The 62,650-nt window shown below is 41.5% G+C and overlaps 1 protein-coding gene across 1 annotated transcript; it reads right to left on the bottom strand.

The window, feature by feature from the left end:
- Positions 1–23,319: 23,319 nt before the first annotated feature.
- Positions 23,320–30,574, bottom strand: LOC146489593 (uncharacterized). Its single transcript, XM_085105272.1, has 5 exons — positions 30,435–30,574; positions 29,385–29,542; positions 28,455–28,692; positions 27,499–27,772; positions 23,320–26,533 (listed from the first exon to the last, which is right to left on the bottom strand). Exons 3-5 carry the CDS (start codon positions 28,534–28,536, stop codon positions 26,530–26,532), a joined length of 360 nt encoding a protein of 119 aa, XP_084961398.1. The 5' UTR covers positions 28,537–28,692; positions 29,385–29,542; positions 30,435–30,574; the 3' UTR covers positions 23,320–26,529.
- Positions 30,575–62,650: the final 32,076 nt, after the last annotated feature.

Here is a 62,650-nt window from a genome sequence, read left to right as displayed (position 1 = left end):
GTCCGAAATGGCTTTTAGCAGGGTATTGGCATTGAAAGTGGGTATGCTGTGACACTGGCACACTGGGGGGGAGCCTGGTGTCCCCGTCGTCTTGTTTAAGTCAACGATACTCCAATCTTTCACTCTTATGGTCCGAAATGGCTTTTAGCAGGGTATTGGCATTGAGGGTGGGTGTCCTGTGACACTGGCACTTTGGGGGGAGAGTCCGGTGTCTCCCCTGTCTTGTTCGAGTCAACGATACTCCAATCTTTCACTCTTAAGGTCCGAAATGGCTTTTAGTAGAGTATTGGCATTGAGACTGGGTGTCCTGTGACACTGGCACACTGGAGGGGGGAGCCTGGTGTTCCCTTTGTCTTGTTTAAGTCAACGATACTCCAATCTTTCACTCTTATGGTCCGAAATGGCTTTTAGCAGGGTATTGGCATTGAAAGTGGGTATGCTGTGACACTGGCACACTGGGGGGGAGCCTGGTGTCCCCGTCGTCTTGTTTAAGTCAACGATACTCCAATCTTTCACTCTTATGGTCCGAAATGGCTTTTAGTAGAGTATTGGCATTGAGGCTGGGTGTCCTGTGACACTGGCACACTGGAGGGGGGAGCCTGGTGTTCCCTTTGTCTTGTTTAAGTCAACGATACTCCAATCTTTCACTCTTATGGTCCGAAATGGCTTTTAGCAGGGTATTGGCATTGAAAGTGGGTATGCTGTGACACTGGCACACTGGGGGGGAGCCTGGTGTCCCCGTCGTCTTGTTTAAGTCAACGATACTCCAATCTTTCACTCTTATGGTCCGAAATGGCTTTTAGCAGGGTATTGGCATTGAGGGTGGGTGTCCTGTGACACTGGCACTTTGGGGGGAGAGTCCGGTGTCTCCCCTGTCTTGTTCGAGTCAACGATACTCCAATCTTTCACTCTTAAGGTCCGAAATGGCTTTTAGTAGAGTATTGGCATTGAGACTGGGTGTCCTGTGACACTGGCACACTGGAGGGGGGAGCCTGGTGTTCCCTTTGTCTTGTTTAAGTCAACGATACTCCAATCTTTCACTCTTATGGTCCGAAATGGCTTTTAGCAGGGTATTGGCATTGAAAGTGGGTATGCTGTGACACTGGCACACTGGGGGGGAGCCTGGTGTCCCCGTCGTCTTGTTTAAGTCAACGATACTCCAATCTTTCACTCTTATGGTCCGAAATGGCTTTTAGTAGAGTATTGGCATTGAGGCTGGGTGTCCTGTGACACTGGCACACTGGAGGGGGGAGCCTGGTGTTCCCTTTGTCTTGTTTAAGTCAACGATACTCCAATCTTTCACTCTTATGGTCCGAAATGGCTTTTAGCAGGGTATTGGCATTGAAAGTGGGTATGCTGTGACACTGGCACACTGGGGGGGAGCCTGGTGTCCCCGTCGTCTTGTTTAAGTCAACGATACTCCAATCTTTCACTCTTATGGTCCGAAATGGCTTTTAGCAGGGTATTGGCATTGAGGGTGGGTGTCCTGTGACACTGGCACTTTGGGGGGAGAGTCCGGTGTCTCCCCTGTCTTGTTCGAGTCAACGATACTCCAATCTTTCACTCTTAAGGTCCGAAATGGCTTTTAGTAGAGTATTGGCATTGAGACTGGGTGTCCTGTGACACTGGCACACTGGAGGGGGGAGCCTGGTGTTCCCTTTGTCTTGTTTAAGTCAACGATACTCCAATCTTTCACTCTTATGGTCCGAAATGGCTTTTAGCAGGGTATTGGCATTGAAAGTGGGTATGCTGTGACACTGGCACACTGGGGGGGAGCCTGGTGTCCCCGTCGTCTTGTTTAAGTCAACGATACTCCAATCTTTCACTCTTATGGTCCGAAATGGCTTTTAGTAGAGTATTGGCATTGAGGCTGGGTGTCCTGTGACACTGGCACACTGGAGGGGGGAGCCTGGTGTTCCCTTTGTCTTGTTTAAGTCAACGATACTCCAATCTTTCACTCTTATGGTCCGAAATGGCTTTTAGCAGGGTATTGGCATTGAAAGTGGGTATGCTGTGACACTGGCACACTGGGGGGGAGCCTGGTGTCCCCGTCGTCTTGTTTAAGTCAACGATACTCCAATCTTTCACTCTTATGGTCCGAAATGGCTTTTAGCAGGGTATTGGCATTGAGGGTGGGTGTCCTGTGACACTGGCACTTTGGGGGGAGAGTCCGGTGTCTCCCCTGTCTTGTTCGAGTCAACGATACTCCAATCTTTCACTCTTAAGGTCCGAAATGGCTTTTAGTAGAGTATTGGCATTGAGACTGGGTGTCCTGTGACACTGGCACACTGGAGGGGGGAGCCTGGTGTTCCCTTTGTCTTGTTTAAGTCAACGATACTCCAATCTTTCACTCTTATGGTCCGAAATGGCTTTTAGCAGGGTATTGGCATTGAAAGTGGGTATGCTGTGACACTGGCACACTGGGGGGGAGCCTGGTGTCCCCGTCGTCTTGTTTAAGTCAACGATACTCCAATCTTTCACTCTTATGGTCCGAAATGGCTTTTAGTAGAGTATTGGCATTGAGGCTGGGTGTCCTGTGACACTGGCACACTGGAGGGGGGAGCCTGGTGTTCCCTTTGTCTTGTTTAAGTCAACGATACTCCAATCTTTCACTCTTATGGTCCGAAATGGCTTTTAGCAGGGTATTGGCATTGAAAGTGGGTATGCTGTGACACTGGCACACTGGGGGGGAGCCTGGTGTCCCCGTCGTCTTGTTTAAGTCAACGATACTCCAATCTTTCACTCTTATGGTCCGAAATGGCTTTTAGCAGGGTATTGGCATTGAGGGTGGGTGTCCTGTGACACTGGCACTTTGGGGGGAGAGTCCGGTGTCTCCCCTGTCTTGTTCGAGTCAACGATACTCCAATCTTTCACTCTTAAGGTCCGAAATGGCTTTTAGTAGAGTATTGGCATTGAGACTGGGTGTCCTGTGACACTGGCACACTGGAGGGGGGAGCCTGGTGTTCCCTTTGTCTTGTTTAAGTCAACGATACTCCAATCTTTCACTCTTATGGTCCGAAATGGCTTTTAGCAGGGTATTGGCATTGAAAGTGGGTATGCTGTGACACTGGCACACTGGGGGGGAGCCTGGTGTCCCCGTCGTCTTGTTTAAGTCAACGATACTCCAATCTTTCACTCTTATGGTCCGAAATGGCTTTTAGTAGAGTATTGGCATTGAGGCTGGGTGTCCTGTGACACTGGCACACTGGAGGGGGGAGCCTGGTGTTCCCTTTGTCTTGTTTAAGTCAACGATACTCCAATCTTTCACTCTTATGGTCCGAAATGGCTTTTAGCAGGGTATTGGCATTGAAAGTGGGTATGCTGTGACACTGGCACACTGGGGGGGAGCCTGGTGTCCCCGTCGTCTTGTTTAAGTCAACGATACTCCAATCTTTCACTCTTATGGTCCGAAATGGCTTTTAGCAGGGTATTGGCATTGAGGGTGGGTGTCCTGTGACACTGGCACTTTGGGGGGAGAGTCCGGTGTCTCCCCTGTCTTGTTCGAGTCAACGATACTCCAATCTTTCACTCTTAAGGTCCGAAATGGCTTTTAGTAGAGTATTGGCATTGAGACTGGGTGTCCTGTGACACTGGCACACTGGAGGGGGGAGCCTGGTGTTCCCTTTGTCTTGTTTAAGTCAACGATACTCCAATCTTTCACTCTTATGGTCCGAAATGGCTTTTAGCAGGGTATTGGCATTGAAAGTGGGTATGCTGTGACACTGGCACACTGGGGGGGAGCCTGGTGTCCCCGTCGTCTTGTTTAAGTCAACGATACTCCAATCTTTCACTCTTATGGTCCGAAATGGCTTTTAGTAGAGTATTGGCATTGAGGCTGGGTGTCCTGTGACACTGGCACACTGGAGGGGGGAGCCTGGTGTTCCCTTTGTCTTGTTTAAGTCAACGATACTCCAATCTTTCACTCTTATGGTCCGAAATGGCTTTTAGCAGGGTATTGGCATTGAAAGTGGGTATGCTGTGACACTGGCACACTGGGGGGGAGCCTGGTGTCCCCGTCGTCTTGTTTAAGTCAACGATACTCCAATCTTTCACTCTTATGGTCCGAAATGGCTTTTAGTAGAGTATTGGCATTGAGGCTGGGTGTCCTGTGACACTGGCACACTGGAGGGGGGAGCCTGGTGTTCCCTTTGTCTTGTTTAAGTCAACGATACTCCAATCTTTCACTCTTATGGTCCGAAATGGCTTTTAGCAGGGTATTGGCATTGAAAGTGGGTATGCTGTGACACTGGCACACTGGGGGGGAGCCTGGTGTCCCCGTTGTCTTGTTTAAGTCAACGATACTCCAATCTTTCACTCTTATGGTCCGAAATGGCTTTTAGCAGGGTATTGGCATTGAGGGTGGGTGTCCTGTGACACTGGCACTTTGGGGGGAGAGTCCGGTGTCTCCCCTGTCTTGTTCGAGTCAACGATACTCCAATCTTTCACTCTTAAGGTCCGAAATGGCTTTTAGTAGAGTATTGGCATTGAGACTGGGTGTCCTGTGACACTGGCACACTGGAGGGGGGAGCCTGGTGTTCCCTTTGTCTTGTTTAAGTCAACGATACTCCAATCTTTCACTCTTATGGTCCGAAATGGCTTTTAGCAGGGTATTGGCATTGAAAGTGGGTATGCTGTGACACTGGCACACTGGGGGGGAGCCTGGTGTCCCCGTCGTCTTGTTTAAGTCAACGATACTCCAATCTTTCACTCTTATGGTCCGAAATGGCTTTTAGTAGAGTATTGGCATTGAGGCTGGGTGTCCTGTGACACTGGCACACTGGAGGGGGGAGCCTGGTGTTCCCTTTGTCTTGTTTAAGTCAACGATACTCCAATCTTTCACTCTTATGGTCCGAAATGGCTTTTAGCAGGGTATTGGCATTGAAAGTGGGTATGCTGTGACACTGGCACACTGGGGGGGAGCCTGGTGTCCCCGTCGTCTTGTTTAAGTCAACGATACTCCAATCTTTCACTCTTATGGTCCGAAATGGCTTTTAGCAGGGTATTGGCATTGAGGGTGGGTGTCCTGTGACACTGGCACTTTGGGGGGAGAGTCCGGTGTCTCCCCTGTCTTGTTCGAGTCAACGATACTCCAATCTTTCACTCTTAAGGTCCGAAATGGCTTTTAGTAGAGTATTGGCATTGAGACTGGGTGTCCTGTGACACTGGCACACTGGAGGGGGGAGCCTGGTGTTCCCTTTGTCTTGTTTAAGTCAACGATACTCCAATCTTTCACTCTTATGGTCCGAAATGGCTTTTAGCAGGGTATTGGCATTGAAAGTGGGTATGCTGTGACACTGGCACACTGGGGGGGAGCCTGGTGTCCCCGTCGTCTTGTTTAAGTCAACGATACTCCAATCTTTCACTCTTATGGTCCGAAATGGCTTTTAGTAGAGTATTGGCATTGAGGCTGGGTGTCCTGTGACACTGGCACACTGGAGGGGGGAGCCTGGTGTTCCCTTTGTCTTGTTTAAGTCAACGATACTCCAATCTTTCACTCTTATGGTCCGAAATGGCTTTTAGCAGGGTATTGGCATTGAAAGTGGGTATGCTGTGACACTGGCACACTGGGGGGGAGCCTGGTGTCCCCGTCGTCTTGTTTAAGTCAACGATACTCCAATCTTTCACTCTTATGGTCCGAAATGGCTTTTAGCAGGGTATTGGCATTGAGGGTGGGTGTCCTGTGACACTGGCACTTTGGGGGGAGAGTCCGGTGTCTCCCCTGTCTTGTTCGAGTCAACGATACTCCAATCTTTCACTCTTAAGGTCCGAAATGGCTTTTAGTAGAGTATTGGCATTGAGACTGGGTGTCCTGTGACACTGGCACACTGGAGGGGGGAGCCTGGTGTTCCCTTTGTCTTGTTTAAGTCAACGATACTCCAATCTTTCACTCTTATGGTCCGAAATGGCTTTTAGCAGGGTATTGGCATTGAAAGTGGGTATGCTGTGACACTGGCACACTGGGGGGGAGCCTGGTGTCCCCGTCGTCTTGTTTAAGTCAACGATACTCCAATCTTTCACTCTTATGGTCCGAAATGGCTTTTAGTAGAGTATTGGCATTGAGGCTGGGTGTCCTGTGACACTGGCACACTGGAGGGGGGAGCCTGGTGTTCCCTTTGTCTTGTTTAAGTCAACGATACTCCAATCTTTCACTCTTATGGTCCGAAATGGCTTTTAGCAGGGTATTGGCATTGAAAGTGGGTATGCTGTGACACTGGCACACTGGGGGGGAGCCTGGTGTCCCCGTCGTCTTGTTTAAGTCAACGATACTCCAATCTTTCACTCTTATGGTCCGAAATGGCTTTTAGCAGGGTATTGGCATTGAGGGTGGGTGTCCTGTGACACTGGCACTTTGGGGGGAGAGTCCGGTGTCTCCCCTGTCTTGTTCGAGTCAACGATACTCCAATCTTTCACTCTTAAGGTCCGAAATGGCTTTTAGTAGAGTATTGGCATTGAGACTGGGTGTCCTGTGACACTGGCACACTGGAGGGGGGAGCCTGGTGTTCCCTTTGTCTTGTTTAAGTCAACGATACTCCAATCTTTCACTCTTATGGTCCGAAATGGCTTTTAGCAGGGTATTGGCATTGAAAGTGGGTATGCTGTGACACTGGCACACTGGGGGGGAGCCTGGTGTCCCCGTCGTCTTGTTTAAGTCAACGATACTCCAATCTTTCACTCTTATGGTCCGAAATGGCTTTTAGTAGAGTATTGGCATTGAGGCTGGGTGTCCTGTGACACTGGCACACTGGAGGGGGGAGCCTGGTGTTCCCTTTGTCTTGTTTAAGTCAACGATACTCCAATCTTTCACTCTTATGGTCCGAAATGGCTTTTAGCAGGGTATTGGCATTGAAAGTGGGTATGCTGTGACACTGGCACACTGGGGGGGAGCCTGGTGTCCCCGTCGTCTTGTTTAAGTCAACGATACTCCAATCTTTCACTCTTATGGTCCGAAATGGCTTTTAGCAGGGTATTGGCATTGAGGGTGGGTGTCCTGTGACACTGGCACTTTGGGGGGAGAGTCCGGTGTCTCCCCTGTCTTGTTCGAGTCAACGATACTCCAATCTTTCACTCTTAAGGTCCGAAATGGCTTTTAGTAGAGTATTGGCATTGAGACTGGGTGTCCTGTGACACTGGCACACTGGAGGGGGGAGCCTGGTGTTCCCTTTGTCTTGTTTAAGTCAACGATACTCCAATCTTTCACTCTTATGGTCCGAAATGGCTTTTAGCAGGGTATTGGCATTGAAAGTGGGTATGCTGTGACACTGGCACACTGGGGGGGAGCCTGGTGTCCCCGTCGTCTTGTTTAAGTCAACGATACTCCAATCTTTCACTCTTATGGTCCGAAATGGCTTTTAGTAGAGTATTGGCATTGAGGCTGGGTGTCCTGTGACACTGGCACACTGGAGGGGGGAGCCTGGTGTTCCCTTTGTCTTGTTTAAGTCAACGATACTCCAATCTTTCACTCTTATGGTCCGAAATGGCTTTTAGCAGGGTATTGGCATTGAAAGTGGGTATGCTGTGACACTGGCACACTGGGGGGGAGCCTGGTGTCCCCGTCGTCTTGTTTAAGTCAACGATACTCCAATCTTTCACTCTTATGGTCCGAAATGGCTTTTAGCAGGGTATTGGCATTGAGGGTGGGTGTCCTGTGACACTGGCACTTTGGGGGGAGAGTCCGGTGTCTCCCCTGTCTTGTTCGAGTCAACGATACTCCAATCTTTCACTCTTAAGGTCCGAAATGGCTTTTAGTAGAGTATTGGCATTGAGACTGGGTGTCCTGTGACACTGGCACACTGGAGGGGGGAGCCTGGTGTTCCCTTTGTCTTGTTTAAGTCAACGATACTCCAATCTTTCACTCTTATGGTCCGAAATGGCTTTTAGCAGGGTATTGGCATTGAAAGTGGGTATGCTGTGACACTGGCACACTGGGGGGGAGCCTGGTGTCCCCGTCGTCTTGTTTAAGTCAACGATACTCCAATCTTTCACTCTTATGGTCCGAAATGGCTTTTAGTAGAGTATTGGCATTGAGGCTGGGTGTCCTGTGACACTGGCACACTGGAGGGGGGAGCCTGGTGTTCCCTTTGTCTTGTTTAAGTCAACGATACTCCAATCTTTCACTCTTATGGTCCGAAATGGCTTTTAGCAGGGTATTGGCATTGAAAGTGGGTATGCTGTGACACTGGCACACTGGGGGGGAGCCTGGTGTCCCCGTCGTCTTGTTTAAGTCAACGATACTCCAATCTTTCACTCTTATGGTCCGAAATGGCTTTTAGCAGGGTATTGGCATTGAGGGTGGGTGTCCTGTGACACTGGCACTTTGGGGGGAGAGTCCGGTGTCTCCCCTGTCTTGTTCGAGTCAACGATACTCCAATCTTTCACTCTTAAGGTCCGAAATGGCTTTTAGTAGAGTATTGGCATTGAGACTGGGTGTCCTGTGACACTGGCACACTGGAGGGGGGAGCCTGGTGTTCCCTTTGTCTTGTTTAAGTCAACGATACTCCAATCTTTCACTCTTATGGTCCGAAATGGCTTTTAGCAGGGTATTGGCATTGAAAGTGGGTATGCTGTGACACTGGCACACTGGGGGGGAGCCTGGTGTCCCCGTCGTCTTGTTTAAGTCAACGATACTCCAATCTTTCACTCTTATGGTCCGAAATGGCTTTTAGTAGAGTATTGGCATTGAGGCTGGGTGTCCTGTGACACTGGCACACTGGAGGGGGGAGCCTGGTGTTCCCTTTGTCTTGTTTAAGTCAACGATACTCCAATCTTTCACTCTTATGGTCCGAAATGGCTTTTAGCAGGGTATTGGCATTGAAAGTGGGTATGCTGTGACACTGGCACACTGGGGGGGAGCCTGGTGTCCCCGTCGTCTTGTTTAAGTCAACGATACTCCAATCTTTCACTCTTATGGTCCGAAATGGCTTTTAGTAGAGTATTGGCATTGAGGCTGGGTGTCCTGTGACACTGGCACACTGGAGGGGGGAGCCTGGTGTTCCCTTTGTCTTGTTTAAGTCAACGATACTCCAATCTTTCACTCTTATGGTCCGAAATGGCTTTTAGCAGGGTATTGGCATTGAAAGTGGGTATGCTGTGACACTGGCACACTGGGGGGGAGCCTGGTGTCCCCGTTGTCTTGTTTAAGTCAACGATACTCCAATCTTTCACTCTTATGGTCCGAAATGGCTTTTAGCAGGGTATTGGCATTGAGGGTGGGTGTCCTGTGACACTGGCACTTTGGGGGGAGAGTCCGGTGTCTCCCCTGTCTTGTTCGAGTCAACGATACTCCAATCTTTCACTCTTAAGGTCCGAAATGGCTTTTAGTAGAGTATTGGCATTGAGACTGGGTGTCCTGTGACACTGGCACACTGGAGGGGGGAGCCTGGTGTTCCCTTTGTCTTGTTTAAGTCAACGATACTCCAATCTTTCACTCTTATGGTCCGAAATGGCTTTTAGCAGGGTATTGGCATTGAAAGTGGGTATGCTGTGACACTGGCACACTGGGGGGGAGCCTGGTGTCCCCGTCGTCTTGTTTAAGTCAACGATACTCCAATCTTTCACTCTTATGGTCCGAAATGGCTTTTAGTAGAGTATTGGCATTGAGGCTGGGTGTCCTGTGACACTGGCACACTGGAGGGGGGAGCCTGGTGTTCCCTTTGTCTTGTTTAAGTCAACGATACTCCAATCTTTCACTCTTATGGTCCGAAATGGCTTTTAGCAGGGTATTGGCATTGAAAGTGGGTATGCTGTGACACTGGCACACTGGGGGGGAGCCTGGTGTCCCCGTCGTCTTGTTTAAGTCAACGATACTCCAATCTTTCACTCTTATGGTCCGAAATGGCTTTTAGCAGGGTATTGGCATTGAGGGTGGGTGTCCTGTGACACTGGCACTTTGGGGGGAGAGTCCGGTGTCTCCCCTGTCTTGTTCGAGTCAACGATACTCCAATCTTTCACTCTTAAGGTCCGAAATGGCTTTTAGTAGAGTATTGGCATTGAGACTGGGTGTCCTGTGACACTGGCACACTGGAGGGGGGAGCCTGGTGTTCCCTTTGTCTTGTTTAAGTCAACGATACTCCAATCTTTCACTCTTATGGTCCGAAATGGCTTTTAGCAGGGTATTGGCATTGAAAGTGGGTATGCTGTGACACTGGCACACTGGGGGGGAGCCTGGTGTCCCCGTCGTCTTGTTTAAGTCAACGATACTCCAATCTTTCACTCTTATGGTCCGAAATGGCTTTTAGTAGAGTATTGGCATTGAGGCTGGGTGTCCTGTGACACTGGCACACTGGAGGGGGGAGCCTGGTGTTCCCTTTGTCTTGTTTAAGTCAACGATACTCCAATCTTTCACTCTTATGGTCCGAAATGGCTTTTAGCAGGGTATTGGCATTGAAAGTGGGTATGCTGTGACACTGGCACACTGGGGGGGAGCCTGGTGTCCCCGTCGTCTTGTTTAAGTCAACGATACTCCAATCTTTCACTCTTATGGTCCGAAATGGCTTTTAGCAGGGTATTGGCATTGAGGGTGGGTGTCCTGTGACACTGGCACTTTGGGGGGAGAGTCCGGTGTCTCCCCTGTCTTGTTCGAGTCAACGATACTCCAATCTTTCACTCTTAAGGTCCGAAATGGCTTTTAGTAGAGTATTGGCATTGAGACTGGGTGTCCTGTGACACTGGCACACTGGAGGGGGGAGCCTGGTGTTCCCTTTGTCTTGTTTAAGTCAACGATACTCCAATCTTTCACTCTTATGGTCCGAAATGGCTTTTAGCAGGGTATTGGCATTGAAAGTGGGTATGCTGTGACACTGGCACACTGGGGGGGAGCCTGGTGTCCCCGTCGTCTTGTTTAAGTCAACGATACTCCAATCTTTCACTCTTATGGTCCGAAATGGCTTTTAGTAGAGTATTGGCATTGAGGCTGGGTGTCCTGTGACACTGGCACACTGGAGGGGGGAGCCTGGTGTTCCCTTTGTCTTGTTTAAGTCAACGATACTCCAATCTTTCACTCTTATGGTCCGAAATGGCTTTTAGCAGGGTATTGGCATTGAAAGTGGGTATGCTGTGACACTGGCACACTGGGGGGGAGCCTGGTGTCCCCGTCGTCTTGTTTAAGTCAACGATACTCCAATCTTTCACTCTTATGGTCCGAAATGGCTTTTAGCAGGGTATTGGCATTGAGGGTGGGTGTCCTGTGACACTGGCACTTTGGGGGGAGAGTCCGGTGTCTCCCCTGTCTTGTTCGAGTCAACGATACTCCAATCTTTCACTCTTAAGGTCCGAAATGGCTTTTAGTAGAGTATTGGCATTGAGACTGGGTGTCCTGTGACACTGGCACACTGGAGGGGGGAGCCTGGTGTTCCCTTTGTCTTGTTTAAGTCAACGATACTCCAATCTTTCACTCTTATGGTCCGAAATGGCTTTTAGCAGGGTATTGGCATTGAAAGTGGGTATGCTGTGACACTGGCACACTGGGGGGGAGCCTGGTGTCCCCGTCGTCTTGTTTAAGTCAACGATACTCCAATCTTTCACTCTTATGGTCCGAAATGGCTTTTAGTAGAGTATTGGCATTGAGGCTGGGTGTCCTGTGACACTGGCACACTGGAGGGGGGAGCCTGGTGTTCCCTTTGTCTTGTTTAAGTCAACGATACTCCAATCTTTCACTCTTATGGTCCGAAATGGCTTTTAGCAGGGTATTGGCATTGAAAGTGGGTATGCTGTGACACTGGCACACTGGGGGGGAGCCTGGTGTCCCCGTCGTCTTGTTTAAGTCAACGATACTCCAATCTTTCACTCTTATGGTCCGAAATGGCTTTTAGCAGGGTATTGGCATTGAGGGTGGGTGTCCTGTGACACTGGCACTTTGGGGGGAGAGTCCGGTGTCTCCCCTGTCTTGTTCGAGTCAACGATACTCCAATCTTTCACTCTTAAGGTCCGAAATGGCTTTTAGTAGAGTATTGGCATTGAGACTGGGTGTCCTGTGACACTGGCACACTGGAGGGGGGAGCCTGGTGTTCCCTTTGTCTTGTTTAAGTCAACGATACTCCAATCTTTCACTCTTATGGTCCGAAATGGCTTTTAGCAGGGTATTGGCATTGAAAGTGGGTATGCTGTGACACTGGCACACTGGGGGGGAGCCTGGTGTCCCCGTCGTCTTGTTTAAGTCAACGATACTCCAATCTTTCACTCTTATGGTCCGAAATGGCTTTTAGTAGAGTATTGGCATTGAGGCTGGGTGTCCTGTGACACTGGCACACTGGAGGGGGGAGCCTGGTGTTCCCTTTGTCTTGTTTAAGTCAACGATACTCCAATCTTTCACTCTTATGGTCCGAAATGGCTTTTAGCAGGGTATTGGCATTGAAAGTGGGTATGCTGTGACACTGGCACACTGGGGGGGAGCCTGGTGTCCCCGTCGTCTTGTTTAAGTCAACGATACTCCAATCTTTCACTCTTATGGTCCGAAATGGCTTTTAGCAGGGTATTGGCATTGAGGGTGGGTGTCCTGTGACACTGGCACTTTGGGGGGAGAGTCCGGTGTCTCCCCTGTCTTGTTCGAGTCAACGATACTCCAATCTTTCACTCTTAAGGTCCGAAATGGCTTTTAGTAGAGTATTGGCATTGAGACTGGGTGTCCTGTGACACTGGCACACTGGAGGGGGGAGCCTGGTGTTCCCTTTGTCTTGTTTAAGTCAACGATACTCCAATCTTTCACTCTTATGGTCCGAAATGGCTTTTAGCAGGGTATTGGCATTGAAAGTGGGTATGCTGTGACACTGGCACACTGGGGGGGAGCCTGGTGTCCCCGTCGTCTTGTTTAAGTCAACGATACTCCAATCTTTCACTCTTATGGTCCGAAATGGCTTTTAGTAGAGTATTGGCATTGAGGCTGGGTGTCCTGTGACACTGGCACACTGGAGGGGGGAGCCTGGTGTTCCCTTTGTCTTGTTTAAGTCAACGATACTCCAATCTTTCACTCTTATGGTCCGAAATGGCTTTTAGCAGGGTATTGGCATTGAAAGTGGGTATGCTGTGACACTGGCACACTGGGGGGGAGCCTGGTGTCCCCGTCGTCTTGTTTAAGTCAACGATACTCCAATCTTTCACTCTTATGGTCCGAAATGGCTTTTAGCAGGGTATTGGCATTGAGGGTGGGTGTCCTGTGACACTGGCACTTTGGGGGGAGAGTCCGGTGTCTCCCCTGTCTTGTTCGAGTCAACGATACTCCAATCTTTCACTCTTAAGGTCCGAAATGGCTTTTAGTAGAGTATTGGCATTGAGACTGGGTGTCCTGTGACACTGGCACACTGGAGGGGGGAGCCTGGTGTTCCCTTTGTCTTGTTTAAGTCAACGATACTCCAATCTTTCACTCTTATGGTCCGAAATGGCTTTTAGCAGGGTATTGGCATTGAAAGTGGGTATGCTGTGACACTGGCACACTGGGGGGGAGCCTGGTGTCCCCGTCGTCTTGTTTAAGTCAACGATACTCCAATCTTTCACTCTTATGGTCCGAAATGGCTTTTAGTAGAGTATTGGCATTGAGGCTGGGTGTCCTGTGACACTGGCACACTGGAGGGGGGAGCCTGGTGTTCCCTTTGTCTTGTTTAAGTCAACGATACTCCAATCTTTCACTCTTATGGTCCGAAATGGCTTTTAGCAGGGTATTGGCATTGAAAGTGGGTATGCTGTGACACTGGCACACTGGGGGGGAGCCTGGTGTCCCCGTCGTCTTGTTTAAGTCAACGATACTCCAATCTTTCACTCTTATGGTCCGAAATGGCTTTTAGCAGGGTATTGGCATTGAGGGTGGGTGTCCTGTGACACTGGCACTTTGGGGGGAGAGTCCGGTGTCTCCCCTGTCTTGTTCGAGTCAACGATACTCCAATCTTTCACTCTTAAGGTCCGAAATGGCTTTTAGTAGAGTATTGGCATTGAGACTGGGTGTCCTGTGACACTGGCACACTGGAGGGGGGAGCCTGGTGTTCCCTTTGTCTTGTTTAAGTCAACGATACTCCAATCTTTCACTCTTATGGTCCGAAATGGCTTTTAGCAGGGTATTGGCATTGAAAGTGGGTATGCTGTGACACTGGCACACTGGGGGGGAGCCTGGTGTCCCCGTCGTCTTGTTTAAGTCAACGATACTCCAATCTTTCACTCTTATGGTCCGAAATGGCTTTTAGTAGAGTATTGGCATTGAGGCTGGGTGTCCTGTGACACTGGCACACTGGAGGGGGGAGCCTGGTGTTCCCTTTGTCTTGTTTAAGTCAACGATACTCCAATCTTTCACTCTTATGGTCCGAAATGGCTTTTAGCAGGGTATTGGCATTGAAAGTGGGTATGCTGTGACACTGGCACACTGGGGGGGAGCCTGGTGTCCCCGTCGTCTTGTTTAAGTCAACGATACTCCAATCTTTCACTCTTATGGTCCGAAATGGCTTTTAGCAGGGTATTGGCATTGAGGGTGGGTGTCCTGTGACACTGGCACTTTGGGGGGAGAGTCCGGTGTCTCCCCTGTCTTGTTCGAGTCAACGATACTCCAATCTTTCACTCTTAAGGTCCGAAATGGCTTTTAGTAGAGTATTGGCATTGAGACTGGGTGTCCTGTGACACTGGCACACTGGAGGGGGGAGCCTGGTGTTCCCTTTGTCTTGTTTAAGTCAACGATACTCCAATCTTTCACTCTTATGGTCCGAAATGGCTTTTAGCAGGGTATTGGCATTGAAAGTGGGTATGCTGTGACACTGGCACACTGGGGGGGAGCCTGGTGTCCCCGTCGTCTTGTTTAAGTCAACGATACTCCAATCTTTCACTCTTATGGTCCGAAATGGCTTTTAGTAGAGTATTGGCATTGAGGCTGGGTGTCCTGTGACACTGGCACACTGGAGGGGGGAGCCTGGTGTTCCCTTTGTCTTGTTTAAGTCAACGATACTCCAATCTTTCACTCTTATGGTCCGAAATGGCTTTTAGCAGGGTATTGGCATTGAAAGTGGGTATGCTGTGACACTGGCACACTGGGGGGGAGCCTGGTGTCCCCGTCGTCTTGTTTAAGTCAACGATACTCCAATCTTTCACTCTTATGGTCCGAAATGGCTTTTAGCAGGGTATTGGCATTGAGGGTGGGTGTCCTGTGACACTGGCACTTTGGGGGGAGAGTCCGGTGTCTCCCCTGTCTTGTTCGAGTCAACGATACTCCAATCTTTCACTCTTAAGGTCCGAAATGGCTTTTAGTAGAGTATTGGCATTGAGACTGGGTGTCCTGTGACACTGGCACACTGGAGGGGGGAGCCTGGTGTTCCCTTTGTCTTGTTTAAGTCAACGATACTCCAATCTTTCACTCTTATGGTCCGAAATGGCTTTTAGCAGGGTATTGGCATTGAAAGTGGGTATGCTGTGACACTGGCACACTGGGGGGGAGCCTGGTGTCCCCGTCGTCTTGTTTAAGTCAACGATACTCCAATCTTTCACTCTTATGGTCCGAAATGGCTTTTAGTAGAGTATTGGCATTGAGGCTGGGTGTCCTGTGACACTGGCACACTGGAGGGGGGAGCCTGGTGTTCCCTTTGTCTTGTTTAAGTCAACGATACTCCAATCTTTCACTCTTATGGTCCGAAATGGCTTTTAGCAGGGTATTGGCATTGAAAGTGGGTATGCTGTGACACTGGCACACTGGGGGGGAGCCTGGTGTCCCCGTCGTCTTGTTTAAGTCAACGATACTCCAATCTTTCACTCTTATGGTCCGAAATGGCTTTTAGTAGAGTATTGGCATTGAGGCTGGGTGTCCTGTGACACTGGCACACTGGAGGGGGGAGCCTGGTGTTCCCTTTGTCTTGTTTAAGTCAACGATACTCCAATCTTTCACTCTTATGGTCCGAAATGGCTTTTAGCAGGGTATTGGCATTGAAAGTGGGTATGCTGTGACACTGGCACACTGGGGGGGAGCCTGGTGTCCCCGTTGTCTTGTTTAAGTCAACGATACTCCAATCTTTCACTCTTATGGTCCGAAATGGCTTTTAGCAGGGTATTGGCATTGAGGGTGGGTGTCCTGTGACACTGGCACTTTGGGGGGAGAGTCCGGTGTCTCCCCTGTCTTGTTCGAGTCAACGATACTCCAATCTTTCACTCTTAAGGTCCGAAATGGCTTTTAGTAGAGTATTGGCATTGAGACTGGGTGTCCTGTGACACTGGCACACTGGAGGGGGGAGCCTGGTGTTCCCTTTGTCTTGTTTAAGTCAACGATACTCCAATCTTTCACTCTTATGGTCCGAAATGGCTTTTAGCAGGGTATTGGCATTGAAAGTGGGTATGCTGTGACACTGGCACACTGGGGGGGAGCCTGGTGTCCCCGTCGTCTTGTTTAAGTCAACGATACTCCAATCTTTCACTCTTATGGTCCGAAATGGCTTTTAGTAGAGTATTGGCATTGAGGCTGGGTGTCCTGTGACACTGGCACACTGGAGGGGGGAGCCTGGTGTTCCCTTTGTCTTGTTTAAGTCAACGATACTCCAATCTTTCACTCTTATGGTCCGAAATGGCTTTTAGCAGGGTATTGGCATTGAAAGTGGGTATGCTGTGACACTGGCACACTGGGGGGGAGCCTGGTGTCCCCGTCGTCTTGTTTAAGTCAACGATACTCCAATCTTTCACTCTTATGGTCCGAAATGGCTTTTAGCAGGGTATTGGCATTGAGGGTGGGTGTCCTGTGACACTGGCACTTTGGGGGGAGAGTCCGGTGTCTCCCCTGTCTTGTTCGAGTCAACGATACTCCAATCTTTCACTCTTAAGGTCCGAAATGGCTTTTAGTAGAGTATTGGCATTGAGACTGGGTGTCCTGTGACACTGGCACACTGGAGGGGGGAGCCTGGTGTTCCCTTTGTCTTGTTTAAGTCAACGATACTCCAATCTTTCACTCTTATGGTCCGAAATGGCTTTTAGCAGGGTATTGGCATTGAAAGTGGGTATGCTGTGACACTGGCACACTGGGGGGGAGCCTGGTGTCCCCGTCGTCTTGTTTAAGTCAACGATACTCCAATCTTTCACTCTTATGGTCCGAAATGGCTTTTAGTAGAGTATTGGCATTGAGGCTGGGTGTCCTGTGACACTGGCACACTGGAGGGGGGAGCCTGGTGTTCCCTTTGTCTTGTTTAAGTCAACGATACTCCAATCTTTCACTCTTATGGTCCGAAATGGCTTTTAGCAGGGTATTGGCATTGAAAGTGGGTATGCTGTGACACTGGCACACTGGGGGGGAGCCTGGTGTCCCCGTCGTCTTGTTTAAGTCAACGATACTCCAATCTTTCACTCTTATGGTCCGAAATGGCTTTTAGCAGGGTATTGGCATTGAGGGTGGGTGTCCTGTGACACTGGCACTTTGGGGGGAGAGTCCGGTGTCTCCCCTGTCTTGTTCGAGTCAACGATACTCCAATCTTTCACTCTTAAGGTCCGAAATGGCTTTTAGTAGAGTATTGGCATTGAGACTGGGTGTCCTGTGACACTGGCACACTGGAGGGGGGAGCCTGGTGTTCCCTTTGTCTTGTTTAAGTCAACGATACTCCAATCTTTCACTCTTATGGTCCGAAATGGCTTTTAGCAGGGTATTGGCATTGAAAGTGGGTATGCTGTGACACTGGCACACTGGGGGGGAGCCTGGTGTCCCCGTCGTCTTGTTTAAGTCAACGATACTCCAATCTTTCACTCTTATGGTCCGAAATGGCTTTTAGTAGAGTATTGGCATTGAGGCTGGGTGTCCTGTGACACTGGCACACTGGAGGGGGGAGCCTGGTGTTCCCTTTGTCTTGTTTAAGTCAACGATACTCCAATCTTTCACTCTTATGGTCCGAAATGGCTTTTAGCAGGGTATTGGCATTGAAAGTGGGTATGCTGTGACACTGGCACACTGGGGGGGAGCCTGGTGTCCCCGTCGTCTTGTTTAAGTCAACGATACTCCAATCTTTCACTCTTATGGTCCGAAATGGCTTTTAGCAGGGTATTGGCATTGAGGGTGGGTGTCCTGTGACACTGGCACTTTGGGGGGAGAGTCCGGTGTCTCCCCTGTCTTGTTCGAGTCAACGATACTCCAATCTTTCACTCTTAAGGTCCGAAATGGCTTTTAGTAGAGTATTGGCATTGAGACTGGGTGTCCTGTGACACTGGCACACTGGAGGGGGGAGCCTGGTGTTCCCTTTGTCTTGTTTAAGTCAACGATACTCCAATCTTTCACTCTTATGGTCCGAAATGGCTTTTAGCAGGGTATTGGCATTGAAAGTGGGTATGCTGTGACACTGGCACACTGGGGGGGAGCCTGGTGTCCCCGTCGTCTTGTTTAAGTCAACGATACTCCAATCTTTCACTCTTATGGTCCGAAATGGCTTTTAGTAGAGTATTGGCATTGAGGCTGGGTGTCCTGTGACACTGGCACACTGGAGGGGGGAGCCTGGTGTTCCCTTTGTCTTGTTTAAGTCAACGATACTCCAATCTTTCACTCTTATGGTCCGAAATGGCTTTTAGCAGGGTATTGGCATTGAAAGTGGGTATGCTGTGACACTGGCACACTGGGGGGGAGCCTGGTGTCCCCGTCGTCTTGTTTAAGTCAACGATACTCCAATCTTTCACTCTTATGGTCCGAAATGGCTTTTAGCAGGGTATTGGCATTGAGGGTGGGTGTCCTGTGACACTGGCACTTTGGGGGGAGAGTCCGGTGTCTCCCCTGTCTTGTTCGAGTCAACGATACTCCAATCTTTCACTCTTAAGGTCCGAAATGGCTTTTAGTAGAGTATTGGCATTGAGACTGGGTGTCCTGTGACACTGGCACACTGGAGGGGGGAGCCTGGTGTTCCCTTTGTCTTGTTTAAGTCAACGATACTCCAATCTTTCACTCTTATGGTCCGAAATGGCTTTTAGCAGGGTATTGGCATTGAAAGTGGGTATGCTGTGACACTGGCACACTGGGGGGGAGCCTGGTGTCCCCGTCGTCTTGTTTAAGTCAACGATACTCCAATCTTTCACTCTTATGGTCCGAAATGGCTTTTAGTAGAGTATTGGCATTGAGGCTGGGTGTCCTGTGACACTGGCACACTGGAGGGGGGAGCCTGGTGTTCCCTTTGTCTTGTTTAAGTCAACGATACTCCAATCTTTCACTCTTATGGTCCGAAATGGCTTTTAGCAGGGTATTGGCATTGAAAGTGGGTATGCTGTGACACTGGCACACTGGGGGGGAGCCTGGTGTCCCCGTCGTCTTGTTTAAGTCAACGATACTCCAATCTTTCACTCTTATGGTCCGAAATGGCTTTTAGCAGGGTATTGGCATTGAGGGTGGGTGTCCTGTGACACTGGCACTTTGGGGGGAGAGTCCGGTGTCTCCCCTGTCTTGTTCGAGTCAACGATACTCCAATCTTTCACTCTTAAGGTCCGAAATGGCTTTTAGTAGAGTATTGGCATTGAGACTGGGTGTCCTGTGACACTGGCACACTGGAGGGGGGAGCCTGGTGTTCCCTTTGTCTTGTTTAAGTCAACGATACTCCAATCTTTCACTCTTATGGTCCGAAATGGCTTTTAGCAGGGTATTGGCATTGAAAGTGGGTATGCTGTGACACTGGCACACTGGGGGGGAGCCTGGTGTCCCCGTCGTCTTGTTTAAGTCAACGATACTCCAATCTTTCACTCTTATGGTCCGAAATGGCTTTTAGTAGAGTATTGGCATTGAGGCTGGGTGTCCTGTGACACTGGCACACTGGAGGGGGGAGCCTGGTGTTCCCTTTGTCTTGTTTAAGTCAACGATACTCCAATCTTTCACTCTTATGGTCCGAAATGGCTTTTAGCAGGGTATTGGCATTGAAAGTGGGTATGCTGTGACACTGGCACACTGGGGGGGAGCCTGGTGTCCCCGTCGTCTTGTTTAAGTCAACGATACTCCAATCTTTCACTCTTATGGTCCGAAATGGCTTTTAGCAGGGTATTGGCATTGAGGGTGGGTGTCCTGTGACACTGGCACTTTGGGGGGAGAGTCCGGTGTCTCCCCTGTCTTGTTCGAGTCAACGATACTCCAATCTTTCACTCTTAAGGTCCGAAATGGCTTTTAGTAGAGTATTGGCATTGAGACTGGGTGTCCTGTGACACTGGCACACTGGAGGGGGGAGCCTGGTGTTCCCTTTGTCTTGTTTAAGTCAACGATACTCCAATCTTTCACTCTTATGGTCCGAAATGGCTTTTAGCAGGGTATTGGCATTGAAAGTGGGTATGATTTTTTAATTCTTTATGGATGAGTGAGCCAAGAAATCCAATATTAAAAGTTTTCTCTTACCGTTCGTTTTACTACACTACTATTGGGATTGAGATTGACTGAGGAGCGTTTTTTTATAAAGTTGGGGGTGACCGAACGCTCACGGTTGACGAGCATTTAATTTTTCGGAGATCGATCCCTAAGAAATTGCGCACGGTTCACAGAGTAAACAAGTCTCTCACATTCGTTTTGGATAGTAGCCTTGCCTGAACTGAGGCTCTCTATCTTAGATTTTCTCGTTCGATTGTCGAGTGTTCGTTGCGAGTTTTTTTTTTTTCTTTTACTTGATTACATAGGTTGCAGTCCTAAATATTTACATGTGAAAAACATAAAAGTCAATTTTCATTGAAATTGAGGTCAAGCGAAAGGCTTAGGCGAGATTTTGTTTATTAGATGGGACGAGCGTGCGCTGTGGTTCGACTGTGGTACAAGAATGAAGGTTCCCTTTGCATTGTGGGTAATGGTGGACTTTTTTGACGGGGAACACACAGTCCCGAGGTTTGATAGAAATTTTATAAGTCTAAAACCAACTCTTCATTTCCCCAATTCGAGCACGACATAGCTTGGCAAATGGGCCACAACTCACGGTAATACCGGCTAAACTAAAGATTACCGTGGACAGGAATATTGAAGAGTTGCTGATAAACTTTCCGTCTGGATCGATCCACCAGCCATCGCCAAAACAATAGCGCTCAAAAGCGCTTTCAACGATGGAAGGATGGAAGACACGTCTCAGTTCTTTGAAAGGTGCCAGTGACTTGCGGGTATCGGGACTTTATGATGTCCCTTAACCACCAGACGGTTCAAATATCGAGAATAACTACGCCATATGAATGTAACATCACGACTGCGAACGCTCATTAACATAAGCTTTCCTTCCCGCCAAAGGACGTCACTATGCTGTGCGAAATGACTATTTCCCAGATTCTCTCGTCTTTTCATCCTTGCACAAAGACAACGAAAACTATGGATTCATTTATTGTTTCTTTACATTTCCAAACGAGTAAGTTACCATTAACATCTAGCTTGTAGTTCTGTACTATAACAGTAACGACATTAAAGCAAAGCATATAACTTTTAAAGTACCAATTGATTTCGTCATTAAATTCCATCGCTATTTCTCAATGCAATGCAATCCCGGGATGTCAAGGGAACACTGCCCGACATTTCCTAGAAATTAAACACTGCAGAAAAATTTAAACTTACCTTAACCCTTTATGCCCTAGCAGTGATCAGCATCAAATGTCTCTTTCTAATGTAAATGTTTATTCAACTCTTGAGGTGATGATAATTTAGCATATGATCACTCAAGCTGTATTCTCTTGAGATTTTAATAGTAATGAGACAGAAACGTTCTACTTTCTAGAGAGTGAAACTGGTTCTTCAAATTTATAGCTCGCTAATTTCATATTTGAGACAAAGGATGACATATGAAACCAATAATGAAGCAAACTGAATGCCCAAAATGACTACTCGTGGATTGAGGTTGATGTCAAGGCAGCCATGTTGGTGTGGAACAGGAACAACAATTTTTTTCTCCCGAGAGTTTACTTTAATTTTTGGGTAACCAAATGTTCTTTTTATGGGTACACCAACATGGCAGCAATAAAAAACAAACAAACAAACACCTATTCTTTAAATAATTAAAGCAGAAATAGGAAATATTATCAATTGAGTGCCATGCATCATATTTTTTGCAATATGGAACTTACCCCATTAGTGTCCCATTAGCCGTGGATAAGCATACACTATCACATCACTCGGTGCTTGAAGCGAGAATTTAATTCCATTTTGTTAGACTACAAAATGACTACTCGTGGATTGAGGTTGATGTCAAGGCAGCCATGTTGGTGTGGAACAGGAACAACAATTTTTTTCTCCCGAGAGTTTACTTTAATTTTTGGGTAACCAAATGTTCTTTTTATGGGTACACCAACATGGCAGCAATAAAAAACAAACAAACAAACACCTATTCTTTAAATAATTAAAGCAGAAATGGGAAATATTATCAATTGAGTGCCATGCATCATATTTTTTGCAATATGGAACTTACCCCATTAGTGTCCCATTAGCCGTGGATAAGCATACACTATCACATCACTCGGTGCTTGAAGCGAGAATTTAATTCCATTTTGTTAACAATAAAACTTTATCAAGTCAATTTTAAAAATATTAATGGCACAAACAAAATAACAATGGTTGGGAATTAGCTAACACTAGCTTTTTGTAAATGCACAACAACCTTGTGTCTAAATTATAACCCTCGTTTTTTCAACCTACTTCTCAGTGTTTGGATATCTGATGAAACATTCTTCCTCGTGTTTGATATATTACATCCAAACTTTTCCATTTTACGGGCCATGTTGACAAAAATTATCAAATTACAGCTGAAATTACTCAAGCCTATTCCATATTATTCTTATTACGGAAAATACCCAATAAAATAAGAGCAATCGAACAAATTACACGCCCAGAAACTTAGACAGGAAGTTCCAGTATAAAAGGGGCTTGACCTGCCCATTCTTACCTTCAGCCCTTCACCAAGGTAAACAACTAACAAACATGCATTTTTTTGAAAAACTAGTATTGACAACCTTGGCTTAGTTTTCGGTATAAACCCTGTCAAGCAAATTAAATTACAAATCTTCATATTGCTGTAGTGATAGTAAGAAATTTGCAGAGGAGAATTGAGTCAGCAAAGATACCGCAACTGGATGGCATCAACATCTCCAGTTCACATCCACAAAGGTGTGAAAGGAAAGAGGGGCTTGCCCTTTCATAAAGGAACTATTTCTTTAAATTTTAAAACAACCTGTCCTATTCAAACTACGATTGACTAGGTTTGCCATTATGTTTACAAAGAGTATGGCTGTTATGATTATCTCTACTATAATCATTTATCAATCTGCATTCACTTTCATTGGGGTGCCTGCTTAACAATCATAATGGAAAATACAAAGTTCATATATCTATATTGGAAATGACCCAATGCATAGACTGCAATTTTGCCAGATTGACAGTGCTGTGTGGAAAACCAGTAGTCAGTTCTCTCTGGTGACTTCCATTTCACCTGTTTAATTAGAATGACAACACTATAGCCTGTAAAGGCTGTAAAATGTTTACTCTGCAGACATTTGCATGTCTGCATGACATGTTTACTGCTAATTTATTGCACAGTTGGAATTGAATTCATCAGAAAGAAAGCTGTTTTGTTTGTTATATTTTAAACCAGGTAAAGCCAGGAACTTGAGCTCATAAGCTCAATTCTTCCAGTTCTGGCTTACCTGTTATCAAGTTAAGCATGCAATTTTATCATAAATTATGTGTATGTTTAAGTAAGTCTGACAATGAAAGAACACTTTCTTCCTCTACAAAACAAACTTCTTTTAAGGGGAATAAAAATCGTTGTAAAGAGGTAATGGGCAGAATATAGTGTGTAAGCTTCTCAAATAGTTGATACAAATGCACATTAATTACAAATTACAGTAGAAGTTATTGCATCTATTGACAAAGAAGCTGTTGAGTATGAATGTCTCATTAACCTTGGGAACATTATCATGCTAACAAAGATCTAGTTACACGAGAGAAGTATTCTGCTCGCTTGGTTTATAAGTAGTGATCCTTACATCCATCATGACTAATACTTGATGAACCACTCCAGTATAGTTTGTCCTCATATGAAACATTGAAATGCGTTATATAGAAAACATCCAATCATACCACTTTTCTAAAGAGTTCGGGTTGCATTTCCCACTTGAGTTTGACATGCCTTTAATAATAATAATAATAATAATAATAATAATAATAATAATAATAATAATAATAATAACCTCTAATTACCATTGGTAAGCATTTATTGCTCAGGGAGCTAGTGAGGCCAAGGATTATACTTGGCAAGCAAATAATTCAAATAGAACATAACAATTTAAATTCCCAACTGGCAGAATGTAGAGCAAGTGGCCAGACAGTCACTTGAATAACCCAACACCAGATTTCAAGTGCAGCACCGTAAGTACAGAGGCAGCATGCCTGAGTGGTTTCACTACACTTAAACATATTTAAAGATGACACTAACATAAATAATGTTAACAAAGGAGCTTGTGCTTGTTGATGCTGTCAGAAACTATTAAATTATATTGTATTGTATCTCTATTCAGGGTTCCATCGTCATTTCAACATTCTCTACAATAAATCCAATAAACCTTGTCAAGAACATCTGTTTTTGCCATTGAATTATTGAAAATCATAGGAATCAAATATAAATTCAGATAAATTAAAAAAGACAGTACTTTTCAGTGCTTTCAAATAAGAACTGAACATAAATTATTTACTCTTAGAGAAAATGAATTTACTCCTGCAAATGACGGCTTCTAAGGAATCAATAGAATAGACATTTGTGTCACATGGACAGGTCTACTGTTAACCTACTGACTACACGAGTAATGTAAAGACCTTCAAACAACATTTGGCACTGCATCCTAATGAAGCAAACATCAGATGTACGTAACTTTAAAATGAAGCCAACTACTCCTCGCAGAACTGAAAAATATTTATAAGTGAGTCATTTCTGGATGGTAGTAGGTCATGGATTAAATAACAAAGTCAAAATGTTACTTAAGAAGTGATGTTACTGGCTGTGAAAGGTGTAAAACTGTATTTTTGCATTTGGACCTGTTGGTCAATCGTTTGTCTATTGTTAGCAAATAACGTTTTGTATATTGTCTCTGCCTTGTCCTAAATTCATTGATTTATGCCAGTCTAACCGATGAAGTACCATGACAGTCACGGGATTTTATATTGTTAACTGCTTCCTGTCCGTCTGTAAGTTTGTCTCTGTCTTAAGGTTACCGTATATATCCAGGGGTGTCTCGCGTCCAAGCGATGTAGTGCATCCAGTTTTTGGCTTACTCTGCTGACTTTTTGCGCCAATTTTGTGCAAATCAATCCATTAGTGCAGTAAAAATCCCTAAGCTCATCCGTCCGTTTGCTGTAAACACAGTCCATGACTATATCTAGAGGAAGTGCCAAATTAGATTTTTTGTTACCAGTCTCTCAACAGTGAAAACGATGTTAGGGTGGTAACTGTTTAGATGCTTAAGCAGATCATCAGTCTTTCCTTTTGGAGACAATCATGAACATACCGGTCGTAAAAAGGTGGGTTATAGGGTCGAACAACGTCCGACTCTAGTTTGGCCATGAAAATATTTGCGCGGACTGGGGATAAAGGGTTTCCCATACCGCATCCGTCAATTTGTTTGAGGTGACCGTTGAAACTGAACACTGTGTTTTTGGTGACAATACAGAGAAGGCACCAAAAAGAAGTTTAGAACTGAGTTGAAGTGGTTTGCTTTGCGTGTCAATTTCTTTGATGTAGTCAATGGTGGTATCAAGAGGTACCTCAGTGAAAAGTGAGGAAACGTCGTATGAGACTAGGACTTCGTCATCATCAAGGGTTCTGGTGTTTAGACGGTTGGCAAAGTCCGTGGTGGTTTTGATGCTGTATTCGTTCTCAGTAAGAGGGAGTAAGTAGGAGGCCAGGTACCTGGCGGTTTCGTAGTAAAAGGTGTCGCAAGTGCTGACTATCGGACGGAGTTTGAGACTTTCTTTAGTGATTTCACCAGGATTGTTGAATTTGTGAGTCTTGGCAGTCCCATGCAGGAAAGCGGGTTGGTTAGAGGTCGGTTTGATCTTTTCCAGAGGTAAATTCTAAACGCGGGATACCCAAAGCGTTTTATTTCTTACACAGTGAACAGTTTTCTACAAGTCCGCCCGAAGATGACAATCTTATCCCGAGTTTTCTTTTTGAAGAGCGTAAGACGATTTTCATCAAGCTCCCTTACTGCCAAAGAAATGAAAAACTTAGCAAAACTTTTATCTCTAAGCTGAACAATTTCACGGGTTTCAAACACATTTTCATCGTCCCCTGGAAAACAAGACAAATCAAAAGTCCTTTCAACCTTGAGGACAAAAACACTCACAGATCACAGATCACATGTGGTCTATAAAGGCGACTGTTCTTGCGGTGTTCATTACATCGGGAAAACCAGAAGAAATGTGGAGGTGCGAATCGATGAACATTCAAACTCCTCTAATGACTCTGAACCTGTCCGTCACCTAAGGGAAAATCCGACCCATTCTTTTGGTTGGCAAATGTACGGCCCAAACTTTTCCCAAGCGCAGGATCATTGAAGGCTTAATGATCCAACAATGGAGCCCCAGTCTGAACAAACAAGTCCATTCTTACGTAGCAAAACTGTTCCCATCGGGAATCACCTAAAGCATATAAAATATGCCTGTAGCGGACGGTCTTTTTACCCTGAGGATGACTTGATTAGTCGAAATCGTTTGGGTTTTAATATCTTCTAACTTTTTAGCCTTGTAAATAGTATGGTCAATCTCAAGCGAATATTATGGATAAAAAAATATTAAAAAGATCCTAAAAAACTAATTCACAAGCGCATGCCATCATTGTGTCTCCATCGCGATGAACAGAAGTTTAAGTATTTAGATTGAGGATTTTATGGATAGTAAATAGTTTTAGAATTTAATTACTAGGATCTCTATGATCAGGAGTTGGGATTTAAATTGTAAGGACTTTGGACGTTGCATTGATTGGCTACGGCTGGCGGCCCAATCATTGTTTAGGATATCTGGGCATCCACAAGTTTTTACTGCAATAATAATAAATAATAATAATAATAATAATAATAATAATAATAATAATAATAATAATAATAATAACAACAACAATAATAATAATAATAATAACAATAATAATAATAATAATAATAATAATAATAATGATATCACTTTTTATTACAAATGAGAATAGCTTTTTGTAAGTTTGACTTTTGCTTTTTCCTTTCCTTGTAAATAGCTTGGAATATGTTAATAAAGATTATTACTTTTAACTAATTTTATAAAAAAATTATTATTTTTATTATTATTATTATTATTATTATTATTATTTTTCTTATTATTATTATTATTATTATTATTATTATTATTATTATTATTATACTGTATTTATGACAGCAAACTGTAAAATCACTCAGGTTTTAATAGAATCAAAATGTATCTAGTAGATTTTATTCTTGTAAATAATAAAGTTATCATTCCAAATTTTTATTATTATTATTATTATTATTATTATTATCATTAATATTATTATTATTATTATTATTATTATTATTATTATTATTATTATTATTATTATTATTATTATTACACATGCATACGCCACTTGTTGCAGTGGCACAAAGTACTGAATTATTCCAAACTTGTTGTCAAAGTAAACCACACTGCAGTGTTGTTTTGCTATCCTTGTGTACTCCCTACTGCAAAATACCATGTTAGCCGCCACCGCCCTTTGAAACGTTTCAACTGGTACACAGATGTCCAGTGAAACTCCTGACTCCTTGAAAGCTTCTTTCAACTTTGCAGTTGGGATAATTGTTGTTAGCTTGCCTCCAATTCCACAGATTGTTATGCAAAAAGTCACTATGATGTGCTCTTTAAAGGAGAAAAGAAAACATAACTACAGACTTTATAGCATTTAAATTACATAATCTTCATAATCTGCTTATAGTACTGTGAAATCTGACAGTCTTTAGTTGAATTGGATCTCGCCTTCAAACAACCAGACCTGTGAGTTGTTACTTCACTAATTGGCATTGTTTATGACCTTTGTTTTCACAGTTACTGCGCAGACACCAAAAAAGGAGTTAGAAATGTGCTCATTGCAGGTGTTGCCTTCCCTTGCCAAAGTCCCCAAACAACTAAGTTCTTTTTTGAGAACCTGACAAAAAGTGCACAAAGAATTTAAAAACTGTAAGCATTTGTCCTGAAAATAAATCTAATTTGGCATAAAAGAAAAAAAAAACTACCGACATCTGAATCAGTACTAAATAATTAAAGATCCAATAGGCCATTTGCGAATTGCTTTGAACCTCATTATGAAAACGAGGTTTAGTGTTAAGTTTTTATTGTGAAAATTTGTTGTCATTCACATGCAAACAAAACTAATTTTCATCTGAAAGGCTTTGCACTTAGCCCCATTTTAATGACAAGTTAAAGGCGGCTCAGAAATGACCTACTGAATTCTGCTGACATGACAAATAATTTGTCAATTATTGATATTAAGTAAGAAAAACAATATAAGATTTATTACTATTTTCAAAATAAAATTAATTACCTCTGAGTTTTAGGCAGTTAATTAATTGCCAGGTAAATTGGCCATACTCCAACACCAGAACTTTTGGATATTGGAATCCCATCAGTGTTGAATATCAAACTGACATTGTTGGGGTTGTGTAGAAATCATCCAGGTTTGCAGTGTTCCCTGTAAGATGATCTATCAATAATGTCACATATTTTGGAAGGGTGTTGTTGCCTTGTAAACTTGTTCACCACGTGACTCCACACTTCCTGCTCTGTAACAAATCAAATATAATTATACATACAGTACATGCACAGTAAGAGCTGAGTGTCAAAAAAATATGCGATTAATACTTTTAGTTTGCTTGTTTACTCAGGACTTTCATGAGCAGAGTTGTGAATGCAAATATGACATAAAAGTTTTCTCATCATGATCACCAAATGAAGGCTACATCAAGAAACTATGTAGCGGCTCTTTTCTACAGATTTGCATTTCCATACAGGTTTAATGCCATATTTGCACTAGAAAATAGTACCTTGAATTGTGAACCATAAATGCATGATTAAGTGTTGGTTTGTTCAATTTACTTGTTTTCCTATATTTCGTCAGATACCAGAGTTTGCTTACAGCTGTATGTTAATGAACTCCAGAATAATTATTGTGAGCTCTTAGCAGCTTTTTCTACATAAAGAACACAATGCAGAAGTAATGGACAGAATGTGGGTGGCAGGGAAGTACACTAATCTAGGGATAAGGGAAACCAGGTGCGGAGCTCTCCTGGCAGGAGACAAGATCAGGTGGTACCGAGGGTAGCCACCTTGGACAGATCAGAGGTCCTGATCAGTCTCCAGTAGGGTGAGTCCCATATCCCCTAGTCACAGGGAACATCAATCCAAGACATGTTTCTGAAGCTTCAAAAAGGAACCACATGTCAAATTATTAGTATTGTTTTTAAATAAAGAGTACCTGTTTTCCAATCATCCCTGTCCCGTGGCTGAACTTTGTCAAGCTTCCTTTCATCTCTTCAAAACCAAAATAAGACCACAGTGGTCCCCAGCATTTCATACACTTTGCAAGCTTAAGGTGCATAAAGTTGTGATGGTTGATTCTGCAGCTGCCTTCACCTAGAATAAAAATATACAATTATTTTACATTTTTCGTTGTGAAGGCATAATTACTTTATGTAACTGTATCTTAAAAATCGTAATTTCCTTCCCTGAATACCAAAAAGGGGTCATGTTGGCAACAAGGTCTTTGTTTGGAAACACTGTTTAAAGCTCATGAGGCATAACCATTACAAATAATTATTGTAGCTTACCATACAAAGGTTCATACTGGCCAAAAAAACAAAGGTCAAGCACTGCTCCGCTTTCACCAAATCACTTTCTGAAATTGAGTCCCCAAGACGAATGTGTATGCCTTCCACCAGTAAGGCAAAGTGCTCTAAATATATATCTGGCAGGAATTACCATCAAGGTAGGGCAAGGCATAAAACAAAAGCAAGCTTAACAATTCAGATGCTGTATCCAAAATGCAAGAAAGTAATTTATTTAATTAGAACCTATTTACATCACAAATTGTCTGATCAAATTAGTCATGGCAGTGTACTAGTACTTACAACTGTAAACTGGCATAAAAATTAAATGAACTGTACGGTTTTTATTAATTGACATGACTGAGATGTTGTTTGAGACCAAAAAGAAATGGTGGACCAGACTGTCATTTGAGCCAGCCTGCCAGCTAGACAGGACAGCGCACAGTATACTATCATTCAATTCAAGATAGCCTTTTACATATCTTGTCCATTGTAGTCATTATTAAACCTTGATTAGCCAGGACTTCATCTTTGTCACAAGTTGGTTGCTTACTACTTAACATACATGTGTAGGCCATGTAATTAAATAGTAGGGCTGTCAAATTATAGTACCAAGGTGGTTTCTAAATGGGGTTGGTTCTTTCAAAATGAAAGTATATAATGAGATAAAAATGTTTCAAAAAAAGTAGGGTTATAATTACCTTTCATGTGACCCCGATTTGACTTCAGGCTTCGAGGGGAAAGCCTGATGAAATCAGGTTTTCGCATTTTTGGCAGTCTTGAATCTACTTTAGAGATCTAAGTGTAAAAATGGGGACAAACCATTAATAAGCTAGTGAACTGTAATGCAGTTGAAATATAAAGTGAGATCTACTTTTTCTTACTCCATAAGACTGTATCTCATCATGATCACCAAATGAAGGCTACATTTAGAAACTATCTAGAGGCTCTTTTCTACAGATTTGCATTTCCATGCATACAGTTTAATGCCATGTTCGCACAATTCTCTGCTCCGGAAAAAAGAAACTGGAATTGTGACCCATAAATGCATGATTTAAGTATTGGTTTGTACTTTACTTGTTTTCCTATATCTTGTCAGATACCAGAATTTGCTTAATTGTTAATGAACTCCAGAATAATTATTGTGAGCTCTTAGCAGCTATTTCCACATAAAGAACATAATGCAGAAGTAATGGACAAAATATGGGTGACCGGGAAGTACACTAATCTAGGGATAAGGGAAACCAGGTGTGGAGCTTTCCTGGCAGGAGACAAGATCAGGTGGTACCTGGGGTAGCCACCTTGGACAGATCAGAGGTCCTGATCAGTCTTCAGTAGGGTGGGTCCCGAATAAGGAGGGGGGCAATCCTGAGTGGAGTACAGATCAGGGAGGACCGGGGATCAACACCCTGGAATGGATATTTTTTCCAGACCTGGCTCTAAGGGCTATTAGCCTTACTGTGGGGTAAAGTGCAGCCAAGGGTTGCACTTCCCTGTCGGTATTTGTTATAAGGCAAGAATGGAAACCTGCATTATACAAACAGTAAAGACATACCTGTATCTAGATACTAATTGTAATAAACCAATAGAAACACCTCTTAATCCACAAAAGACAATGACACTAAGAGATACTTACAGGTAGTGTGGATTAAAGGGCAAGACAAAGGTTCCAATCGCAAGGGAGGGTGGGAGGGAAAACAGATGGTTGTGAATGAACTGAAGCCTTGAAAGAATTGTGACCTTATACAGGAAAATGTACTTTAACGCTTGTCTGCTAAACGGGCAATACCATTAAGTATTCGTTAGCAATCCATTAAAGAACTGTTCATTAACATCAGTTTATTCTACGATAAACTTGTAGTAAGCCTCGCAACAACAATGGAATACAACTTCTTTGTTTTGTTTAATTTTGTCTTTAGTCTTTGATATTATCTTGTGTGTTTTGTTTTGTTTTGTTTTTAGTAACAATAACCAGAAGGCTAAAGTTTACATGAATCCAGTGAGTGACATTTTTCTTCCAGTGCTGTAACAACTCATTCACACTTACATGTACACATTCCCAAGTTTTAAAAAAGTCCAAGACAGCCAGAAGAACATAGCTTTTCCTGATGAAAGTAGAGTAAAGCTACATGTAGTTTTCAAAGTAACCATTTTTCTTTAATCTTCCTCTTATGTAAAATATGATACGTTATTTGAAGTGTCATTTATGTTGGACAACTAAATCATTGGAATATTTCAACCTGACAGAATTTAAAACTGTGGGTGATGTTAGTTGGTTGTAAATACAAAATTTACTTAACAGTCATACTTTTAAAAAATAATAGTTTTGAGTTGGTCTTTAATAGGGACTGACACGAAGAAACACTTTCTCCTTAAGTTTTCAACTTTTGGTCCTCCCTGGAGCCCTGATACCTCAACCTTGATAAGAAAACAGACATTCTGTTTGGTTGACAAGACACCACATGGTCATCATCAGAGACACAGGGCCAGTCAGTCAGGGGCAGGCTTAATGGTGCAATGAAAGGTGTCATTAGAACACCCGTTCTTGAAAACGCTTGCCGTGCCATTTCACCCGCAACCCAACTGACTGGCCCTGGGTCTCCAAGCTAAGGATGCCACATGGTAAACAATAAACTGCAAGTGCTAACTATCTTTTTATCAAAATCAATTAATTTAACACAGGATGGTGACATCAGTTCATGCAATTGCTATTTTGCTAATTTAGGTTCCATTAAACCTTGCACAACACTTTTCAGAGCAGTACAATGTTGATTACGGTGAGTGATTAGGAGGTGGGGGTATATTGTCATAAAATTCAACTTATTAGTACAATCAGAACATGTCTCAACTGTTTTGACCAGCATTGTAGTTTATGGTAGAAGGGCAATAGCCCATAGTGGAATCTTGGTCTCAAACTAACAAAAAATGTAGATAATTATCATAAGCAACAGTAAAAATATAAAATAGCAGTCATAACGACCTGGTATAAACAAAGTTTGTATAATGGTATATTCAATCACTGGGATCACACTGTTTACAAACGATAATCTCCCTAAATCAAAATGAATAGCCATGACTATAAATTGTGAATACCTTGTCTTTCCTCCGTTTTCCTCTGCAATTCTGACACACCACTTCAGATTCCCAAAATAACGGAAAACAGCTCTCACAGACTTAGTCATGGTTCGTAAATAATCTTGTCCTCTATGGCAACAAATAAGGCTTTCACCTTCAATACAGAAAGCTTGCAAAAATAAGGCTGAGGGCAGTGCAGTGAAATCAAACGGAGGAGATCTTGAAAAGCTTGATAAGTTAAGCAGTGTTTAAGAGCATAACATATATCCATTGTCAAATGTTCAGTCTTAAAGCTTAGCTATCGGAGCAGTGTATACGTATGGTGAACGAGATGGAGGAAGCTGATACAACGGAGGTGAAACGGCTCCAAGCGGCTAGTTGCGACTGTCTCTGCAATATCTATTCAAATCAGAGTCATTGCAAAAGTCTGAATCATAATCAACGTCGCTCTCGCTTACTGTATTGTTTTGATCGAGTCAGCTGTATCAGTATTATTGTCACGTACGCAAAAGTCTGACGTGTTGCATTCGTTCTGATCTTCCTCGATCGTTCCACATCTTGTTGCATGAAGGTTATGGAGAGCGTCTGATGTCTCATAATTCACAGTATTCACTAGTTTCTTGCTGTTCTGCGATCAGTTCCCTTTCTTTTCCTTGATAAGAGCCACGTTTGACGTTCCTTTCGCTAACTCCAGATTCGCTACGACATGCACTCTACGATACTTGGTATTTTTCCCATCGAGGGTTAAGCTATTTCGACAATTACTTCTTTTGCCTTTTCTTGATGAATACGCTCCTCTTTTTCGAGTGGAAGCTGTGTTTATGGAGGACAAATTTTCTACCACAGAGCGATTTTCGCCTTCACTTGATCGGCCATGTTGATTTTTTTGCTCAAAATGTCTCATGGGATTAAAGTATGTTGTTTCCAGTCTTTCGCAGTTGTCTTACGTGTAAAGGATTCAGCAAATCACGATCAGGGAAGCAGATTTTATGTTTACGCGTCTATTTATCGAACACTGCCTTGTTCGCGAATATCTTCGTGTCCCACGTGGCGATTTATCTATCTATTTTGTTGTCATGTTTTTTCTCTCGTTCACTATATCTTCTGCTAAGCGATCGACGGGATGAAAACTAGGGGTTAGTATTTGACTTTTTCTTCGTCAGAGTCAAGTTAAAACATTGAAAAGGGAACAAGCATGCAACAAAACCTACTTTCGGATTGTTTTTGTGCCTCCCGTGGGACCAGTTTCATGAAACTGCCCCTGAAGGGGATAGGGCAGGTCTGCAAAAATGAGATGACCAGAGTCAAAAATGACCAGAGTCATTGAACTGCCCCCGAGGGGGGTAGGGTAGTCCCGCCAAAAATTGCACTTCTGGTTAGGTCGCCAATTTCTGACAAAAATGTGTCCCAACCAAGATTTTTGGGACGCTCTTTCGAACGCGAACGGCAACATTAGTGATTGAAAATGGCGACCTACCAAAATCCTCACTTTGCTTCGCCGTCCATATAGGGATGAGTATTTGACTTTTCCTTCGTCAGAGTCAAGTAAAAACATTAAAAATGGAACCAGCATGCAAGAAAACCTACTTTGGGATAGGTTTTGTGCCTCCCGTGGGACTAGAGTCATATAACGTTCTCTGAGGGGGGTAGAGTACTCCCGCCAAAAAAATGCTTTTTTAGTTAGGTCGCCAATTTTTAACAAAAATGTGTCCAAACTAAGATTTTTTAGACGCTCTTTCAAATGGCAACATTCGTGATTGAAATGGCGACCTACCAAAATCGTCACTTCATTTCCCGTCCATATAACCCCCGAACGTAAGAAATACAACCCCCGAACGTAACAATTTATAACCCCCAAACGTAAGAAATACAACCCCCGAACGTAAGGATTTACAACCCCGAAACATCCGGATTTATAACCCCCAAACGTAAGGATTTACAAACCCTGAAAGTAAGAAATACAACCCCCGAAACTAAGGATTTATAACCCCCAAACGTAAGAAATACAACCTCGAACGTAAGGATTTATACCCCACAAACGTAAGGATTTAAAAACCCCAAAAGTAAGGATTAATATAACCCCCAAACGTAAGAAATACAACCCCCGAACATAAGAAATACATCCCCCGCACGTAAGGATTTGCAATAACCGAACGTAAGAAATACTACAACCGAACGTAACGTTTTATAACCCCAGAACATAAGGATTTATAACCCCCAAACGTAAGGATTTACGACCATCGAACGTAAAAAATACAACCCCCGAGCGTAAGGATTCATAACCCCAGAACGTAAGAAATACAACTCCCGAACGTAAGGATTTATAACCCCAGAGCGTAAGAAATACATCCCCCGAACGTAAGAAATACATCCCCCGAAAGTAAGGATTTATAACCCCAAAAAGTAAGAAATACATCCCCCGAAAGTAAGGATTTATAACCCCAAAACGTAAGAAATACATCCCCCGAACGTAAGGATTTATAACCCCCGAACGTAAGAAATGCATCCCCGATCGTAAGGATTTATAACCCCAGAACGTAAGAAATACATCCCCCGAACGTAAGGATTTATAACCCCCGAACGTAAGAAATACATCCCCCGAACGTAATTACAATAACCGAAATACATCCCCCGAACGTAAGAAATACTACCACCGAACGTAACGTTTTATAACCCCAGAACATAAGGATTTATAACCCCCAAACGTAAGGATTTACGACCATCGAACGTAAAAAATACAACCTCCGAGCGTAAGGATTCATAACCCCAGAACGTAAGAAATACAACTCCCGAACGTAAAGATTTATAACCCCGAAAAGTAAAGATTTACAACCCCTGAACGTAAGAAATACAACCCCCGAACGTAAGGCTTTAAAAATCCCAAACGTAAGGATTTACAACCCCCCGAACGTAAGGATTTATAACCCCCAAACCCCCAAACGTAAGGATTTATAATCGACGAACGTAAGAAATACAACCCCCGAACGTAAGGATTTAAAACCCCCTAACGTAACAAGCTTACGTTTGGGGGTTAGGGATTCTTACGTTTGGTGGCTAGTTTTCTTACGTTTGGGGGTTAGTAATTCTTACGTTGGGGGGTTAGGGATTCTTACGTTTAGGGGTTAGATTTCTTACGTTTGGAAGTTAGTAATTCTCACTTTTAGGGGTCAGTTTTCTTACGTTTGGGGGTTAGATTTCTAACGTTTAAGCGTTAGTAATTCTTATGTTTGGGAGTTAGTAATTCTTATGTTTGGGGATTAGTCTTCTTACGTTTGGGGGTTAGTTTTCTTACGTTTGGGGGTTAGTAAATTTTACGTTTGGGGGTTAGTAATTCTGTACGTTTGGGGGTTAGTAATTCTTACGTTTAGTGGTTAGTTTGCTTACGTTTGGGGCTTAGTTTGCTTACAATTGGGGGTTAGTTTTCTTACGTTTGGGTGTTAAAAATTTTTACGTTTGGGGGTTAGTTTGCTTACGTTTGGATTTAGTAGTTCTTACGTTCTGGGGTTAGTTATTCTTACGTTTGGGGGTTAGTTTTCTCACGTTTTAGGGTGAGGGATTCTTACGTTTAAGGGTTAGTTTTCTTACGTTTGGGGGTTAGGGATTCTTACGTCTGAGATTTAGTTTTCTTACGTTTAGGGGTTAGTAAATCGTACGTTGCAGGATTAGTTTTCTTACGTTTGGTGGTTTGGGATTCTTACGTTTGGGGGTTAAGAATTTCTACGTTTGGGAATTAGTTTTCTTACATTTGGGGGTTAAAAATACTTACGTTTGGGGTTTAGTTTTCTTACGTTTATGGGGCTAGGGATTTTTACGTTTGAGGGTTAGTTTTCTTACGTTTGGGGGTTGGGGATTCTTACGTTTGGAGTTTAAGGATTGTTACGTTTAAGAATTAGTTTTCTTCATTTGGGGGTTAGTTTTTTTAAGTTTAAGAGGCTAGGGATTCTTATATTTTGGGGTTAGTTTTCTTACGTTTTAGGGATTAAGGATTCTTACGTTTCGGGGTTAGTTTTCTTACGTTTGGGAGTCAGTAATTCTTACACTTGAAGGTTAATTTTCTTACGTTTAGAGGTTCAAAATTCTTACGTTTGGGGGTTAGTTTGCTTACGTTTGAGGGTTAGTAAGTCTTACGTTTTTGGGTTAAGGATTCTTACGTTTGAGATTATTTTTTTAGGTTTAAGGGTTAAGGATTCTTACGTTTGGGTGTTAATTTGATTACGTTTGGTGGTTAGTTATTCTTACGTTTGGGAGTTAAAGATTCTTACGTTTGGGAGTTAGTTTTTTTACGTTTGGTGGTTAAGCATTCGTACGTTTTTGGTTTAGTTTGCTTACGTTTGGGGATTAATAATTCTTACGTTTGGGGTTTAGTTTGCTTACGTTTGGGGGTTAGTTTGCTTACGTTTCGGGGTTAGTAATTCTGTACGTTTAAGGGTTAGTAAAACTTACGTTTAGGGGTTAGTTTTTCTTACGTTTGGGAGTTAGTTTTCTTACGTTGAAATGTTAAAAATTCTTACGTTTGAGGGTTAGTTTGCTTACGTTGAGATTTAGTAATTCTTACGTTTTGGGGTTAGTTAATCTTACGTTTGGGGGTTAAAGATTTTTACGTTTGGGGGTTAGTTTTCTTACGTTTGAGGGTTAGTAATTCTTTCGTTTGGGGGTTAGTTTGCTTACGTTTGGATTTAGTAATTCTTACGTTCTGGGGTTAGTTATTCTTACGTTTGGGGGTTAGGGATTCTTACGTCTGAGATTTACTTTTCTTAGGTTTAAGGGTTAGTAAATCGTACGTTGCAGGATTAGTTTTCTTGCGTTTGGTGGTTTGGGATTCTTACGTTTGGGGGTTAAGAATTTCTACGTTTGGGAATTAGTTTTCTTACATTTGGGGGTTAAAAATACTTACGTTTGGGGTTTAGTTTTCTTACGTTTATGGGGCTAGGGATTTTTACGTTTGAGGGTTAGTTTTCTTACGTTTGGGGGTTGGGGATTCTTACGTTTGGAGTTTAAGGATTGTTACGTTTAAGAATTAGTTTTCTTCATTTGGGGGTTAGTTTTTTTAAGTTTAAGAGGCTAGGGATTCTTATATTTTGGGGTTAGTTTTCTTACGTTTTAGGGATTAAGGATTCTTACGTTTCGGGGTTAGTTTTCTTACGTTTGAGAGTCAGTAATTCTTACACTTGAAGGTTAATTTTCTTACGTTTAGAGGTTCAAAATTCTTACGTTTGGGGGTTAGTTTGCTTACGTTTGAGGGTTAGTAAGTCTTACGTTTTTGGGTTAAGGATTCTTACGTTTGAGATTATTTTTTTAGGTTTAAGGGTTAAGGATTCTTACGTTTGGGTGTTAATTTGATTACGTTTGGTGGTTAGTTATTCTTACGTTTGGGAGTTAAAGATTCTTACGTTTGGGAGTTAGTTTTTTTACGTTTGGTGGTTAAGCATTCGTACGTTTTTGGTTTAGTTTGCTTACGTTTGGGGATTAATAATTCTTACGTTTGGGGTTTAGTTTGCTTACGTTTGGGGGTTAGTTTGCTTACGTTTCGGGGTTAGTAATTCTGTACGTTTAAGGGTTAGTAAAACTTACGTTTAGGGGTTAGTTTTTCTTACGTTTGGGAGTTAGTTTTCTTACGTTGAAATGTTAAAAATTCTTACGTTTGAGGGTTAGTTTGCTTACGTTGAGATTTAGTAATTCTTACGTTTTGGGGTTAGTTAATCTTACGTTTGGGGGTTAAAGATTTTTACGTTTGGGGGTTAGTTTTCTTACGTTTGAGGGTTAGTAATTCTTTCGTTTGGGGGTTAGTTTGCTTACGTTTGGATTTAGTAATTCTTACGTTCTGGGGTTAGTTATTCTTACGTTTGGGGGTTAGGGATTCTTACGTCTGAGATTTACTTTTCTTAGGTTTAAGGGTTAGTAAATCGTACGTTGCAGGATTAGTTTTCTTACGTTTGGTGGTTTGGGATTCTTACGTTTGGGGGTTAAGAATTTCTACGTTTGGGAATTAGTTTTCTTACATTTGGGGGTTAAAAATACTTACGTTTGGGGGTTAGTTTTCTTACGTTTATGGGGTTAGGGATTTTTACGTTTAAGGGTTAGTTTTCTTTCGTTTGGGGGTTGGGGATTCTTACGTTTGGAGTTTAAGGATTGTTACGTTTAAGAATTAGTTTTCTTACATTTGGGGGTTAGTTTTTTTAAGTTTAAGAGGCTAAGGATTCTTATGTTTTGGGGTTAGTTTTCTTACGTTTTGGGGATTAAGGATTCTTACGTTTGGGGGTTAGTTTTCTTACATTTGGGAGTCAGTAATTCTTACACTTGAAGGTTAATTTTCTTACGTTTAAAGGTTCAAAATTCTTACGTTTGGGGGTTAGTTTGCTTACGTTTGGGGGTTAGTAAGTCTTACGTTTTTGGGTTAAGGATTCTTACGTTTGGGATTATTTTTTTAGGTTTAAGGGTTAAGGATTCTTACGTTTGGGTGTTAATTTGATTACGTTTGGTGGTTAGTCATTCTTACGTTTGGGAGTTAAGGATTCTTACGTTTGGGAGTTAGTTTTTTTACGTTTGGTGGTTAAGCATTCGTACGTTTTGGGTTTAGTTTGCTTACGTTTGGGGATTAATAATTCTTACGTTTGGGGTTTAGTTTGCTTACGTTTGGGGGCTAAGGACTCTTACGTTTGGGGGTTAGTTTGCTTACGTTTCGGGGTTAGTAATTCTGTACGTTTAAGGGTTTGTAATTCGTACGTTTGGTGGTTAGTTTGCTTACGTTTTGGGGTTAGTTTGCTTACGTTTGGGAGTAAGTTTTCTTACGTTTAAATGTTAAAAATTCTTACGTTTGAGGGTTAGTTTGCTTACGTTTAGATTTAGTAATTCTTACGTTTTGGGGTTAGTTATTCTTACGTTTAAGGGTTAAAGATTTTTACGTTTGGGGGTTAGTTTTCTTACGTTTGAGAGTTAGTAATTCTTTCGTTTGGGGGTTAGTTTGCTTACGTTTGGATTTACCTTTTGGGGTTAGTATTTGTTACGTTGGGGGGTTAGTTTGGTTACGTTTTGGGGTTAAGGATTATTACGTTTGCGGGTTAGTTTGCTTACTTTTGAAGATTAGTAATTTTTACGTTTAGGGTTAGTTTGCTTACGTCGGGAAGTTAGTAATTCTTACGTTAAGGGGTTAGTTTGTTTACGTTTGGGGGTTAGTTTGCTTACTTTTACGGGTTAGTAGTTCTTATGTTTGGGGGTTAGTTTGCTTCCGTTAGTGGGTTAGTAATTCTTAGGTTTGGGGGTTAGTAGATCTTACGTTTGGGCGTTAGTTTGCTCACGTTTGGGGGTTAAAGATTCTTTCGTTTGATGGTTAGTTTTCTTATAGTTTGGGGGTTAAGGAATCTTACGTGTGGGGGTTAGTTTTCTTACGTTTGGGGGTCAGTAATTCTTACGTTTGGGGGTTAAGGATTCTTACGTTTAAGGGTTAGTTTTCTTACGTTTGGGGGTTACTAATTCTTACGTTTGAGGGTTAGTAATTCTTCCGTTTGGGGGTTAGTTTGCTTACGTTTGGATTTACCTTTTGGGGTTAGTATTTGTTACGTTGGGGGGTTAGTTTGGTTACGTTTTGGGGTTAAGGATTCTTACGTTTGCGGGTTAGTTTGCTTACTTTTGAAGATTAGTAATTTTTACGTTTAACTTTTTTACTTTTTTTGTATTTTACTCAGTTCGTTTAATTAGTGTCGTACCATTCTCGCTTTTGTTAGTTGTACTTATTTTTAGGTGGAGTCTGTTCTATCAAGTGTTCGGGTTTAGTTGCATCTGTGAGGCATTTTTTTTCGTATCTGATTTGTTTTTGATCTTTCAACGTCCCCTGTTCTATGTTTTTGGATTTGCATTTACATTTACCACTTCGAATACTTCATTAGCACTTTTCCCTTTTTTTCCTTCTTCTGCGGTCTCATTAGTGACACCTTTGGGATTATAAAATGACTGAGGCGCTCAAATTACTATCGCTAAATGTAAGGGGCATAAGTAACTTTAAAAAAAGAAGAACAATTTTTACTTGGTGCCGGAAACGCGCAGACATTTCTTTTCTGCAAGAAAGCCATTCTACAGCAACAGCAGAAAATCAGTGGAAAAACGAATGGGGTGCAGAGCTCATTACTTGTCATGGCAGTTCAAATTCCTGTGGTGTTGCAATTCTAATTAAGAAAGATGTTGATTGTACTATACACCAAAAAATTTTTGACCCTTTGGGACGCTATATTGTTCTAAAAGCTGAAATCAAAGATAAGATGTATGTGCTCATAAATGTATACGCGCCAAACAAGGATAAAGATATTGTTGCCTTCCTCAACAAACTACTTATTACAGCACAAAATGAGGATCTAGATTGTGAAAGTAACATCATTATTGGAGGCGATTTTAACTGCCCCCTAAATCCTGCTATTGATAAGAAAGGTGGCATTCTCATTGAACGAAAATCCGTGACATCCTGTATCGATTGCTTGAAAAGTGAACTTGATTTAGTAGATATTTGGAGAATTAAAAACCCAGATACTAAGAGCTTCACATGGAGTAAAAAATCTCCTCGAATCTTTTGTCGTCTTGACTATTGGTTAATTTCGAATAACTTAACCGATTCGGTACAACTGACGGATATAATTCCAGCAATTAGAACAGATCATGATGCGATCTTTTTAGAGATTGGCGGAAATCTTGATCATGCGGGTAGAGGACCAAGTTACTGGAAGTTGAATTGCTCTTTACTAGACGATGAATAATATATTAACAGTACAACCGAAATGATTCCAGTGTGGATTGCAGAAGGACGGGAAGAACTTTCCGACGATCGGTGTGTGTGGGACTGGGTTAAATATAATATACGAGCTCATGCTATCCGTCACTCCGGTAGAAAGGCAAAGCAAAGAAAGGAAACGGAAACAAAACTCCAAAATGAACTAAACGTAACAAAGCAAGCTTTCGAAAGCAACCCTAGTGATTCTAATGCTACTTTGTTTGATGTTGCTCAGAAAGAACTAGAATATTTTTATGAAGAAAAAACCAAAGGAATCATTGTACGCGCACGTGCTAGATGGCACGAATACGGCGAGAAGAGTACAAAGTACTTCTTAAATTTAGAAAAGAGAAATCACGTCAAGAAGCACATACGTAAATTGTATGTAAACGACGAAATTAAAGCAAATCCACTCTGCATACTAAATGAGGTAGAACAATTTTACTGTGACTTGTACAAAAGTAAAAACAATCGTCCGGATATTGAAAATGAAATCGATTCCTTTTTAAATAATTTAAATATACCCAAACTCTCTGAAGAACAGAAAATCTCCTGTGAAGGTAAAATCACTTCAGAGGAATGTTTTCGTCTTCTTGATACCTTTCAAACTAACAAATCTCCAGGAAACGATGGAATTCCAATCGAATTTTATAAAAAATTCTGGCCTTTAATCAATGATTGCTTCATAAGGTGTGCAAATGAATGTTTTGAGAAAGGGGAGTTGTCCCATTCTCAAAAGCGTGCGATTATCACCCTTATTGAGAAAAAAGGAAAAGATCGTTCTCTTATTGAAAACTGGCGCCCCATTTCTCTTGTGAACGTTGATGCAAAAATATTGTCTAAGGTAATTGCATCGAGATTAAAAAATGTTTTGCCTTATATCATTCATCATAATCAAACAGGGTATATTAAAGATCGTTTCATAGGTGAAACCATCCGTTCCATCTATGACATTATGGATTGGACTGCCAACGAAAACATTCCCGGCTTAATGATCTTCATTGATTTCCAAAAGGCATTTGATAGCATTGAATGGGATTTCCTTTTTAAATGTATTGAAGCCTTCAATTTTGGTTCTGATTTTCTTCGCTGGGTAAAACTGTTCTACAACAACGTACAAAGCTGTATTATGAACAACGGCATAATTTCAAAATCCTTTCAACTTGAGCGAGGTGTCACACAGGGTGATCCTCTTTCTCCCTATCTTTTCATTGTAGCGGTGGAAACGCTAGCTATTGCCATTCGTCAAAATCCAGCTATAAAGGGTATTACCATTGGGAAAGAAGAGACAAAATTGTTACAATACGCAGATGACACAACAGCAGTACTCGCTGACACCAACTCAGCCACGGTACTTTTTCAACTGCTGGATTTATTCAAAAATATCTCAGGACTCAAGATCAATAGCACAAAAACCGAGGGTTTGTGGATTGGCTCTTCTAAAGGAAATAAAGCAAAACCGTTAGGCATTAAATGGCCAAATGAGCCGATAAAAGCCCTGGGGGTGTATTTCACGTATGATCCAAAATTACTGAAAGAAAAGAATTTTATTGAGCGATTAGATAGCATTAAAAAACTTATTAATATTTGGTCCTCAAGAGGTTTATCTGTCTATGGTAAGGTGACAATAATCAAATCCTTCCTTGTTCCAAAGTTTGTTTATGTGTGCTCGGTACTACCTACACCTAACGAATTAGTGAAACAATTGAATCAACTGTTATTTAAATTCCTTTGGAATGGCACGGATAAGGTAACACGCGTTTCGGTAATAAATGAATACGAGGAAGGTGGATTAAAAATGATCAATTTAGATTGCATGATAAAGTCCTTAAGGCTGGCATGGTTAAAGCGTATTTTTGAAGGTCAGAATGGAACGTGGAAAACCTACCTACAGCACTTGCTAGAACCGATGGGAGGTTTTTTCTTCTTAAATTGTAACTATGATATTAAGGATTACAAAATCTCTTCTAAGTTTTATTGTGAACTACTTTCTTGGTGGTCAGATTTTCGTGACTCTTTTGCCTCTCAGAGAGACTGGCAGAATGTTATTTGGAATAATAAAGAAATTCGCATTGACAAGAGACCAGTTTTCTACAAAAATTATTTCATGGCAGGATTGATCTTTACTCAAGATCTACTTTTCAGTTTAAATATAGAAGACTCTTTTTGCCACTGGTCGCATAAGATTTCCAAAACTAACTTTTTGCAATGGGCTGGCCTTCGACATTCAATACCTTCTTCTTTAAAAATTACTTCTCCCTGTCCATCTACAGCCTCTCCATTATTTTCAATTGATGACAACATCTTTGATGTCACAAAAAAGAAATCAAAGGACTATTACTCATTACTTGCACGCAAAAAAGCACAGCCTCCTAATATCGTTCGTAAATTGCAGAATGATTTTAATTTTTCGTTTGATCAGCTGAGAGAAATCTTCACTCTGCCACATTCTGTTGTGCTTGAATCATACGTAAAAGGTTTTCAGTTCAAAGTGATCAACTCTATTTTATACACAAATTCTAAATTATATAAAATAGGCTTCAAAACGGATGATCTGTGCTCGTTTTGCAAGGCAGAATCTGAAACCTTACACCACCTTTTGTATTAGTGTCCCTTTGTTAGACAGTTTTGGAATGATTTTCAAGATTACTGGCACCAACTCTCAAATCAGCAAATTCGTCTTACTCTTCAAGATGTTTTATTTGGAATTATAACTAAACCATGCCCTTTACTTAACCTACTGAATTATTTTATAATAATTGGGAAACTGTTTCTATGGGACTGCAGAAGAACCCAGATTCGACCCAAAATCCAAGGATTTCAAAGTAAAATAGTCATAAAATATGAAACCGAAAGAAAGATCAATAACACAAAATTCTTTAAGAAAAAGTGGGTACTATCCCCAGTTTAATGTGAAGAATTACATTACACAAACTTTTGTGTGGTATTTTCATTCATAAGTGCAACTGTAACCTATTGTAAGTCTCTTTTTTTTTTCTTACTTCGTTAGTAACAACTTTTAATTTAATTTTAATATTGCAACTATTGTGTGACTGTATATTGTAAGTGTTAGTAGTAAGTATTGTTTCTATTATGATAGTATTAGTAGTAAATTTGAGTGAATTGTAATTCTTTGTAAGTCTAAAAAATAGTCATACCTTGTCAGTAGAAGAATTTAATTTAATATTGTAACTATTATTATTATTATTATAATTATTATTATTATTATTATTATTATTATTATTACTTTCTTGTAATTTAGGTTAGTATCTTAAGTTGGTATGGTTAGTATTGTAAGTAAAGTTTAGTATTCTATAGTTAATAAAAAATACAAAAACAAAAACAAAAAAAAACAAAAAAAAAATTTTACGTTTAGGGTTAGTTTGCTTACGTCGGGAAGTTAGTAATTCTTACGTTAAGGGGTTAGTTTGTTTACGTTTGGGGGTTAGTTTGCTTACTTTTACGGGTTAGTAATTCTTATGTTTGGGGGTTAGTTTACTTCCGTTGGGGGGTTAGTAATTCTTAGGTTTGGGGGTTAGTAGATCTTACGTTTGGGGGTTAGTTTGCTCACGTTTGGGGGTTAAAGATTCTTTCGTTTGATGGTTAGTTTTCTTATAGTTTGGGGGTTAAGGAATCTTACGTGTGGGGGTTAGTTTTCTTACGTTTGGGGGTTAAGGATTCTTACGTTTAAGGGTTAGTTTTCTTACGTTTGGGGGTTACTAATTCTTACGTTTGAGGGTTAGTAATTCTTCAGTTTGGGGGTTAGTTTGCTTACGTTTGGATTTACCTTTTGGGGTTAGTATTTGTTACGTTGGGGGGTTAGTTTGGTTACGTTTTGGGGTTAAGGATTCTTACGTTTGCGGGTTATTTTGCTTACTTTTGAAGATTAGTAATTTTTACGCTTAGGGTTAGTTTGCTTACGTCGGGAAGTTAGTAATTCTTACGTTAAGGGGTTAGTTTGTTTACGTTTGGGGGTTAGTTTGCTTACTTTTACGGGTTAGTAATTCTTATGTTTGGGGGTTAGTTTACTTCCGTTGGGGGGTTAGTAATTCTTAGGTTTGGGGGTCAGTAGATTTTACGTTTGGGGGTTAGTTTGCTCACGTTTGGGGGTTAAAGATTCTTTCGTTTGATGGTTAGTTTTCTTATAGTTTGGGGGTTAAGGAATCTTACGTGTGGGGGTTAGTTTTCTTACGTTTGGAGGTCAGTAATTCTTACGTTTGGGGGTTAAGGATTCTTACGTTTAAGGGTTAGTTTTCTTACGTTTGGGGGTTACTAATTCTTACGTTTGAGGGTTAGTAATTCTTCCGTTTGGGGGTTAGTTTGCTTACGTTTGGATTTACCTTTTGGGGTTAGTATTTGTTACGTTGGGGGGTTAGTTTGGTTACGTTTTGGGGTTAAGGATTATTACGTTTGCGGGTTAGTTTGCTTACTTTTGAAGATTAGTAATTTTTACGTTTAGGGTTAGTTTGCTTACGTCGGGAAGTTAGTAATTCTTACGTTAAGGGGTTAGTTTGTTTACGTTTGGGGGTTAGTTTGCTTACTTTTACGGGTTAGTAATTCTTATGTTTGGGGGTTAGTTTCCTTCCGTTGGGGGGTTAGTAATTCTTAGGTTTGGGGGTTAGTAGATCTTACGTTTGGGGGTTAGTTTGCTCACGTTTGGGGGTTAAAGATTTTTTCGTTTGATGGTTAGTTTTCTTATAGTTTGGGGGTTAAGGAATCTTACGTGTGGGGGTTAGTTTTCTTACGTTTGGGGGTCAGTAATTCTTACGTTTGGGGGTAAAGGATTCTTACGTTTAAGGGTTAGTTTTCTTACGTTTGGGGGTTACTAATTCTTACGTTTGAGGGTTAGTAATTCTTCCGTTTGGGGGTTAGTTTGCTTACGTTTGGATTTACCTTTTGGGGTTAGTATTTGTTACGTTGGGGGGTTAGTTTGGTTACGTTTTGGGGTTAAGGATTCTTACGTTTGCGGGTTAGTTTGCTTACTTTTGAAGATTAGTAATTTTTACGTTTAGGGTTAGTTTGCTTACGTCGGGAAGTTAGTAATTCTTACGTTAAGGGGTTAGTTTGTTTACGTTTGGGGGTTAGTTTGCTTACTTTTACGGGTTAGTAATTCTTATGTTTGGGGGTTAGTTTACTTCCGTTGGGGGGTTAGTAATTCTTAGGTTTGGGGGTCAGTCGATTTTACGTTTGGGGGTTAGTTTGCTCACGTTTGGGGGTTAAAGATTCTTTCGTTTGATGGTTAGTTTTCTTATAGTTTGGGGGTTAAGGAATCTTACGTGTGGGGGTTAGTTTTCTTACGTTTGGAGGTCAGTAATTCTTACGTTTGGGGGTTAAGGATTCTTACGTTTAAGGGTTAGTTTTCTTACGTTTGGGGGTTACTAATTCTTACGTTTGAGGGTTAGTAATTCTTCCGTTTGGGGGTTAGTTTGCTTACGTTTGGATTTACCTTTTGGGGTTAGTATTTGTTACGTTGGGGGGTTAGTTTGGTTACGTTTTGGGGTTAAGGATTCTTACGTTTGCGGGTTAGTTTGCTTACTTTTGAAGATTAGTAATTTTTACGTTTAGGGTTAGTTTGCTTACGTCGGGAAGTTAGTAATTCTTACGTTAAGGGGTTAGTTTGTTTACGTTTGGGGGTTAGTTTGCTTACTTTTACGGGTTAGTAATTCTTATGTTTGGGGGTTAGTTTACTTCCGTTGGGGGGTTAGTAATTCTTGGGTTTGGGGGTCAGTCGATTTTACGTTTGGGGGTTAGTTTGCTCACGTTTGGGGGTTAAAGATTCTTTCGTTTGATGGTTAGTTTTCTTATAGTTTGGGGGTTAAGGAATCTTACGTGTGGGGGTTAGTTTTCTTACGTTTGGAGGTCAGTAATTCTTACGTTTGGGGGTTAAGGATTCTTACGTTTAAGGGTTAGTTTTCTTACGTTTGGGGGTCAGTAATTATTACGTTTAGGGGTTAGTTTGATTACGTTTTTTGGTTAAGGATTCTTACGTTTGGAATTAGTTTTATTAATTTTGTTGGTTAAGGATTCTGACGTTTGGGGTTAGTAATTCTTACGTTCGCGGGTTAGTTTGCTTATATTTGGGGGTTAGTTTTCTTACGTTTGGTGGTTAAGGATTCTTACGTTTTGGGTTTAGTTTGCTTAAGTTTGGGGGTTAGTAATGCTTACGTTTAGGGTTTAGTAAATCGTACGTTTAAGGGTTAGTTTGCTTACGTTTAGGAGTTAAGAACACTTACGTTTGGCGGTTAGTTTTTTCACGTTTAACGTCTAAAGATTTCTACGTTTGGGGGTTAGTTTGTTTACGTTTCGGGGGTAGTTATTCTTACGTTCGGGGGTTAGTTTGCTTACGTTTGGGGGTTAGTTTTTTTAAGTTTTGGCGTAAAGGATTCTTACGTTTGAGGATTAGGTTGCTTACGTTTGGAGGGTAATATTTCTTATGTTTCGGGGTTAGTTACTTTTACGTTTGGGGGTTAGTTTGCTTTCGTTTGGGGGTTAGTAATTCTTTCGTTTGGGGCTTAGTTGGCTTACGTTTGGGGGTTAAGGATTCTTACCTTTCGGGGTCAGTTTCCTTACGTTTGGAGGTTAAGGATTCTTACGTTTGGCTGTTAGTTTTCTTACGTTTAGGGGTTAAGGAGTCCTATGTTTGGGGGTTAGTTTGCGTACGTTGGGGGGTTAGTAATTCTTACGTTTGGGGGTTAGTTTGCTTACGTTTGGGGGTTAAGGATTCTTACGTTTATGTGTTAGTTTGCTTACGTTTATGGGATAGTAATTTGTACGTTTGGGGGTTAGTTTTGCTTACGTTTGGGGGTTAGGCATTCTTACGATTGAGGATTAGTTTGCTTACGTTTGGAGGATAGTAATTCTTACGTTTCGGGGTTAGTTAGTTTTATGTTTGGAGGTTAGTTTACTTACGTTTGGAGTTTAGTTTGCTTACGTTTGACGGTTATGGATTCTTATGTTTGAGGGTTAGGTTTTTTTAGGTTTGGGGGTTAACGATTCTTACGTTTTCGGGGTTAGGTTGCTTACGTTTGGGGGTTGAGGATTCTAACGTTTGGGGGTTAGTTTTCTTGCGTTTGGGGGTTAGTTTGCTTACGTTTCGGGGTTAAGGATTCTTACGTTTTATGTTGAGTTTGCTTAAGTTTCGGGGTTTTATTAATTCTTACGTTTGGGAGTTAGTAATTCTTACGTCTGGGGGTTAGTTTGCTTACGTTTGGGGATTAGTTTTTTTACGTTTGGTGGTTTAAGATTCTTACATTTTGGGGTTCATTTTCTTACGTTTGGGGGTTAGTAATGCTTACGGTTAGGAGTTAAGAACACTTACGTTTGGCGGTTAGTTTTTTTACGTTTAACGCCTAAAGATTCTTACGTTTGGAGGTTAGTTTGTTTACGTTTCGGGGGTAGTTATTCTTACGTTCGGGGGTTAGTTTGCTTACGTTTGGGGTTAGTTTACCTTACGTTTTGGCGTAAAGGATTCTTACGTTTGAGGATTAGTTTGCTTACGTTTGGAGGATAATAATTCTTATGTTTCGGGGTTAGTTACTTTTACGTTTGGGGGTTAGTTTGCTTTTGTTTGGGGGTTAAGGATTCTTACTTTTTGGGGTTAAAGATTCTTACGTTGGGGGTTAGTTTGTATGCGTTTGAGGGGTTAGTAATTCTTTCGTTTGGAGCTTAGTTGGCTTACGTTTGGAGGTTAAGGATTCTTACGTTTTGCTGTTAGTTTTATTACGTTTAGGGGTTAAGGAGTCCTATGTTTGGGGGTTAGTTTGCGTACGTTTGGGGGTTAGTAATTCTTACGTTTGGGGGTTAGTTTGCTTACGTTTGGGGGTTAAGGACTCTTACGTTTATGTGTTAGTTTGGTTATGTTTATGGGATAGTAATTTGTACGTTTGGGGGTTAATTTTTTCTTACCTTTGGGGGTTAGGCATTCTTACGATTGAGGATTAGTTTGCTTACGTTTGGAGGATAGTAATTCTTACGTTTCGGGGTTAGTTAGTTTTACGTTTGGAGGTTAGTTTACTTACGTTTGGGGTTTTGTTTTCTTACGTTTGGGGGTTAAGGATTCTTACGTTTGAGAGTTAGTTTGCTTACGTTTGACGGTTATGGATTCTTACGTTTGGGGGTTAGTTTTTTTAGGTTTGGGGGTTAACGATTCTTACGTTTTCGGGGTTAGGTTGCTTACGTTTGGGGGTTGAGGATTCTAACGTTTGGGGGTTAGTTTTCTTGCGTTTGGGGGTTAGTTTGCTTACGTTTCGGGGTTAAGGATTCTAACGTTTGGGAGTTACTTTTCTCACGTTTGGGGGTTAAGGATTCTTAAATTTGGGGTTTAGTTTGCTTACATTTGGGGGTTAAGGATTCTTACGTTTGGGGATTTGTTTTCTTACGTTTCGGGTTTACGAATTCTTACGTTTGGAGGTTAGTTTGTTTATGTTGACTGGTTAGTAATTGTTACGTTTGGGGTTTAGTTTGCTTACGTTTGGGGGTGAAGGTTTCTTACGTTTGGGGATTAGTTTCCTTATGTCTGGGGGCTAAGGATTCTTTTGTTTTGGGGTCAGTTTGGTTACGTTTGGGGGTTAGTAATTCTTATGTTTGGGGGTTTGTAATTCTTACGTTTCGGGGTTAAGGATTCTTACGTTTGGGGGATAATAATTCTTACGTTTTGGGGTTAGTTATTCTTACTTTTGAGGGTTAGTAATTCTTACGTTCAGGGATTAGTTTGCTTACGTTTGGGGGTTAAGGATTCTTACGTTTGGGAGTCAGTTTTCCTACGTTTGGTTTCTTACGTTTAAGGGTTAGTTTGCTTACGTTTGGTGGTTAGTAATTCTTACCTTTTGGGGTTAGTAATTCTTACTTTTTGGGGCTAGTTTGCTTACATTTGGGGTTTAAGGTTTCGTACATTCGGGGTTTATTTTTTTTACGTTTAAGGGTTACTTTGTTTAAGTTTGGTGGTTAGTAATTTTTACTTTTGGGGGTATGTCATTCTTACGTTTGGGGGTTAGTTTGGTTACGTTTAGGGGTTAATAATTCTTACGTTTGTGGGTTAAGGATTCTTACGTTTAGGGGTTAGTTTTCTTACGTTTGGGGGTTAGTAATTCTTACGTTTGAGGGTTAGTTTGCCTTCGTTTGGGGGTTAAGGATTCTTTCGTTTGGGGGTTAGTGTTCTTACGTTTAATGGTTAAGGATTCTTACGTTTGGGGGTTAGTTTGCTTACCTTTGAGGGTTAGGAATTCTTACGTTTAGGGGTTACTTTCCTTACGTTTCGGGGTTAAGGATTCTTACGTTTGGGGGTTAGTTTTCTTATGTTTGGGGGTTAGTAATTCTTACGTTTGGGGGTTAGTTTGCTTACGCTTTAAGGTTATTAAATCTTACGTTTGGGTGTTAGTAATTCTTACGTTTCGGGGTTAGTTTTCTTATTTTTGGGGGTTAGTAATTCTTACCTTTGGGGGTTAGTTTGCTTACGTTTAGGTGTTAGATTCTTATGTTTGGGGGTTAGTTTTCTTACGTTTGGGGTTAAGGATTCTTACGTTTAGGGGTTTGTTTGCTTACATTTAAGGGTTAATAATTTTTACGATTGGGGGTAAGTAATTTTAACATTTGCGGTTTAGTTTTGTTACGTTTGGGGGTTAAGAATTCTTACGTTTGGGGGTTGGTTTGCCTAGGTTTTGGGGTAAGTATTTTTTGCGTTTTGGGGTTAGTAATTCTTACGTTTGTCGTTCGGGGGTTAAGGATTTTAACGTTTGGGGGGTAGTTTCTTACCTTTGGGGGTTAAGGATTGTTACTTATGGGGGTTTGTAATTCTTACGTTTGGGGGTTAGTTTGCTTACGTTTGGGAGTTAGTTTTCTTATGTTTGGGGGTTAAGGATTCTTACGTTTGGGCTTTAGTGTTCTTACGTTTGGCGGTTAAGGATTCGTAGGTGTTTGGGTTAGTTAGCTTACGTTTGAGGGTTAGTAATTCTTACGTTAAGGGGTTAGTTTGCTTACGTTTGGGGGTTAATTAGCTCACGTTTGGAGATTAGTAATTGTTACGTTTGTGGCATTTTGTAATTCTTACGTTTGGGGGTTAGTTTGCCTACGTTTGGGTGTTAAGGATTCTTACGTTTTGGGCTTAGTTTTCTTACGTCTGGGGGTTAAGGATTCTTACGTTTTGGGCTTAGTTTGCTTACGTTTGGGGGTTAGTAATTCTTACGTTTGGAGGTTAGTTTGCTTACGTTTTGGGGTTTAAGATTCTTAAATTGTTGGTAAGTTTTTTTACGTTTGGGGGTAATTAATTCTTACGTTTGGAGGTTAGTTTGCTTACGTTTGGGGGTTAGTTTTGTTACGTTTGGGGGTTAAGGATTCTTACGTTTAAGGGTTGGTTTGCTTACGTTTTAGGGGTTAGTTTTCCTACGTTTGGGCGGTAAGGGATCTTACGTTTGGGAATTAGTTTGCTTACGTTTGGGGGTTAAGGAATCTTACTTTGGGGGGTTAGTTTTCTTACGTTTGGGGGTTAAGGATTCATACGTTTTGGGGGTTGGTTTGCTTACGTTTGGGGGTTAGTAATTCTTACGTTTTGGGGTTAGTTTGCTTACTTTTAGGGGTTAAGGATTCTTACGTTTGGGGGTTAGTTTGCTTACGTTTGGGTGGTAGCAATTCTTACATTTGTGGGTTAAGGATTCTTACGTTTGGGGGTTGGTTTGTTTACGTTTGGGGGGTTAAGAGCAATTTTCTAGGAAAGTGAAGCAAAGTTGGAAACGAAAATTTTTAACCTTCCTTTTTTTTGTGTTAAGGTAGGTTACCTGGAGGGTTAAGCAAAAACTGCCATATTTGGATCGGCAGGTGCGTTGTTGCCATGGAAACCGCACTTGATCGCGTCGGCCTGAGGTCTATGTTTTTACCGAAAAATTCACTCTCAAATAGTAAAAATAAACCAGTCTGGTTCTCGAGTACATGTGAACCAATTCAAATAAAATTCATACAGATGGTAGAACCACTCTCCCAGGTTTTAAAATTTGCTGTTAGAGTATTTTGGGTTCTATAATCAAGAAGACCTTGGTCGTATTACTATTTTGCCTGTCAGCCATTTTGACAAGAAGGAAAAACAAGCAGAACCATATTCGTTATTTCTCCGAAAGTACCCTTTCCACATAAAGCAAATTAGCAGCAGGGCTTACATAGATATTGAAGTTTACAAATATTATAAAATCTATTTGGGGAAAATTATATTCTGGCCATGGGTGTTGAAGACATCCGAGGCACGTTACAAAAAATTGCAAAATTGGAACTGTTGAGGTCTCCAGTATTTGGTTCAAACAGGCTTTAGATAGAGAATATCAGCTTCAGAGGTTTTTTTATTCATCTTATCTGTTACCTTCATTTGATTGATTAGGTTTTGGCCAACGAATTTGATGAAATATAAATTAAAACAAAGCCTACCTTGCAACTTTTGGGAATTTCTTCAGGATGCTTTTGTCGTATAGGATGGGTCTCTCCTCAGTTCGCTCGCTCCATTTTCTTGACCAAATCTTGCACAGACTCTAGCAGAAAGGACAAATCTAACTGCCTAGCCTCGCCGAACACCTACTTTTAGACCAAAGATGATGATGCATTAACCCGAATAAAGAACAGTCGAACAGGTCAAACACAGTCGTGTGTGGAGTATCGAAATAATTTATCAATACAATCCATCCAGGAAGTTAAATAGATGCATCAAGATCACAGCTGAGCAAATGCATGTCTGCGACGTTTATGAATAACGTCTTTGGCTAAATCGAGCCGTACATTCCGTGGTGCATGGTTGAGAAGCGAAGAAATCGTTGTTTACGACCTGTTTACGACCAAACGTATGTAGACCGGAAATGCGAGTAGCAAAACTGCTGACCGGATGTAGTTTTAAATGCGATATACGCGCTTTTTGTTTGTTTGTTTGTTTTTGTAGCTTCGGCTAATTGTCGCAATGGCATTATCTCTTCTTAACATACTTTTGGTACAATATAACATTGATAGGGGGATAAAAGGACGACTTTTGATCCGCTTTTATGACTGTTTTACAGTGGTGAATAAACAGGACAAAATAAAAGTGCTTCACTAGTCGTTTTACGCAACCACATAAGCCGCCCATGTTTCCTGGGTTTGTTTGTTTGTTTTTAATTCGTTGCTTATTGGATGTTAAGGATGGCCTGCATGTAAGATACGTTCGCTGATCTGGGGCATTAGCTTACACATTAGATGTTACGAAGTTGGAATTTTTGACCCACCTCTCCTCCAGAAATAAATAAGTCCTCTTCAAGCCGATAAATTTTCACATTCAGTACCTAATACCTGCCCAAATTTTGGCATTCTTTCTGTTTATTTATTTATTTTTTGCTGTTGTTTTTTTTTTGGTGGGGGGAGGGGTGACCGGACGTAAATTTGTGCCGTCGATCAAAACACTGTAAGGGAAATTTGCATATCGTCGTGCGATATCCTGGTCGGGACAATGGAAAGTTGGTCTCTTTCAAATCCCAAAAGGGACGTTTCGGTTTGTGAGTGCAGTGGAAACAATGTAAACTCAGTCAATGTCAAAGGGATATTTCCAGGCACGTGCAAGCCTACGGACTTAGTATAAACCATGATGAAATCAGCGACGAAATGGATCTTATTCTTTGTCGTGCAGGTAAATAATTATAAGATTTCACGCGCGAATTTTTCATTCTCTTTTCACGAATAGTTTATCATAACTGAATTTGTAATTGCATTTTCACAGCCTAAAGAGCAATCTTTTTTTTTTGAGGGGGGGGGGGGGGGGGCGGCTATTATGATCATGCGTTCAATTTTCACCCAAGCTTCAGTTCAGCTTTATTTCCTTTGTTTTTGTTTTCATTCGGTTATTCTGTTTTGTTTTTTTTTTGCTTTCTTCACCATTGTCATTGTGAAACAACCCCATTACAGGAGGATGTCATTACACATACATCCGGTGTTACATCCCATTACATTGTGTTACATCCGGTCAGCAGTCGTGCTTCTCGGACTTCCGGTCTATGCGTTCAGTTTATTTACCATTCTTGGCCTGTCGACTACCGTAATATGTGACTCGATTTTAGCCTAAGACGTTACTTTGGATTGTTCAAAGGTATGCATTTGCTTTGTACATCGATCTCGACACATTTACTTTACTTCCTGGCTGAATAATATTGATGAATTTAGGTGCTCGACGACAGAAATCGCAAGCATTACGACCATGTTTTGGACTTTGTGAACTATTCTTTGTCAAGTGTATGCGGGCTACTTGTATCATCATCCCTGGTCTGAAACACAGCAAACTGGATATTCGAGGGGAGTAACTGTTAGTCTGCGCTAGATTTGGTCAAAAAGACGGAACGTGCGAAGGAGAGATACTGGAGAGAACCACGCGACGAAAGCATCCTGAAGAAATTCCCAAAACCCTCAAGGTAAGTTTTGTATTAAATTATATTTCATCAAATTTGTTGGCCAAAACCTTATTTACTAAATGTAGGTAGCAGGCAAGATGATAAAAGATACTTTTGAAGCTGATTTTCTCTCTCTAAAGCCTGTTTGAGCTAAATACTAGAGCTCTCAAAATTACCAATTTTGCAATTTTTTCCAATTTGTCCCAGGTGTCTTCAGCACCCATGGCCAGAGAATAGTTTTCCCCAAATTGATTTTATGATATTTAGAAAGGTCAATATCTGTATGTAATCTCTGCTGCTAATTTGGTTTATGTGGAAAGAGTACTTTCGGAGAAATAACAAATATCGTTGTGCTTGTTTTTCCTGCTTGTCTAAATGGCTGACAGAGAACATAGTAGGACGAGCATTTTCTTCTTGTTTATAAAACCAAAATTATTTTAACGGCGAATTTTATAAACTGGGAGAGTGGTTCTACTATCTGTATAAATTTTATTTGTATTGGTTCACATGCAACCGAGAAACAGACTCGTTTACTTTTACTTTTTGAGAGTAAAACTTTTGCTCAAAACATGGTCCCAAGGCCGACGTCATATAGTGCGGTTATTATGGCAACGAAACATCTGCCGATCCAAAAATGGTTGTTTTTGTCTATCCCCCAAGGTAACCTACCTACACACAAAAATTGAAGAGTGGTTAAAATTTTTCATTTCCAACTTTGCTTCACTTTCCTGGAGAATTGCTCTTAAGGATTCTTACATTTGGGGGTTAGTTTTCTTACGTTTCAGGGTTAGTTTGCTTACGTTTGGGGGTTAGTTTTCTTACGTTTCAGGGTTAGTTTGCTTACGTTTGGGGGTTTGTAATTGTTACGTTTCGGGGTTAGTTTGCTTCCGTTTGGGGGTTAAGGATTCTTACGTTTAGACGTTAGTTTTCTTACATTTAGGGGTTAAGGATACTTACGTTTGGGGGCTAGTTTGCTTATGTTTGGGGGTTAGTAATTCTTACGTTTGAGGGTTAGTTTGCTTACCTTTGCAGGTTAAGGATTCTTACGTTTAGACGTTAGTTTTCTTACGTCTAGGGGTTAAGGGTACTTACGTTTGGGGGCTAGTTTGCTTATGTTTGGGTGTTAGTAATTCTTACGGTTGGGGGTTAAGGATACTTACGTTTGTGGGTTAGTTTGCTTATGTTTGCAGGTTAAGGATTCTTACGTTTAGACGTTAGTTTTCTTACATTTAGGGGTTATGGATACTTACGTTTGGGGGCTAGTTTGCTTATGCTTGGGGGTTAGTAATTCTTACGTTTGAGGGTTAGTTTGCTTACGTTTCAAGGTTAAGGATTCTTACGTTTAGACGTCAGTTTTCTTACATTTAGGGGTTAAGGCAGGGGGTTAGTTTGCTTACGCGTGGGGGTTTAGGATTCTTACGTTTAGTGGTTAGTTTGCTTACGTTTGGCGGTTAGTTTTCTTACATTTGGGGGTTAAGGATTCGTCCGTATGGGGTTAGTTTGCTTACGTTTAAGGGTTAAGGATTTTTACGTTTGGGTGTTAGTTTGCTTACGTTTGGTGGTTAGTAATCCTTACGTTTGGGGGTTAGTTTGCTTACGTTTGGGGGTTAGTAATTGATACGTTTTGAGGTTTGTAATACTTACGTTTGGTGGTTAGTTTGCTTACGTTTGGAGGTTAGTTTTCTTACATTTGGGGGTTAAGGATTCTTACGTATGGGGTTAGTTTGCTTACGTTTGGAGGTCGAGGATTCTCACGTTTAGCTGTTAGTTTTCTTACGTTTGGGGGTTAAGGATTCCAACGTTTAGGAGTTAGTTTGCTTACGTTTGGGGGTTAGTAATTCTTACGTTTATGGGTTAGTTTGCTTACGTTTATGGGATAGTAATTGGTATGTTTGGGGGTTAGTTTGGTTACGTTTGGGGGTTAAGGATTCTTACGTTTGGGGGTTAGTTTTCTTACGTGTTAGGGTTAAGGATTTTTACGTTTGTGGGTTAGTATGGTTACGTTTCAGGGTTAGGAAGTCTTACATTTAGGGGTTAGTAATTTTTACGTTTGTGGGTTACATTGCTTACGTTTAGAGAATAAGGATTCTTACGTTTGGCTGTTAGTTTTCTTTCGTTTGAGGGTTAAGGATTCTTACCTTTAAAGGGTTAGTTTGCTTACGTTTGAAGGTTAGTAATCCGTACGTTTATGGGTTAGATTGTTTGCGTTTATGGTATAGTAATTGGCACGTTTTGGGGGTTAGTTTGCTTACGTTTGGGGGTTAGTTTTCTTGCGTGTTAGGGTTAAGGATTTTTACGTTTGGGGGTTATTATGGTTACGTTTGAGGGTAAGTAATTCTTAGGTTTAGGGGTTAGTAATTTTTACGTTTGGGGGTTAGATTTCTTACGTTTGGGGGTTAAGTATGTCTTACGTTTAGGGATAGTCTTCTTACGTTTTGGGGTTCAGGATTCTTACGTTTATGGGTTAGTTTGCTTACGTTTGGGAGTTAGTAATTCTTACGTTTCGGGGTTAGTAAATCTTACATTTAGGGATTAGTTTGCTTACGTTTAGGGGTTAAGGATTCTTACATTTGGGGGTCAGTAATTCTTACGTTTGGGGGTTAGTATTTCTTACCTTTGGGGGTGAAGGATTCTTACGTTTGGGGGTTAGTAATTCTTACGTTTTGTCGTTAGTTTTGTTACGTTTGGGGGTGAAAGATTCTTACGTTTGGGGGTTAGTTTGCTTACGTTTTGGGGTTAGTAATTCTTACGTTTAGGGGTTAAGGATTTATACGTTTGGGGGATAGTTTGCTTACGTTTGGGGGTTAAAGATTTTTACGTTTTGGGGTTTGTTTTCTTACGTTTGGGGGTTAGTAATTCTTACGTTTAGGGTAAGGTTGCTCACGTTTGGGGGTTGAAGATTCGTTTGTTTCGGGGTTAGTTTTCCTACGTTTGGGGGTTAGTAATTCTTACGTTTGGGGGTTCGTAATTTTCACGTTTGGGGGTTAGTTTGCTTACGTGTGGGGGTTAAGGATTCTTACGTTTGGGGGTTAGTTTTTATACGTTTGGGGGTTAGTTTGATTACCTTTTAGGGTTAAGGATTCTTACGTTTGGGGGTTAGTTTGGTTACCTTTGCGGGTTAAGGATTTTTGCGTTTGGGGGTTAGTTTGCTTACGTTTGGCGTTTAAGGATTCTTACGTTTGAGGGTTAGTTTTCTTACGTTTTGGGGTTAAGGATTCTTACGTTTCGGGGTTAGTTTTCTTACGTTTTGGGGTTAAGGATTCTTACGTTTGGGGGTTAGTTTGCTTATGTTTGGGGGTTAGTTATTCTTACGTTTAGGGGTTAAGGATTTAGACGTTTGGGGGATAGTTTGGTTACGTTTGGGGGTTAACGATTTTTACGTTTTGGGGGTTAGTTTTCTTACGTTCGGGGGTTAGTAATTCTTACGTTTGGGGGTTAGTATTTCTTACGTTTGGGGTTCAAGGATTCTTACGTTTGGGAGTTAGTATTTCTTACGTTTGTGCGTTAGTAATTCTTACGGTTGGGGGTTAGTAATTCTTACGTTCATGGATTAGTTTGCTTACGTTATGGGGTTAAGGATTCTTACGTTTGGGGGTTTGGTTTTTTATACGTTTGGAGGTTAAGAATTCTTACGTTTAAGGGTAAGTTTTCTTACGTTTGGGGATTAACGATTCTTACGTTTGGGGGTTAAAAATTCTTAGGTTGGAGGGTTAGTTTGCTTATATTTGGGGGTTAGTAATTCTTACGTTTTGGGGTATGTTTGTTTACGTGTGGGGGTTAAGGATTTTTACATTTGGGGGTTAGTTTTCTTACGTTTGGAGGTTAAGGATTCTTACGTTTGGGGGTTAGTTTGCTTACATTTTGGGGTTAGTAAATCTTACGTTTTGGGGTTAGTTTGCTTACGTTTGGGGGTTAAGGATTTTTACGTTTCGGGGTTAGTTTGCTTACGTTTGGGGTTTAGTAAATCTTACGTTTGGTGGTTAGTTTTGTTACGTTTGGGGGTGAAAGATTCTTACGTTTGGAGGTTAGTTTCCTTACGTTTTGGGGTTAGTAATTCTTACGTTTAGGGGTTAAGGATTTATACGTTTGGGGGATAGTTTGCTTACGTTTGGGGGTTAAAGATTTTTACGTTTTGGGGTTTGTTTGCTCAGTACGTTGGGGTGTTAGGGTTAGGGTTAGTTTGCTTTTGTTTGGGGGTTAGTTATTCTTACGTTTAGGGGTTAAGGATTTAGACGTTTGGGGGATAGTTTGGTTACGTTTGGGGGTTAGTAATTCTTACGTTTAGGGGTTAAGGATTTATACGTTTGGGGGATAGTTTGCTTACGTTTGGGGGTTAAAGATTTTTACGTTTTGGGGTTTGTTTTCTTACGTTTGGGGGTTAGTAATTCTTACGTTTAGGGTAAGGTTGCTCACGTTTGTGGGTTGAAGATTCGTTCGTTTCGGGGTTAGTTTTCTTACGTTTGGGGGTTAGTAATTCTTACGTTTGGGGGTTTGTAATTTTCACGTGTGGGGGTTAGTTTGCTTACGTGTGGGGGTTAAGGATTCTTACATTTGGGGGTTAGTTTGATTACTTTTTGGGGTTAAGGATTCTTACGTTTGGTTGTTAGTTTTGTTTACGTTTTGTGGGTGAAGGATTCTTACGTTTGGGGGTTAGTTTGCTTACCTTTGCGGGTTAAGGATTTTTGCGTTTGGGGGTTAGTTTGCTTACGTTTGGCGTTTAAGGATTCTTATGTTTGAGGGTTAGTTTGCTCAGTACGTTGGGGTGTTAAGGATTCTTTCGTTTAGTTGTTAGTTTTCTTACGTTTTGGGGTTAGGGATTCTTACGTTTCGGGGTTAGTTTTCTTACGTTTTGGGGTTAAGGATTCTTACGTTTGGGGGTTAGTTTGGTTACCTTTGCGGGTTAAGGATTTTTGCGTTTGGGGGTTAGTTTGCTTACGTTTGGCGTTTAAGGATTCTTACGTTTGAGGGTTAGTTTTCTTACGTTTTGGGGTTAAGGATTCTTAAGTTTCGGGGTTAGTTTTCTTACGTTTTGGGGTTAAGGATTCTTACGTTTGGGGGTTAGTTTGCTTATGTTTGGGGGTTAGTTATTCTTACGTTTAGGGGTTAAGGATTTAGACGTTTGGGGGATAGTTTGGTTACGTTTGGGGGTTAACGATTTTTACGTTTTGGGGGTTAGTTTTCTTACGTTCGGGGGTTAGTAATTCTTACGTTTGGGGGTTAGTATTTCTTACGTTTGGGGTTCAAGGATTCTTACGTTTGGGAGTTAGTATTTCTTACGTTTGTGCGTTAGTAATTCTTACGGTTGGGGGTTAGTAATTCTTACGTTCATGGATTAGTTTGCTTACGTTATGGGGTTAAGGATTCTTACGTTTGGGGGTTTGGTTGTTTATACGTTTGGAGGTTAAGAATTCTTACGTTTAAGGGTAAGTTTTCTTACGTTTGGGGATTAACGATTCTTACGTTTGGGGGTTAAAAATTCTTAGGTTGGAGGGTTAGTTTGCTTATATTTGGGGGTTAGTAATTCTTACGTTTTGGGGTATGTTTGTTTACGTGTGGGGGTTAAGGATTTTTACATTTGGGGGTTAGTTTTCTTACGTTTGGAGGTTAAGGATTCTTACGTTTGGGGGTTAGTTTGCTTACATTTTGGGGTTAGTAAATCTTACGTTTTGGGGTTAGTTTGCTTACGTTTGGGGGTTAAGGATTTTTACGTTTCGGGGTTAGTTTGCTTACGTTTGGGGTTTAGTAAATCTTACGTTTGGTGGTTAGTTTTGTTACGTTTGGGGGTGAAAGATTCTTACGTTTGGAGGTTAGTTTCCTTACGTTTTGGGGTTAGTAATTCTTACGTTTAGGGGTTAAGGATTTATACGTTTGGGGGATAGTTTGCTTACGTTTGGGGGTTAAAGATTTTTACGTTTTGGGGTTTGTTTGCTCAGTACGTTGGGGTGTTAGGGTTAGGGTTAGTTTGCTTTTGTTTGGGGGTTAGTTATTCTTACGTTTAGGGGTTAAGGATTTAGACGTTTGGGGGATAGTTTGGTTACGTTTGGGGGTTAGTAATTCTTACGTTTAGGGGTTAAGGATTTATACGTTTGGGGGATAGTTTGCTTACGTTTGGGGGTTAAAGATTTTTACGTTTTGGGGTTTGTTTTCTTACGTTTGGGGGTTAGTAATTCTTACGTTTAGGGTAAGGTTGCTCACGTTTGTGGGTTGAAGATTCGTTCGTTTCGGGGTTAGTTTTCTTACGTTTGGGGGTTAGTAATTCTTACGTTTGGGGGTTTGTAATTTTCACGTGTGGGGGTTAGTTTGCTTACGTGTGGGGGTTAAGGATTCTTACATTTGGGGGTTAGTTTGATTACTTTTTGGGGTTAAGGATTCTTACGTTTGGTTGTTAGTTTTGTTTACGTTTTGTGGGTGAAGGATTCTTACGTTTGGGGGTTAGTTTGCTTACCTTTGCGGGTTAAGGATTTTTGCGTTTGGGGGTTAGTTTGCTTACGTTTGGCGTTTAAGGATTCTTATGTTTGAGGGTTAGTTTGCTCAGTACGTTGGGGTGTTAAGGATTCTTTCGTTTAGTTGTTAGTTTTCTTACGTTTTGGGGTTAGGGATTCTTACGTTTCGGGGTTAGTTTTCTTACGTTTTGGGGTTAAGGATTCTTACGTTTGGGGGTTAGTTTGGTTATGTTTGGGGGTTAGTTATTCTTACGTTTAGGGGTTAAGGATTTAGACGTTTGGGGGATAGTTTGGTTACGTTTGGGGGTTAACGATTTTTACGTTTAGGGGTTAGTTTTATTACGTTCGGGGGTTAGTAATTCTTACGTTTAGGGGGAAGTTGGCTTACGTTTTGGGGTTAAGGATTCTTCTGTTTGGGGGTTAGTTTGCTAACGTTTGGGGGGTAATTATTCTTACGTTTAGGGGTTTGTTTGCTTACGTTATGGGGTTAAGGATTCTTACGTTTGGAGGTTTGGTTTCTTACGTTTGAAGGTTAAGGATTCTTAGGTTTAAGGGTTAGTTTTCTTACGTTTGGGGATTAACGATTCTTACGTTTGGGCGTTAGTTTGCTTATATATGGGGGTTAGTAATTCTTACGTTTAGGTGTTAGTTTGCTTACGTTTGGGGGTTATGGATATTTACATTTGGGGGTTAGTTTTCTTACGTTTGGAGGTTAAGGATTCTTACGTTTGGGGGTTAGTTTGCTTACATTTTGGGGTGAGTAATTTTTACGTTTAGGGGCAAGTTTGCTTACGTTTGGGGGTTAAGGATTTCTACGTTTCGGGGTTAGTTTTCTTACGTTTAGAGGTTAGTTTGCTTACGTTTAGGGGTTAAGGATTTTTACATTTGGGAGTTAGTTTTCTTACTTTTGGGTGTTAAGGACTCTTACGTTTGGGAGTTAGTTTGATGACGTTTAGGGGTTAAGAATTCTTACGTTTGGGGGTCAGTTTGCTTACCTTTGGGGGTTAGTAATTCTTATGTTTGGTGGTTAGTTTGCGTACGTTTGGGGGTTAACGATTTTTACATTTGGGGGTTAGTTTTTTTACTTTTGGAGGTTAAGGATTCTTACGTTTGGGGGTTTGGTTTCTTACGTTTGGAGGTTAAGGATTGTTACGTTCAAGGGTTAGTTTTCTTACTTTTGGGCATTAATGATTCTTACGTTTGGGGGTTAAAAATTCTTAGGTTTGAGGGTTAGTTTGCTTATATTTGGGGGTTAGTAATTCTTA

Source organism: Pavona decussata, unplaced genomic scaffold (assembly GCF_977016875.1).
Source record: "Pavona decussata unplaced genomic scaffold, jaPavDecu1.1 SCAFFOLD_5, whole genome shotgun sequence".
NCBI classification, from domain to species: Eukaryota; Metazoa; Cnidaria; class Anthozoa; order Scleractinia; family Agariciidae; genus Pavona; species Pavona decussata.
This window is presented reverse-complemented; position numbering and strand designations above follow the sequence as displayed.

Bases quoted from the DNA above. Each gene is read 5' to 3' on its own strand.
- LOC146489593 (XM_085105272.1), bottom strand. From the start codon at position 28,536: ATGGGATTCCAATATCCAAAAGTTCTGGTGTTGGAGTATGGCCAATTT. The intron at 27,773-28,454 runs GTAATTAATTTT...TCTCCTTTAAAG, and splicing joins TAACTGCCTAAAACTCAGAG to AGCACATCATAGTGACTTTT.